This window comes from Drosophila sechellia, chromosome 3L (genome assembly GCF_004382195.2).
Source record: "Drosophila sechellia strain sech25 chromosome 3L, ASM438219v1, whole genome shotgun sequence".
Taxonomy (NCBI): Eukaryota; Metazoa; Arthropoda; class Insecta; order Diptera; family Drosophilidae; genus Drosophila; species Drosophila sechellia.
The window spans coordinates 23,791,781-23,863,869 of NC_045951.1; the positions used below are offsets into that span (position 1 = coordinate 23,791,781).

Here is a 72,089-nt window from a genome sequence, read left to right on the forward strand (position 1 = left end):
CCCGACTTGAATCCAATCGAAAAACTTTGTTCGGACGTCAAAAAAAGGTTTCTGAAGCCAAACCCAACAATAACGAGGAACTTTGGATTCATGGGAGATCGAGGATCAAGGATTCATGGAGCAAAATTCCTCAGAAACGGTACCAGGACTTGGTGGACTCCATGCCAAGAGGATGCGCAGCTGTCATTGCCTACAATGGTCACGCAACCAAATATTAATATTCTTTAAACATAGTTCTTAAGATATAATCCATTTCTTGAACTCTTATTTTATTTTTTGATTTAGTTTTACCAAAATACGAGAAACAGTGCTTTTTTTGTTACCGCCTAAATTTGAAGGTTTTTTTTTGTTTTACCAATTATTTTTAAAATATCCATTAGATCTGTTACCAATTTTATTATTTCGATTGAAAATCATTGTAGTATTTAAGATTAGTTAAAAAAATTATGAAAAAATGTCAGAAAATAGAGAAACGATGGGGCAAACACGAAATGTGCTTATGGTGCTATTATTGTTACCGCAACTGTATGTAGTCACACGGGAAACAATTTCAGCTCTGAACCCCAATAAAATTATGGCATTTATACAGTGCATTGGACTTCAGGAGGATCTTTGAGTAATGAAGGGGTAGTATAATAAATCAGACTGGGTCGCAGTACACCTACAAACCCACTTAATAATAATAGTGGCTTTTATTATTGCGCCAGGATGTGAGATTTCATACGCTGGCTTCCACCCAAAACAGCGAACACTCTTCTCCGTCACTGGCGGCAGAGTGGCTAGCAGAGGGTAAAAGTTGTTGGTTGGTGTTTTAGGCTCGGTTAGCCTGATCAGATTTTCTTGATAGCAGAGGGACGTGGAGTGCGAAAGGTGGACAGAGCTTTATGAACAAGGCCACTCGAAAGAAATCGGTCCTTTTAAGCACCATTAAAGAGAATTTGGCGTGGGAAACCGTTCCGGCATCCAATCTTGTTATTGAAACACACGCGGCAGGTCACTTTTGGGCGTTTAAATCTTTCTTTTAACAGCCGCAGCACGTTGGAAGCGTTTACATCGATGGATGCCGCAGCTTCAAAGTGAGTAAAAAAACTGCTAAAACAAAAAAAAACATCTAAACATTTGGTGCAGAAAGGCAACGAACCGCCTTGCATAGGAAATTTAGAACCGACCGAACCGAATGTTTCACGCAAACTAGAGGAAAGAGAGATCCGCAGCTAATCAGTATATGTCTTTTCTCCCTGCTTTCGTTTCGACCGAAGCAGATGAGCAGCCCTCAGCTGCAGCATCCGAATTCGGTCAGCAGTGGCGATTGTTTACAATTCGTAAGCGCATTCAGATTGTTTTTAAGCAGAAATGCAGTTAGATTTTGAGTTGCAAAAGCAATAGGGAACACCGCCGATTACTAAGTGCACAAAGCAAGTGTTTGATTTTATTTTCCAAAAATAATATTTATTTTATGTCAGTTTTAAGAGAATAAATTACAATGAATTCTGAATAGATTTCTTTTAGTTGAACTCGGGCTGAAGCAGTTTCGGTGAAATGGATAAAGGGGTCGTTGGAAAGCAGGGAAGGAACGACCGTGGTCACATTTCTTTGTGTGTGTGTCCAATATGAGAGTTTTGTGTTTGATTCGTTTTTTGTCCGTTTGTCACTAAGTCGCGATTCATGTCCTTGTGTATCCGTGATGTTTGTTTTTCGCAGCACGCTAAATTAAAATAGGATAATAATGTTTAGGACAATCTAGTCGCAACTATAACCCACACCTAGCGACGAGCGCAACTGAGAAGTAAAAGCGTGCGATGCACCAAGATACACTAACGTTGTTCGTTACAAGCTCCTAAATTACCACCAGTTCCTAAGCTAGTGCGATTGTCAGAATATATTATATATGTATTTATATAAAAAATAAGTAATTCAGATCACTTATAGGTTACACTCTACCATAGGAACAATCGAAACTACTAAGATTAACATAAGATAAATCGTATATCATAAGTATAATATGTCCCTCTATCGCTGAGATTTCGAAAACTATAAATCAGGAAAGCTGAAATTAAGCATGCAGATTTCAGAGACATAAGCGAAGCGCAAAAAAAAATTATAATATATTTTATTTTTTTTATTAGACTTGTAAATGTCAATCGAAAGACTTTTTGCAACCCAATTACGTCAAAACTGTCTATTATTTCTACAAAAAGTGCTATATTATGGATTATAAAGAAATATGAATATATGCAAGTAATATACATATTTTATCGTCAAATACATATTTTTCTCCTTGTCTTTAGTTTAATATATACACAAATAATACACACCTCTCTAGACAATGCTTTTAATACACTGTAGATAAAGATTAACATAGTACATCTTTAAGAAGTAACCCTAATGACCAATTAAAACACTCCCTTCGCTTATGCCGGTAAAATCTTAAATAGCTTTATTGCTCAGCTAAGGTCCACCCTAACGAAATCAATGAAAATGTCAATGAAATGTACATTGTACATGAATTCTCAGACAATGAGGAATTCAACAACTTTTTTATTGGGTACATACATATGTATATATGTATCGGCTGGACTCCGAATATTGTTCTTCTTCTGCTTGTACTTCTGCTGAAAAGTTACTTTTATTGTAGATACTTATACTTATTAATAATATGGCGAGCTACAGTTTATTTTGGATGTTATTGCTAAAGAATAATTGGAAATTGATCAGTAATGATTTTGTTATTTATCTGTGGACTTTAGCTGTGACTGTCATACGTATTTACTGGATATTTTTTGTTCCACTCGTATGGAAAAAGGTGCGTATTACAGTTGTAAAATAGAGAAGTAGAGAAGTATATCAGAAGTATATAATAATGATTTTCAGGATCTGTGTTAGAAGAATTTAGCGAAACTCTCTAGATATTGAAATGCAGATCAATATCCCGAAAGTTTTTAATAAACATTTGACAAGCTTAAAAGCTTTTTGTTTATCAGGTATAAACCTAGTTCATTATTGTTTTCTATGTACATATATGGTAAGTTCTTGTCAATCGGGTGGACACATCAAAAAGATGACTTTATCGTCTGAGAAGGCAAATAAGAAAACCGACTATCCGACTGTCCCCCTGTCCGTCTGTCCGTATGAACGTCGAGATCTCAGGAACTATGAAAGCTAGGTTAAGATTAAGCATGCAGATTCTAGGCACAAAGACGCAACGCAAGTTGGTTGGCCCAAAGCTGCCACGCTCGCACATAGGGAATACATCCATCCATATATGGAATATTTCCAATTTTTATTAGTCGCCCACTCTAACCGACCAAAATTGGTGTGCATACAGGAGTACATTGAACTTAGAAATTGAATAATATTGAGGCGAGATTCCAGGTGTTTCTTAAGATTATTGCAATGGTATTTAAATTTTACCTTTATAACCAGAATTTTTAAGTGGTCTACGCTTTTAATAGAATTATTCTTATATACCAATTATATAATTATATATAATTGAAACGCCAAAAACTGCCACGTCCACACTTTTGATCAATTCTTAAATTTTGCATCATTTTATTCCCCAGTATCTATCGATATCCCAGAAAAATTATGAAATTTCGCGCTTGCATTCAGACTAGGGAACTCGACTATACCATTCTTTCTTGCTTTTTTTAGGTTTTAAATCGGAGGGAGACTATTTATTTCATCAAGCTCTTAATTTGGCTTGGTTATGGGAATAACAATGGAGGAGACAGAGTTGAGCATTTTTTATAAATGATTAGAAGTTTTTGTTTGAAGGACCATTTTGCATTTGTCTAAACACTGGGTAGGATATTCTATTCCCTCCTGAGCTTTTTTCTTAAGCATTAGCCAATGCAGATTTAAGTTGTTTTTGTGAAGTTCTGGCTCCACAGTTTTGCTGAAGCAGATAGAGAAACCGGTTGATAGTTTCTAGCCTGATAAAGGAGTTTTTGCTGTATATATTCGGCTGGCAAATTGCAGTCCTTGGAATAGTTTGACCATGCATGGCGAACCTCTCTGACAATACCGTGGCAACAGGAGGCCTGAGTCCGAGTTAAGAAATTTTATAGGCGTGGTGGGCACGCCTGCTAAACGTTTGATATCCGTGCCATATGCCAGGCAAATGCGTGATCTTTAGAAATTTCTCACCGACTTTCATGATTTAAACCAACAATAACAACTGGCGTTCGCGAAGAGTCGATATAGAGATTATCATATTAGTAACGATCTTCAGAACACGGTGCAGTGCGAAGCATGAAAAATCAGTGATAGATTTTACTGAGTTTATGGAGGAAATAATTAAGAATTTCGAATGTAGTTGGGAGGTTTCGGGGAGTTCAGGAAACTGCAGCGGGAACTTAACGTATGGACGTTATTTCTTGTCCTCAAACATGGGAGGCCAGGGGCCATAGTAACGACTTCACTGAGGAGTATGAAACTGGAGTACGTACGCGATTAAGAAAAAGGGCAGAAAAGAATAAGAAAAAAACCACACAGAACGATAAAAAAAAACACTGACGTCCGCACTCGGTGTACTGTAGTAGAAGTAGTACAAAAGACACTAGAATAACAAGATGCGTAACGGCCATACATTCGTTTGGCACTATGCAGCCACTTTTTTGGTGAGCGCCAAATTTGCTCTCTTTCCGCTCGCTGACGCTGAGAGCGTAAGAAATCTAAAAATTTGCTTGCTTGTGTGAGTAAAAACAAGAGACGAGAACGCCTATATGTGTGCGTATTTGTGCTAGAAGACGATTTTGGGCCGAAATCAATTCTGATCGAAGAAACGAATGTGCACTAATGCTCAACAAAAAATTTTTTTATACACATTTGTTTTTTATTATTTTTAAAAATATTTCAAAAACTTTAATGTGTATTTTACAAATATTAATAAAAAGATCAGATTAGTTTTCCGAAATATTAAAAATTTAAGTAATAAAAATTAATAAAATAAATAAAAATATGAAAACTTTTTATTGAAAAAGTCATATCTGGAGGCACGAAGTGCGGACACAAGCACTCATCAATCACTGCCTTATTAATTTTTCTCACGTCGCAAGCTGAATACCCTATGACAAGTATTCTAATATAGTCATTTTCATTTCATTTATTATATTTCTAAGCTTTATTTAAATAATAATAACGTTAAGGCAATGCAAAACAAGAATTTTTCGCATGGTGCCAATTGATAAAAAATAATAAAGATTTAAAGTCAACGAACTTCTAAGGTGAAGGGCATATTTTGTCAAATTTACAATGCATGAGCATACGTGTGCACACATACAGTTGTATGCTATCACTGTATGCGTAGAAAAGAGCTGTTTGCTGTAGCGCTCTCCGCTCTTTCTCTCTCGAACAAAAAATCAAAGAGAGCCTGGAGCCACCTCTAGAGCCACGGCCAAAAAATCGCGTGCCAAAAATTTGTATGGCGTTACGCATCTTGTTATTCTAGTGTCTTTGGTAGTACTCTTAGATATTTTAACTTTGTGATATTTAATATTGGTATAATCTTATTAAGGAACTTTACTTGTAGAGTAAAAGGATATACTAGATACGCTGAAAAGTATGCAATAGGTAGTGTATATATATACTTGATTTATTAGCCGATTTATTAGACCTGTCCGTCCGTATGAAATCCTCGATCTCAAGAACTTTAAAAGCTAGAATGTCGAGACTAAGTATGCAGCTTCCAGAGACATCGACGCAGTACAATTATTTTCAAATGTCGCCACTCTAACGACAACAACCCGCCCAAAACTGCCACGCCCCCTCTTCTTAAGAATGTTTTCATTTTTTTTTTATTTTTGTATTAGTGTGGTTGTGATTACCCTTTAAATAGTGGTTCACACAACCACTGAGTTATTATTATTATTATATTTATTTATGTTATATGTTTAATTAGCTATTGTCTACGAGTTTTTGCCGCGAGCGTCGTTTGACGGCACGTCTATACTTTCTCGTCGTATGAACTTCTTCCTCGCACGCCTACTTCCACTCCCGAAATCATTCTCCCTCGACTTCTCCAGGCTTGCCACGTCGTTAGCATCTCTTCGTCGTCGTTAGATTAGATTGGTTATCCAGTCATTCTGCGTTGCCAGATCATTCCCACAAATTGGACATCCCACACAGCATTCGCGTCGAATGCGTCGTTTTTATGAGGCATCCATGGTTTTAAAAATTCAGCGCAAGTGCTCGTCTGCCTCACTAAATACGGAATCTTTTGAAACGTCATAACTTAAATCTTTTGATTTAACCTTTTCAATGTGATATGGTCCACAATACTTCGGTTTAATTTTAAAGCCTGAACCAAGCTGAGTTCTTTTAATAGCAAGTATGCCGCCGACTTGGTTTGATAGTTTTGAGGCTGGTCTTCGTATTAGATTGTATCACTTTTTGTTATCGTTTCAAATCTTAAGAACATGCTTCTTTGCTTGGATTCTAAGTTGTTCGCGCTCGTCGTTGAAATCTTTAATTATTTTATCCTCTAGCATATCCTCAATCATTTCATCGGATTTAAGGTGCATCTTCGTGACCGTTAATAGCTCGAATGGTGTCGTCTTAGTGCTTCTAGCGAACGTTGAGTTGATGCCTTGCTGTACGTTACTGACGAACTTATACCATTGTCGTAGGGCGTCAATTGAACGTTTTGAAGGACTGAAGTCATCCTCTCAACCTGGCCATTAGTTCGCGGAGCCCGTCGTAATGAGGTGATGTTTGATTCCTTCGTCACTACAATATAGCATATATATATTATATATTATTAGGTGCTGCCGCACCCTGTATAATGTTACTCGGATTGCTTTGCTCTTGAAGCCTTGCCACTGCATCTTTTGCTGATGTTTATTTGGCCGGATAGAGCCAGCAGAATTTGGTGAAACTGTCGATTACTGCTAATATGTGCGTATACTGCTTGTGCGTTAGCTTTAAAGGTAAAAAAATCTATATGGTACGTTTATAGCGGCTGTTGCTCATTATTACTTAGTTGATGAAGTTCGTCTTCATGTTTTCCTTGCTTACGGTTGCTTACAATAAATGGTATACAGCAGTTTATACATTTATAAATCTTCTCTTTCAATTTCGGCACGTAGAACTCTTTTCAAACAAGTTCCTTATTGTTCTTGTTGTGTTTTCTTTTCCAATAGAATATCGATTATTTCTTTCAGCTGGTCGCCTTGAGCCTGCGTATACTACATTTTACTGTGAAGGGTGTTCTCCGTGATCATCATTAGCTCATTATCAGCGTGACGATGGATCTAAAGAGCTATCCGACACAAGTCCTTCTTCTGGATAGTTTTAACTAAAGCATTACAATCTTTAATGAGTTTAAAGCGTAAGCTTCTTAATGCTTCTTTAATGCTTCCACCACAACAAATAACTTATAAACTTTCCTTCGGCTTCGGAAGTCTTTTTGTTGTTGTTTGTTTTAAGAGAGGTTTTCGTGGATTCACCATTTTAAGATTGTTGAAAGCAGTCATCTCCGAATCACCTATATTCGGTGATTCGCATCTTTTTAGTTATGTCTATTTGTGAAATTTTTGGAATACATTTTCGGAAACATCCTACTAAGGCAAGGAAACTGTATTTGCTTTAGATTGGCTGGAACTGGAAATGGAGTCCCAGCTTGCGTTTTCGCTGGAGCCGGTCTTATTCGTTGATTCTCTTATGTAGCCCAAATACTCGATTTTAGTATTCAAGAAATGACACTGCTTATGGTACTTATGAGCCCATTCTCATACTCGCAGAAACAGAAATTGTCCGTTGTTACTGACGAACGATGTATTTTTACGGCTTTCTTCCTCAATTTTTACGTTGATGAATCCGTTCTTTAAGACTATGGAACCGAAAATATTTGCATTTTGTAGTCTGTTGAGTTGGTCCTCGATTAAAGGTAGAGAAAAGTTATCTGTGATTATAACTTTGTTTATTCGCCTTTAGTCGATACACAAGCGATGAGATCCGTCACGTTGTGTGACCAAAACAATTGGACTGCTGTATTCTAATTAAATGTTTCGATGATGCCATCTATAAGCCATTGATCGGATTGATTGTCTATAGTTCAACGTTTGGTAGAAGAACATCTGCGGGTCGTGAGTGTATCGGTATGTCGTCGATAATGTTGGTTGACTTAGTGCTTGCCGGATTGTAGGATCTGACAATATTGTGGACTGTTTCTTTAGCTTTGTTGCTCGCTGTTGGTTCAATTTATCCAGTATCCTGATCTTCAATAAAAATTTTGACAATAATTGCTTGCTAGTGCCATGTGTAAAAAAAATAAAAGGCTAGTATATATAAGCTCTAAGAAGTTCACAGCAATGGTTTTAGCGGAGAGTATCGAATTCACCACCGTCGGTGCTCTTGTCAACAAAAGTTGATGGCTATTCACGACTACAAACGTCGCTCTGAGATCACTTGTCCTTGTGCATCAAAAACAAGGCTGATACTCGCCGCTGAAAAGTTATCTTTTTTATATAAAAATATATTTATCAGTGACATTTAATTGCTATCAATAAAATGCACAGCCTGGAAGAGGCTAACACTAAGAAGTGAGAATTCTATAGTCGACTTACCCAACTAGCAGATGCCCGGTACTAAGCTAGTGGAAATGCGAACGCGAAATTTCATCATTATTCCTGGGATTGGAGAATAAAATGAGAAAATTTTAAGAATTGTTCACAAGTGTGAGCGTGACCGGCTTGGCGGCTATTAGACGTTAGAGTGGACTTTTTTTATGAAAAAATATCCAACAATTTTTTAAAAATGTGGGTGTGGTAGTTTTTAACGGTTTTAGTGCGTTCGCGTGGGCATGGCATTAAGTTTTTTCACAAACCGATAGAAATTTACAAGACTAAAAAAATTATGAAAAAATATCCAACAATTTTTCGAAAATGTGGGCGTGGTAAATGTGGTGGTTTGGCTATGCAGCCCGCAGCCAGCAGCAGCTCATCATAAATTTGATTTATTTTATTTTATCACTCTTAAACATTACTCTGTTCAGCAATAGATTTGCATTTCCCTTTGTGCTATGTTCCTCTCTCTCAATAGAGAATGAGCACAACTGTTTCAATCTTTATTTTGTGAAACTTGCTCATTTGCCTTCTGCATAGCAAAGTCAGTTACAAATTAAGTGTTGATCACACCGGTACTGCTGTGATGCTCTTTAACTCTTAATCGGTTCGGCACGGCCACTGTCGTTGTTCTTTTTATACATTTCGGCCCTGTGTGGCAAAATATATTGAAATAAAACTGAAATATTAATTGAAACATTAACTTCCTCGTGTTTATAAATTGTCACACCACTTCTCCAAGTCAATGAAAAGGCTCATTGGTTCAACAGTAGCAACAGTAGGAGTTTTTAGAGCGTTGAGAACTATGTAACAAGCAGAAGGAAACGTTTTATTCTATATAAAGTATATGTATTCTCTAGCGAGATCAATAGCCAGGTCGAACAGGCCCTGACCGTCCGTATGGACGCCTTGATCTCAGAGGCTATAAAAGCTAGAATGTCGACTCTAAGCATGCAGCTTCCAGAGACATCGACGCAGTGCCAGTATGTAAAAGGTAGACGGAAGCGTTTCCTACTATATAAAGTATATATTCTTATATCTTGTAATTATTGCGGATCTGGTACTTATTTCGAGAAGAACTTGTCCAAGGAACACGAAAATCATAACCAACCACCATTAAGAAGAAGGTGTTCCAGGTAACCGGCTGGGCCACGCTGTTGTCGCTGTAGAAGAACCCAGAAAGTTTAATGACCAGGTGCAATGCTACCGATGACATACCAAGAGGTATTACAAACTGCAGTACACTTTTGTCAAGTGCTGTCAAAAGCATGCCTCCACTAAGGTTAAAAAATCCAAAGACGCTCCTGCTAGCTGTGGAAACTGTGGAGAGACGCACACAGCGTCATATCAAGTGTGTCGAGTTTACATTAAAGTCAAAAAGGGGAAGGGTTTCAAAATGACATGATTCATTTGTTAACGGAGTCAGGCAAAATTTTTATTGCTGCAGCATACTTGCCGCCACGGTAAGTATATAGGCGGGGTCAGTACCACTTCAAACTCCGAAGAGATAAGTCGTGCCACTCAGTTTAAAGCCTCGCTTCGCGTAAGCCCAAAACCCTTATCAGCAAAATCTTGATAAACAAATATCAAGCACAAAGAGATAATAAAAAACTCAACAATAAAAAAAAACAATACCGCTAACTCGAGATCAAGCCCTTAACCAACAATCATGACAGACCCACCAAACATTTACAAAATTACTTCAAAAACATACCAATCCCAATAAGGCGAATCTAAATTTATAATTATTAAAAGAAAAGACAACAACTCTTTCGAAAGAACTTCACCATTCATCATAAAAAAATCTGTGGACTTTGCCTGTGGAGGAGAAGTTGAGGGATGCAAACGAACAAGAGACGGCAGCTTATTAATAAAAACCAAAATTGATTTACAAGCCAGAAAACTTTTGAAACTAACAACAATTGCAGAAGAACTAAAACCACAAAATGTAACTGAAGTTAAAAAAAAATTGAAACGGCAAAATCCCAACTCTAACTCCGACACCAACAACATCACATTAGTTGAAACTGGACTAATAATTATAACCTTTGAATCGCATAAGCTCCCCGAGATAGTACGAATCGGGTACGAAACAGTCCGAGTACGAGACTATATCCCACTCCCACTTCGATGCAAAAAATGCCTCCGCTTCGGTCATCCAACACCCATATGCAAAAGTGTAGAAACTTCCATTAATTGCTCAGAAACAAAGCACACAAACGACGGAGAAAAATGCACAAACGAAAAAAACTGCTTAAATTGCCGAAACAACCCAGAACTTGACCATCAACACAGCCCAATTGACCGCAAATGCCCTACGTTCACAAAAAAACAGGAATTTACAGCCATTAAAACTACACAAAAAGTTGACCATAAAACTGCCCAACACATATATTTCGAACGTCACGGCTTCCAAACGAAAAACACCTATGCCAAAACACTTACAAACGGCACAACCCAGAGGACAACAAACACTCTGTTACCTAATATTCACACAAATACAACCCTATCACAACACCAAAATCCGCACCACACACCCACATCAGCAGCACAAAACACTTTATCTAAGACACCAACAACTGAACGAGCCAAAACAACCTTAATATCCAACCAACCACACCAACACCATCACCACCACAGCTACGACAAACTAAAAGACATGGATACCGACTACACACCTACCAGAAAACCATCTACGGCATACTCATCACAACTCACAGAAGACCTAAAAATAAAAATCTTCCCGAAAGATAAGTCCAATAACCTATCCATAAACCTTAAAGCATCGAAACTAAAGGCCAAAGCTCTAAACAAAAACAAGCACACTAACAACAGCGACAGCGAATCCATATATAACCTTAAGCTCTACACAGAACCTAAACCGTTAACACTACCTTTAAGTTAAGTTATAAGCTTTAATTTTCTCACAAATTTCACTAACTATAGTCCAATGGAATTTAAAAGGATATGTAAAGAACTACAGCCAACACCTTATTCTAATCAAAAAATACACACATCATTTCATAATAATAGCGAAAAGAGTCTGGTGGCTAGTGACATATAACAATATAATTAACGACAACCAATTCGGATTTAAAAAAGGAAAATCGACTTCGGATATGTAGACTATCTCATAACGAAGTCAAAAATGCACACCTCCCTCGTCACTCTTGATTTTTTAAGAGCCTTTGATCGAGGTGTGCACTCCATAATCCAGCAATTGCAGGAATGGAAAACGGGCCCCAAAATTATAAAGTACATTAAAAACTTCATGAGTAACAGGAAAATAACTGTCCGCGTCGGTCCGCATACATCAAACCCATTACCCCTATTCAACGGAATCCACCAAGGTTCACCCATATCCGTGATACTATTCCTCATAGCATTCAATAAACTATCCACCATCATATCCCTACACAAAGAAATTAAATTTAATGCATACGCCGACGACTTCTTCCTTATAATAAATTTCAACAAAAACACAAATACAAACTTCAGCTTAGACAACCTATTTGACGATATAGAAAATTGGTGCTCCTACTCAGGGGCATCGCTATCCCTATCCAAATACCAACACCTCCACATATGCAGAAAACACCACTGCACATGCAAGATAAGCTGCAACAACATCCAAATTCCTACCGTTACTTCCTTAAAAATTCTGGGAATGGGAATGGGATTCTGGGACCTTAAACAAACAAACAAACAAAACAACAAAACTTACTTCTAACCAAACTACACAATAAGCTCAATATAATAAAAGGCCTATCGCGTCTTAAATTTAATTGCAACACGCATACACTAATTAATGTCGCAAAGGCAACAGTTATAGCCAAGCTAGAGTATGGTTTGATTCTGTATGGCCATGCTCCCAAAAGCATATTAAACAAAATAAAAACACCATTTAACTCCGCAATCCGTCTAGCTCTCGGAGCCTATCGCTCTACCCCAATAAATAACTTACTTTACGAATCGAATACTCCCTCTTTAGAAATGAAACGAGACCTTCAAATAGCCAAACTATCTCAAACCCTAATCTTCTCCAAAAACACCCCAACACATAAGTTCGTTAAGCATAAAAAAACTAAAAAGAAAAAACACCAATAATAGACCTAACAATCAAGCTTAGCCTAGAACTTAATCTACCCTACAAACCAGTAAAACTCCATAAATACAGGCCATCATGGACCCTCCCCAATCTAATAGACACGTCACTCAGAATCCATAAGAAAGAACAAACATCTCCAGATCAATACAGAAAATTAAAAGAACACACAAAGAATAACCTTTAAACACATAATTTCATATTCACTGACGGTTCAAAAATTAATTACACTATAACATTCGCCATTACAACGGAAACATAAATCTTGAAATACGGCATACTGCATCCATATTCATTCGTCCTCACCTCCGAAACAATCGCCATCCTAGAAGCAATAGAACTTATTAAAAACCAAAGAGGCAAATTTATTATCTGCTCCGACCCTATCAGCAATAGATTCAATCCAAAACACAAATAATAACAACTTTTACCCCAGCAGAATACGATCGCTAATAACGCAACATGCAACCAAAATTAAAATAATGTGGATTTCTGGCCATTCAGGAATAAAAGGAAATGAACTAGCCGATCAAGCTGCAAAATCAGCAATCAATATACCACTTATCCTCACCCCAAACATAAATACCACAGATATAAAAAAAAACAGCTTAAAGCCGACCTTGCGACGAAAAATAAAGAAAACATAATAAACTGCAGTCCATGGTACCAATCTATTAATACGAACACCTTACACACATGCGATTACCTCAAACAATCTCCCCCAAATTGGACCAGACTCGACCAAATAAAAATAATACGACTTCGACTAGGACACACAAACATAACCCACCAACACTACCTAAATCCCAATTCAATACCAACTTGTCCGTTTTGCCAAGGAGATATTTCAATAAGCCACATATTAAACTCTTGCCCATCCCTCCTCCTACAAGCCAAACAAGATATATTTAACAACACCAACCCTCTAGACCTTCTTAGCAAGCCCAATCCAGATAACATACAAAAACTCATACTTTTCCTCAAAAAAACCAAATTATACCACAAAATCTAAAAACAAAACAGGCAACTGTACATAACAAGCCAGCAATTAGTTAGCAAATTAGATATTAACTAAATTAAGATATAATAAAATTGTAAATAAATATAGCTGTAAGCCCCGTAGCTAATGCTATACTATCTAAGCTAGTCTAGTTTTGTAAACTATTCTATCTATCATAATAAATAAATAAATATAGGCGGGGACTTCCACTCCAAAATCACATATTGGGGCTCAAGAATTGTTAACCTTGAAGGAAGTATACTTCTGAAATGTATTATTGCTGGAGTGTCCACTCATCTGGGGCACCCACCTACTGGCCTACTGACCCCGCCGGTTGAAGTCACTAGAGCGGCAAATCATATAGCCTGCAAAGATAACTACTTCTGGTCGACAGATTTAGCACCGTTTTGTTGTGGAGAACGTGAAGCACCAACTTTATAGAAAGTGGGTTCCCTCGTAGGCCACAATGTTCTCCTAGGCGTTGACTGATGGAGGTTATTCCACCCCTTCTCGACCACCAGAGGCTCTGCTTAGGATGGTTAGAGGATGATTTTTGGTCTGTGATAAGGAGTCCGCTAATCGGTCCACTCGATTATTAATTACATCCGCCTCAAAAATGCCACCCGTTTCCAGAATTTTCAGAAGACATGGCTGTCACTATGTATATGGAATCTGGCTTAACCAACGGAGTTACTTTCAATGTTCACTGCCTTTAATTTGTATGAATATTGCAGACACAAATTGTTGTCCAACAACGCACTTAGCAACAACAGTGAATAAATTAAAGTTAAAGTTTAAACAGCTTTGTATACTTTGCACTGTATATTGTTCATGTCACCAAATATTGAACTAATAAGCTCGGAAAGCTAAGCCAAAGGTGTAGGTGCAAGAGTACTAGAAAGAGAAACAGCACGTGAGGGTAGAGCTCTGATGCTCACGCAGTTGATCTGCATTGATAACGATGAAAGCTATAAAAGATTTAAAGCATTGTCCTCGAAGTGACATAAAACGTCGAAGACATCCTAAGACATCTGTGCTGGGATCGGTGGCCAATTCCAGATGTATGGCTAATGTGACAAGGCAAACAAACAGCCATATTCCTTTGATTTACAGGGGTTGCGTCCTACCTGCATTTTGGTTTCTGTGTACTTTGCTGTCACATACGGCGTCAAAACAAGGGAGAATGCTATAGCCGACTTCCCCGACTATCAGATACCCGTTACCAATCTAGTGGAAATGCGAACGCGAAATTTCATCATTTTTTTGAGGTATCGATAGATATTGGTAAATAAAATAGGACAACATTTTAAAATTGTTCAAAAGTGTGGGCATGACAGTTTTGGGCCGTTTCTAGGCGTTAGAGTTAGCGTGGCAACGTGGATCAACTTCCGCTGCGTCTATGTCTCTGGAATCTGTATACTTAATCTCAACTCGCTAGCTTTTATAGGTCTTGAGATCTCGACGTTCATACGGACAGACGGACATGGCCAGATCGACTCAGATATTGATCCTGACCAAGAATATATATACTTTATATGGTCGGAAACACTTCACCTTCTGCCTGTTACATACTTTTCAAAGAGTCTAGTTACCCTTTTACTCCACAAGTAACGGGTAGATGGAACGCACTTGGGAGCTTCATTCGTGGTAATAGAAGCATAGAACTATATGCGATAGAAAAACAGTTAGAGTTAAGAATCTGAGATTTATGCTGTGTTTAAACTGAAACTGGGGTTATCCACTAGTCTGGATTCTAGTACACGTTCCGTCCCCAATTACGTGGATACCTGAATCATGCAGCAGTCTTAAGGAATCCTCGGTGTCTTTATTCGATAATAACATCATCCAAATATACAAGGAAATCTTTGTTTATAAGGTCCTTTCGCACGAAGTTAATGCAACGTTGGAGATTGGCTGGGACATTTTCTAAACCAAATGGCAGCGTTCTCGTAGTGACCGTGCTTAGTCGAAAATTCAGTTTTTGGTATGGACTTAGGATCCATTTCGATTTGATCAACGCCTTACGCTAATCCAATTGTTGTAAAGTATTGGCTATCCCTAACTTGCCTAAAATTTCATTCATGTTCGGTATCGAACATAACAGGATAAGGATAAACAGTTTTTATTTCGTGACGTTTGATGCTTGTAAAAGTTCGGTCTTCTTCATCAGAATAATGGATATCTTTAAAAATTTTTGTAATAATTTTATGTTTAAATGGTCTAGTCGAAATGTGGGGTCTGAGTTAATGTTATTCTTGAATGCGTAGTTTATTTCAGCTGTATGGTAGTATCTTGTATAATTGCTCCAAAATTGTATCATGAATCTTACATCACGTGCTTCAACTTCTTTGTGAAGAAATATTCTTCCACTGATAACTATTAATTTTCTAAAATAATTAATACAACAGCTATTTTCAATGAATACTGTTTTCCTAATAGAATATCGTTGAATGCTGAATCGAATGAAATTTATGTGTTTGCTGAAATATCCTTTTGCCTGGAAGACTTACAAATATATTTAATTTTGAGCCGCCTGTCATACTTCGAACCATTATTTGTTTATCGTGAACTTGAAGATTGAAAAACATTGAGTTCATCATGTTTATTGACGTGTATCCAGTGTCGACTATACATCGGTATCTGTGATTGTAATTGAATAGTACTTTGAATTGTGGTTGTGCATCAGTTTTGACAACTTAAGGGCTTTTAAGTCTAAAACGAGCTTCCACTACTCTGAGTCATCTGTCTAGCTTTTAGATTTTATCTAAGAACTATATTTTAAATATTTTATAATAATATAACAACTTTTGATCATAATTTATTTCGGCTTTAATTTAATCGAAATCAGATAAATAATATATAGCTCCTAGTTCGAAAACTGACTAGCTTACTAAAAAATTAATTATACATCGGATTTTTAACATCATACAATTTTATTTTGAATTTTAAAAAAATCGGGCTATAGGAAAGGTCAGAAAATTATTTGAATATAGTATAAACGAAATTATAGTTTTCATTTTTTTATCTTAAATTATTCGCTATAAGCCAGCTTACTTTTTATACCCGTTACTCGTTGAGTAAAAGGGCTTACTAGATTTGTTGACAAGTATTTAACAGGCACAAGGAAGCGTTTCCGACTATATAAAGTATATATATTCTTGATCAGGATCACTAGCCGAGGCGATATAGCCATGTGTGTCTGTCCGTATGAACGTCGAGAGCTGGGGAACTATAAAGGCTTAGATTCAGCATACAGATTCTAGAGGCAAAGACGCAGCGCATGTTTGTTGACCCATGTTGCCGCACCCCCGCTCACGCCCTAAAACCGCCCAAAACTACCACGCCCACGTTTTTGAAAAATGGTTGGATATTTTTACATAATTTTATTAGTCTTGTAAATTTCTATCGATTTGCCAAAAAACGTTTTGCCACGCCCGCTCTAACGCCTTAAAGCCGCCGGACCGTCCACGCCCACACTTTGGAACAATTTCCAAATTTCCAATATCTATCGATATCCCAGAAAAATGATGAAATTTCTCGTTCGCATTCACACTAGCTGCGTGACGGATATCTGATAGTCGCGGAACTCGACTATAACATTCATTCTTTTTTAAGATTTACTTGCTGTAAAGATATATATGCTGTTGCTTGCCGATACTTCCTTTTTTTGTTTAAATTTTGTTGAACATATTAGTTTCTTTTATGTTAAGAGTAAAAAGTTTATACCATTCTTCGTTCAGTTAGAGGGCAAATTAAACTAATAACAAATTGTAAGAGGTAGATGAAAGTCCTCGCGACCCTCAAGAGTATAATATTGGTCAGGATCACTCGCTTATCTATCCGCCTGTTTAGCGATAATATATATTTATAGTTGTCTGATCCGATCCGTTCTCGTTTACAAAAAAGAATAGTCTTTTCCGTTCAGCTTACAATACCTTTTCCAAGCCTCAATGGCTGTAAGCTAATGAAATTGACGTAGACGCGGAGAGGATTGGATATTTTATATGGATCCAAATTTTTAAAAAGTCACTTTTCGTAATAATTAATGTATATCAGTGTATTGGCCAAACAAATATTTAGAATTGATAAATGACTAGTCTTTTCAAAACTTTTAGGATCTGGACAACGAAAAATGTTCATTTTTAAGGAAAACAGAAAATGCCGTTGGCGGCTACAATCCTAAACGAGATACTATAAATCGACTAAGAAAATTAAAAATTCAAAAAATCACCGAACTACCTCCCCCTTATCCGAATGGTTGGTATGGTATCCTCAAATCGTCTCAGCTTAAAGCTGGAGAAGCAACTTGTGTATCATGCTTGGGGGAAGATCTAGTCATCTTTCGTACAAAGAAAAATATCGTTTTTATTCTGGATGCTTATTGCCCTCACTTAGGAGCTAACTTGGGTATTGGTGGAAGCGTTGCTGACGACTGTGTAATATGCCCTTTTCATCAATGGAAATTTCGGGGTACAGACGGACTATGCATAAATATTCCATATAGCACATCAGGTATGTAATCAATGTTCTGAATTGTAACATAAGTATTTTTTATTATTATTAGGCCACAGCTTGTTCTTGCGCGGTTTTGCGCGTATTGTGGGCATTAGAGGTGAAGCGGATTTATGAATCGGGTGAAGCTGGGGTCCAGAGTCGAGAAGACCACGGCTGGAAACCAAAGTTCCTGAACCGCTCTTCCCTAATTGGGTGGCAGTGGCTAGATATCTTTACTTGTGGTAAAGGTGAGACTAAGTCTCGCATGTTACGCTTCGATCCGCATGCAGGCAAAAAATGCAGGCAATTGCCAGTCTTGAAGCAATGTGATCAAAGTGCAAACCTTTTTGCTTCTTTAAATCTATTAGCTGCGGTCAGGTTTAAAAAGCTCAATAAAATATTGAGTGCCCAAAATCATGTAGAAGGCAGAAGGTCGAAAGTCTGAGACTTGTCGCAAGAAGCGCTGACCTACGCAAATTAGATGTTCTGTTACTCCATGTTCTCCAGCGTCCTGCATAGCTGCTCCAGAAACAAGTATTTGGGCGATAATACATCTAGCGATTTGCTCCGTTGAGCCCATTCCATTCAGCGCACGTTGAATTTATCAGACAGTTCACGAAGCATTGAAACGGAACCACTCTGCACTACCCTTAGCCCCAGAATCTCAGTGATGTGTGCCTGGAATACGAAACGACAAATAGCAGATCTGTTCTGTAACAAATCAAATGCTGTAGCATAGTTGCCATCCTATATTTCCAGCGAGAGAATGGCGGAGTCCCTCAGAAATGATCGTAGATGCTGTAGCTTTTCTATGTTTGTGGGGTCAGTATGGCTACCTTTTATTGTCGTTAATATCGAATATAAATCTAGCGAGTTTTTGAAGCTCAAAGGGGCGCAGTGACTGTGCCCTATGCCGGAGTAGACGTTGCTAACGGCATTTGCAGCGCACGCTTTGAAATCTCCCCCTGAACCGAAGATTTAAATTTAATAATTTTTTTATTTAATTTTATTAGATTTCTTATTAAAATTAAAGTAAAAAATTCGAAAAAAGAAGCACATGAGTAACGTAAATACACAACTCATAAAGAAATATAATACAATAGAGTCCTCAGAAGAGTAGAATAGAATAGAATAGAAATGGATCCTAAGTCCATACCAAAAACTAAATTTTCGACTAAACACGGTCACTACGAGAACGCTGCCATTTGGTTTAGAAAATGTCCCAGCCAATCTCCAACGTTGCATGAACTTCGTGCGAAAGGACCTTATAAACAAAGATTGCCATGTGTAATTTGGATGATGTTATTGTCGAATAAAGACACCGGGGATTCCTAGCCTGCTGCATGATTCAGGTATCCACGTAAAGTATAAATATTCTTGGTCAGGATCAATATCTGAGTCGATCTGGCCACGTCCGTCTGTCCGTATGAACGTCGAGATCTCAGGACCTATAAAAGGTAGCGAGTTGAGATTAAGTATACAGATTTCAGAGACATAGACGCAGCGGAAGTTGGTTGATCCACGTTATGAAATTTCGCGTTCGCATTTCCACTAGATTAGTAACAGGTAGATACCCGTCTCTTTTTTTTGTAACAGCTTCAGTATAGTTGGGATGGGTAAGCGACAAACTGTGCATACGCATCGCTTATTATTGAATTTTCCAGTCTGAATGGTCGCTACCCGAGCAATGCCATCTAGACCCGGGAGCAACTCAGTGATGCGCCCTAGTCTCTACTCTGTAGGAATTTTCTCGTCACTTCTGACAATCACAATGTCACCGACCATTTAATTGGTTTCTTTCGGTCTCCGTTTAAGTCGTGGTTTTAAGTTGGAGCGCCAGTCTGACCTTCATACTATCCAGACCTGACGTAAGATACGTTATCCTGAGTGCCGGCTGCTGAGTGTGTGCAAGTGTTACCGCCTGCAGGTCATCCTTGTCTGCATTTAAACGTCAGAATGGTCTGTAATTGAGGCATGCTTCTATCTGGACGAGGACAGTAGATAAATGCTCGTATGTCATTAGGTTTCCTTCAAAGGAACGATGAAGATAAAACCCTTTACCAAATTGCCTCCAAAGTCATACAAAATTCGGATGGCCTGGAGTCTGCCCCTGAATCTGCCCCTTTGTGAGTTATGGAATCACCACGTCATTGTCTTCCTGACGGAATACCTTGGTTCATAGTTGTAGAGTTTTATTCGCAGCGGCGAAATTAGTACCGCGGTAGTACATGTGTTAAACCGGTCCTATTCGGTTGATAAAACAGCTCTAAATGGATAGCTTTACTCGCTAGACAAATGAATGCCTCTAAGTATGTATGTTGAAAAAAGCTGTTTCACGCACAAAAAAGTTTGTGTGCAACGATAAGTTTTTTCCTTTGAAACAAATATTTTAATATCTTTTGAGCCGAAGCGTTTTTTTCATTCCGCAATATGCGTTTGTGACTGGCAAAACTAACAAAAAATAGTATACAGTAAAATGTAAGTTTTTAAAATTTAGATTAATTTCAGCTGAAAGGCAGTTAGACAAGGCTGTTGCTTTGTTTTGTTTAACTAATTAATTATAATTTCTGTGGTTATTATTTGTAAAATAATTTAATATGCAATTACTATCAAGAAATCAGTTTTGTTTTGCTTGGACAAGAAAAAGCATACTAAATTAGAGAGATCATTTCAAAATTAGTTAATTAAATATGAGGGGCGGTGCCACGCCCACAATTTTTGGTATCATAAAAGGTATGTGGAGTTATAAATTTTGGCCATGTTTAAAACAGAGCGCACATAGGCGTAATGCTCTTTTCACCGCTTGCTTGTCGTTGGCAATCCAAAACAGCAGCGTTTTCAAGTTATCATTTTTTATGACCAGATCCGTGAACTGGTAGAGCTTGGATAGAATGATGGGATTAATTTGTTCAGTGGTGAGTTGCGTTTCCTAGTCTCCCACTAATCCTCATGACCCCTTGCTCATCTATGGATGGTGACAGCGAGCTTAGTTTGCTGATTTTAGTCGTCCTTGTAGTTGGCATAATTCCCCCACAAATGCGGTAAATTTTGACACTTGTATTGGTCCGGAAAATCGCTCCGTTCCCTTGCTCCGAGCATTGAAAATTGAAAATCTGTAGATATAAGCGGAGCAGAATATAAGTCCATTATACAACTTTGGCCGGGCATGGAGGCATAGTTTTATCCTGGGGCCACTGGTCTTCGGATTGGTGTAGCAAATTTGGCCCGTTCTACCACAGCTTAAGCTGCGATGGGGTTAATCCGCGTGTTACAAAATCCGCAGGATTCTCCTGGGTAGGAACAAGACGTCACCTGCAAAGATCTCCACGTATTCTGTATAACAGGATCACGGGGTTCGACCAGTAGTATACAGAGACGGGTATCATTTGGAACGTGCTGATATTGTTCAAATAATATTCTTGGTTTATTGAACTTTACTTGACAGCGAAAACGTTTGTATGCAGGCGGAGTATGTAGAAGACTGAGCTCAAAGCTAAGAGAGTTTGTCTCTCCAAACGCTCAGTACAAAGATGTTTGCTTATATAAATAAGCAAATAAATGAGCAAGGAGGAAACTATGATAGATTTACTTTAATCTTAACTATTACACTTGGTCTCGTTTAATGCTGCCGGCTGCGTGGCCCGACATTCTTCGCCCAGGTCAGGTCAGAGGTCAGGCTTTCAGCAGAGTCCTTAAGGGGCAGCAGACGCAACTTGTTCACCGACAGTCCAAGCCTTCGAGTTCACCGCATGAAAGGCTTCTGAAGTAACGTTAGATACTCTTCCTTCCACTTAGACCAGATGATTTGCTAAAATTAGGATACGCGTTGGCATGCATCCAAGCGGTTGTAGTTGTTACTTGTCACGTCAGGCTCATGGAAGGTATCAGGAAGACCGCCGTTCAAGAAATGTGCTGGGGTAAGAACATTCAGATCAGCGGGGCTCTCTGAAAGTGATACTAAAAGTCTAGTATTAAAAACGGCTGTGGAGAGGTCCTTGAATAACTATAGATGCCCAGTCTAGGTTGCAAAGCTGATAAATTCGCGGATGTAGCACTTTATCGGGGCCTTGTTTCGAGCGTCCGGCTCACAGAAATCGACTCCAGTGAACTGAAAGGTCCGTCAAGACGGTCCCTCGGAAGATCCGCCATAATGGGTTCCGAGGTGTGACGAGGTTTATTCCGAAAACATCATACGCGTCTATTCGGGGCACAGTCACAGTCTTTTTTCACCAATAGGCCAATATTTGGAAAGAATTATACCAAGAAGAGCCCTAGGGCCGGTATGACGCTTTAACGAAGATCAAGCGCCCTCTCAGTGAGACTAGCAGATAGCCAATCTCTCTCCGACCCGATTAGAAAGGACGGTAACAGACCGGCAACTCGTAGAGCTCAGAGGGAAGAACACCTCTGCAGAGAATGTCGGCTGGAAGCTGTCAACTCCTGAAAAGACATAATCCTATTAGCCACAAACGTTAAACGTTGAATCTCGAAGGTTCAAACTCGAATACCGATCATTGAATATTTTCGGGTTAGTTACCTCATTCATAACTCTAGCTAAGAGATCTGTACCACAAAGCTCCAGCTTAGGAACAGTAATTGTCTTTAATGCAGCAACACGAGATTTCATGCAAAGTACATGCACCGTAAGCCTCGAGGATCGCAAAACCCATGATTTTCAAGATCTGCATCTGAGTCCAGCACAAAACGTGGGAATTCGACGGGACATATGCTTCCAAAGCAGCTGAAAATATAGAGCCACTTCTTGTTTTGTGCCTCAGGGAGGCTTTCATTCCAGGACATCTTTTTCTTACAGAGCTGTGGCAGAAAGACTTTAAACTGTGCGATTAAGGGACCAAACGTAAAACCTCGCAATTGTGGATAATACAGACCGTCTACATGAGGACGATGATGACAGTAGAACAGCAAATGAAAACAACAGATGATTATATAGATAGGATCATCATCAAATTTCAAGTGTCCTCCTTGGATACATCCTCTAGAACTATCGGAGTATTGGACTAAGATTTCCTCAGCTTGAAGTGGCCTCTACCACGAATTGTATTGGTCTGGTGCATAGTGTTTTTTTTTTTTTTTGCATGGGTCCTACGGCCACACCTCCCGCCCAACCGACCGAGGGACGCTGCCGTGTAGCGTACAGCTCGATTCGCGAGAAGATAGACGCGATATTGAAAAGAGAACAAAAACGAAGAAATTAATTTAATGTAAAAAAACTTTAATAAATATTAGTGTTATTAGGATCTAATTATTATTACAAAAGGTAATTTTTAGAGCGGCAGAGAGTGAAGATTACAAATAATAGGATAAAGTCTAATTTGATAAACCTAACTAACCAAGTCTGGACTCTCAACTTCACCTCGAATAAGCTTATATATAAGAACTTATCCAAGCATCGTTCTATGGTTAGCTAGGGAAGGTGAATTACTTAAAAGTAGTCTACTGGAATAAGCAGGTAATATACGGTTTGCATCCCAATTTACTCGCCGCAAGGCAAAAAGTCAGTTTTTTTTAGAAGATCAACAGGGAAACCTAATAGATCAAGTTTCCTTACTAGAAGGTAATGATTAACAGAGTCAAATGCTTTACTAAAGTCAGTGTAGTGATGTCATCTGTTTGAAGATTATTTTGGAAACCCTGTATTACGAAAGAAGTTAGCTCCAAGAGGTTAGTGGTTGTTGATCTGCGTTTCATAAAACCGTGCTGACACGGTGATATGATTGATCTAAAAAGGTGCTGCAAATGAGGAGTGATAACATTTGGAAAAAGTTGTGGGATAGAGAGTTCCGACAATTTAGAGATTCCTTTGTAATTGCTTGCATCCAGTTTGCTACCTTTTTTATGAAGACGAATCACAAAGGACAAAGGACACAGATAAGGTAAACAGTTTCAGTAAAGGCTTGCACAAGGCTTCCGCACAGAATCTGGGCACACAGCCACGGATTCCATCGGGACCTGGCGAATAGACCGGTTTAACACGCTGAAGATCGTTAGGCAGTGAGCTTTCGTTTATAGTGGGGCAAAATATTAGATTCGACTTAGATACCGCATAAGAGTATAGCTGTTCGGAATGAGGTAACGTAGAATATGTTGTTTGAAAAAACTTGGCGAATAGATCGGCTATTGCCTGATCCAATGTTACCGTAGTGTTTTCAAGAAGTGGCGAAGAAGGGTAAGAACTTGTTTTTTGCTTAGTGTTAACGAAATTATAAAACTGTTTCGGATCCTGTGCGAAATGGAACTTACAACGGTTTAAATAATTCCTGTAGCACTTAGCATTAACCACGGTAAAGTTTAACCGAGTGCTTAAATATTTAGAGAGGATGGGCTGAGAACCGGTATTTTTAAATGTTGTATAGAGTCTGGACTTTACATTTATTAGGTGTGTCAACTCTTTTTAAACCAAGGAGGTACACAAGAGTAAAAAATTGATTTAATTGCGGTATAAAACATATCATTATGCTGCAGGCTTTACTCCCGAGCAATTAAAGCCAGCTATAAAATTGTTTATCCGCCGAAAATTTGCCTTGCGAGAACAGGGAATTCGCTTGGTTGACTTCTCTGATTTTACTTTTAATACAGTACCTACTACCTATGTCGATTGTCACCTCGAAATTAGGATGATATGGATCTTTAGGATAAGTAAAAGGTGCTACCCTGGACAGAAACACACTTTCAGGACTTGTTACAAGACATAGATCCAACAATCGACCAAGAGAGTTTCGAATTTTTCGAATTGATAATCACCTTATTGTGAGTTTGTTGACAGCTCCTAGTTTGTCTCGGGCTGTCCTCACTTCATTTACTAGCTTAGATGATATCTTGGCTTTGCTGACTATTAGAATGGCAAAATCTTCGCAAATGCAATAAAAATCCACGGAACGCAAAGGGCTTAAAAATTAATTCCCGAGCTAGAAAATTCGGTCGGTGAGAAAGGGTAATCACCACCAGCAACGGCTGAAGAAGAGCGGAGAAGTGGCCCTGAAATCATGACGATCCCTATCGACCCGTCTGCGGAAAACTCACCCACTTACGAGTCGCGGCAACAAATCGATTGGCAATGCAACCGCACTTTATATATGGGTTTATGCATTTACAATGCCAGCGATTATTGTTTGCTTTAGTTTACGGCCGGACTTTAAAACCAATCGATCACAATTGGCCAGTGACCAAGCTAGCTATGTGTGTCATGTGAACGGAAGCTTGGCCCACAGCTCTATCCCAACTAACTAACTTTCCGGGGAATCTTCCGCCCAGCATATGCTATCCACTATCCAAGTCCCGGTGTAATTATGCGAACTCTCCGCGTTCCCCGACTCCTTTCCGGAGGTCACTTAACCGGATTGCGCCTGCGACATCAAAACAAATTGCACTCTCTCGTGGATAGCACAAAAATATGATTAGAAAACATTTACAAACGTAAATCGCATGTTAGCAACGACGTTATCCTGTCCGCAGGAAGGGGCCGTTCACGTCCGAACCCACCCTGACATAATTTGATGTGTGACCTTTGGCCGACCCACGATGCTCCGCCTCCGGGATGGGTCTAATTTGATTGACGTCAACGCGGCCGGAAACTGTGGGAAAGGGAGGCCGACGCACTGAAAAAAAATATATAGAACATGAAGTGTTTCACTTAAGTGAATCGGCTGCTTGACTATCAGATCAATGTCCTTGCCACGATAGTTCCTTTGCAGATTAAACTCCGCACAGCGTCCAATAGCAAAGACTTCAGCTTGAAAAATACTGGTGTATCTGCCCATTGATTCGTGGTATTTTAGCCTGGGGCCTAAAACCGCCAGCCTACTTCCCTCGTCGGTGAGGGATCCGTCTGTATACCACTTTATTGTTTGTTCTTAGACTTTAAACCTATATTATTTTTGATCAATTGGCACCATGCGAAAAATTCTTGTTTTGCATTGCCTTAACGTTATTATTATTTAAATATAGCTTAGAAATAGTAATAGCCGCCGAATCATAATATCACAAAATAAATTTCAAAAATGATTTTATAGTAGAATATTTGTTATTATCAGCTTGCGACGTGTGAAAAATTAATAAGGCAACGATTGTTGAGTGCTTGTGTCCGCACTTCGTGCCTCCCTCCAGATATATCTTTTGCAATTAACAGTTTTCTTATTTTTATTTATTTTATAAATTTTTATTTTCTACTACGTACTATTTTTATGAAATATTTATTTCTCAATGTAATGTCTTCTTTTTGCAAAATTTATGTTTTAAATTACAGTAATTATAATAATTTCCTTTGTATTTGCTTTAATTATTTGGTATATTTATTAAGTCATTTGACTTAATATGATGTATGTAAATGAACAATTTTTATTATTTAAAATGCACATTAGATTCAGTTGTTTTTCATTTTCAGTTTTTTTTATATTCCAATTTGATATTTTTAAAAAGCGCGCAATTTTATCATATTGCTACAAAATTGGCCAGAACTCTAAATATGTTATGTGTGTAAATTCATTTATTCGATCAGAATTGATTTCGTCCCGAAAATTGCCTTCTAGCACAAGTAGTACAATTTTGGACGTCACCAAAAAAGTGGCTGCATAGTGCCAAACCAATGTATGGCCGTTACGCATCTTGCTATTCTAGTGCCTTTGGTCATACCTATATATGGTGTACATACCTGGAAAAACTTTGGAGTTAAGTATCTCCGGCTTTAACCAAGTCTCTGTGAGCACTATAATATGGAATGCAAAGGGAAGGCTATCACAATACAATTTGGTTAGTTTGCTCTAGCATTTTGATAGGAAATAGTAATATTGGATGTTAGTTTTTTGAAGAAGATGAAGAGGAGGATAGTGCAGTAGACTGGCCACGTGAGGGAAGTTTAATTCCCACCGGCACCTTTTTCCTATTTTTAATCTTAGCTTCGAACTCTTTTACCACCATACTATCCGGCCAAAAATCACCAGAACAAAATGGTCGAAAAAAGCTCATTACGGACAGTTATCTTGAAAGATGATATGTCCCTAGCGTAAGAGAAGTTAAATTTTCCGCTTTTATATTATCGGCTTTTGTTTTGTCTTGTATATATACAATACATCAGATGATCTTTGATCAGGGGAAAACCGAGAAACGAGAATTTGTTTCTTTAGTGGAACCACCGAGAGGGGTTTCGGCTCTGCAGATTGTATTTCTGAAGTGCCAACTTGTGCCGGTAGTCCGGACTCAATGTTCCCTTGTGGTGGTAAACTAATCCGGACAGGTTGAATCACTGCTTGATTAGCCAGTGCAGACAATTCGGAATCTTTAGCAATCCTTGGGTGGGCTCCCTCAACAGCGGATTGATCCGATTGCTCGGATTGCTTTAAATCTTTTTTAGCTGCCGACCTAAGCAACATTTTTGTTTTTGCTGCGATTGACAGCTGATCAGATGTGGAGTCCTGTTGATCATTTGCCCGTTGTTGCGGGGCGTTCGCCTTAGGCAGCTTACCACCAAGAGGCCTTTTTGCGTTTTGGAGATTCTTCTTATAGCTTAAGGCCATTAAACTGTGAATTTAGCGCGGAAAGCGGATCATCGGCTCGACGAAAACAATCTCTAGCTACGCCAAAACTGTTGATCAGTTCTTTCAAGCCACCTTTAGTTTGGCGCATTAACGATTTCATTTCGTTCGCAACCACAAGGCAAGCATCACAACAGTAATTTAGATTTTTACCCTTTGCTAGGTCATCACTTGTACGGCCATTAAAGTCAGCGCACTTAGTATGCACCATTCTATCACATAGCCAACAAATCATTTTTGGCTGCTCAGGTATTATAATCTGGCAACAATTTTTATAAAAGCAGATAACATTTCTTATTTCCATGTTTGTTTAACATCAGACAACTGTGTAAACAACACAAGATCAAAACTTTCAAGAGAGCGCTGTTAAAAGAACCGCAAGAGAGCAGTCTGCACGCTGAGAAATTTTAGATTTTGTGTGGGAGAGCGAAAGAGTGAGAGCGAGAGAATGAATAGGTAGGCAGTTTATGTGCATACAAAAACAACACCAAACAGCACTGCGAACAACGCACGAAAGGGAGAGTTAACAAAACACAAAGACAACAAATGCAAAAGAGTTAGATTATTTGTTTAAACTACTGCACAAATCACAAAGAATCACCCGCAATGCGAACAAATCTTTAATAATTATGTTTAAAATATATGATAATAGAAGAAAATTTTTTAAAAACCTCGGCTGTTTTTACAAACAAAAAATAAAATTCGGAGCGCAAAAAAAAACACTATCGTTCACTTTGATACTAGGAAGCAGATGACATCTTTTTCGGAATTGGCACCTGATATGAGATCATTCACGTAGGGAATGATGTCTGCCCATCCATCGCCATATGCTTATCCCTCACAGACAAGTAGGAAGCTGGCCTGGTGCCGTATGAAGAAGAGATTGCGTTTTCAAAATGCATCAAATTGTCATGCTTAGATCCACAACTGCGGCAGTGACTTGAATTGCGTTGGCGTAGTTGATGCCCTCCTTTAAGAAACTTCATACAGAGAGCAAGCATTTTCACCTCTTTAAGACGATTAGATGGCGTTAACTCGCGGAACAGGGAACAATAGTAAATTGCATGACTTCATGACATCATTATAAAGCAAGCAGCCAATAGTAGTTGGGGCAATAGCTATAAATGGGGATCTATTATCGTGTCTATTTTTTCCCACCTGGCCGCCTTCCAATGTTCTAAAGCGCTGCTCAAAAAAAAATTTCTATAGATTCCAACGACGGAATCAAATTAACGAATGCCGGATCCTCTAGACGTTCTTCCCATTTGGCCTGAGTCGTGGAATCCAGTTTTTGGAGAAGTGCTTGAACTACGATGGCTCCGGCTATCTACTGCCTTTAATCCCAGAATCTCCGTAATGTGTGCCTGAAAAAGCAAACGGCGATTATCAAATCGTTGTGCAATAAAGGTTTCCAAGGATCGGATAGTATCCAACGTAGAAGTTTTCAAACAAAACTTTGGGTGCTGCAACTTTCCAATGTTGGTAAGGTCCGGATGGCGGTCTATAATACTCATAAACATCGAGTTAAAGTCTGTTCAGTTCGCATAGCCTCCGCTGAAAGTTGGAAGCGGCAAGGCAGGAATGCAGGCGATCTATTTCGCGGCTGATGTGGATAACCGCAATTATTGGCGTGACACCATCGGAAAACGTGAAATTCGGAGAAAAATTGGCATTACGCTTGGCAATTTCCGCTCGTAGTTTTCACTTAAAATGCTGATAATTTCGTCAAGCTCCAGTTCCTCAAGCTCGGTGTGAAGCGTCTTGAAAGTTTCCCGAAGCTCGTCGATTTGTTCCAGCCTCAGAAGCAGCGTTGGATCATCGCAGCCGCTCAGCGTATCATTTGACAACGTTGTTTGCAACCTTTAAACCCTTTAAAAATAAGCAATCGTGAAAGCTTATAATCGTGTACTTTATAAGTACAAGTTCCTAGTCCCGACTGGCCAGTTTCGTATACTAAAATCTTATAGTCTTGATCGAAGCATTATGGGTGAGGTTAGCATGCTGAGAAGAAGAAGCGTTCAGGATGATATTTTCAATTACCATTTTAGTTTTGGGTTAAATGTTTTTAAAAATAGTCAATACAGCTCTCCTATTTTTCTTGACGTTAAGAAAGCTTATGTATGTATGGCATGATGGCTTACTTCATTAGGGAAAATCTCTACTGCCGACTGTCCCATTTCATTTACCAAAATCTTGTCTTCTTGATAGAAGCATTATGGACGAGGTGAGCATTCTGGGACTAGGAAGCATACACAGGACGCCGTTCCCAACCACACGTATGATTTTGGGATATATGCTTTTGAGAATATGCAATACAGCAATACAGCTCCCCACAAATCCCTGTGCAGGAGAGCTGCAAAGCAATAGCGAAGAAGGCTGGAGTGCGGGAGGAGTCAAAAAAGTCCGTGAAGTCTTTTGTTGGTGTCCTGTGACAGGACCGTTCCTAACAGAGGTGCACTTCCTGGTATATTCAAAGGTGGTTCTGGGAAGATCTTTGGTTCGACCTAACGGACGATACACCAGCGATCACCTGTTTCTATGTGTAGCAATTAGACCGTGAGCGTCGACAGCTGTTGCCCACACCGGGGTGGGGTACAGCATTGTCGCCCGGTGATTATAGCGGATAGGGACCGGCATACTCCCGCTGCTTTCGCATAGGCCAGGTGATCTCGGAACGAAAGCGTTGTGTCAATCATAAGAACCAGGTACTTTATTGCCCGAGAGGAGATCACAGAGGTACTGCCGATTTCAATTGCCGTCACCACAGTCATTGAGACGAGCCACTGTTCGATAGCCCTGATGTTGCCTTTACACATTTCATCTGCCTGGCCGACTTGCTTGTCGACAACCAGTAATGCCACGTCGTCTCGCTCCTAGCACTCCTCTATTAGGCATTGAGCAACAGCAATACATGTACGATATATAAGAAATAAATAGCACACAATGCCGGTAAACATTTTAAGTAAATGGATGTAATGCGGCACATTCGCGTTACTCATAAAACTCATAAAAAGTGTTCTTATATAAGCTAGGTACTTAACGCGCGCAAATAACAGGTATACAGGTATACATATTGTAATTTCATGGTACTTTTAATATTTTATAATTATAGTTCCTAAAGGATCGAAAGTAAAAAAGTGGATTTCGCAAGAAGTGGACGGCTTTATATTTATTTGGTATCATGCTGAACAAACAGAATTACCTTGGGATCTTCGTGAACCTATGGGAGAGATTGACGATGCATTTGTCTATCATGGACACAATGAGTTTTACATTAATTGCCATATACAAGAAATTCCGGAAAATGGCGCTGATATTGCGCACTTTAATGCTATTCACAAGAAAAATTTTATTAATGGCAGTTGGGTTCAAAAGAAAAGATTATTTGGACTTGGATCTCATCATTGGAAAGCGAGGTAATAAAAGAATTAATTCTTTAATCTATACACTTCATTTATTTTGTGCATATGGTACTAATTTGTTTACTTAGTAACTTACTTAGTACTTAGTACTTAGTAACTTAAAATTTTGTAGGTAACAAAATTATTTTACTGCCTTACAATATAAGAATATTATTAATAACTTGACGGGGACCAACTAAACAGATAGTTTTTAACTTGATATAACTTGATATAAATAACTTGAAGAGGCGTCGACGAAGAAGCGGCGGTTTTGCGAACGTAGCAATTTTTTTTCATTTATTGTTTATGGCTGGCACAGTTTTTCTAATGCAATAGTTATGCGTTGTTTTGTATCAATTCATTGTTATAATGTCAACTTTTTTTTTTTGTTTTTTTAATTTATTTATTAAGGCATACGGGGAAGTCTTGGAGCCCCTTTGTGTCCTTCTTATCTAATAATTCAGCCCATTTGGGCTCGCCGGCTAACTATAGTTAGCTTTTTCAAATTTACAGTAATTTTACTACAATTACATAAAAATAACATATAACAAATAGGATTTAAGATAAGCGTCAGCTTCTGCTGACCCTTGTCAAAGGAGATCGGGAAATGAGATCCCTCGGTTGCCTTCTGTTGAGCCTCATTGGTGGGCTCGGCTCTGCTCACCGAGTCTTCATCCAGTGCCTTCAAAGCGGCTACTCAGCCCCGGCGACCGCCCCGGCGACCGCCCCGCCGTACTGTTTGGGTGCAGTATTCCCATACACAGCCCCCCGAAAAATTCCGAAAAGTACACCAACGACTCAGAGTCCAAAAGCGACGGCACTAGCGACTCAGAGCGACGACTCGACAGAAAACTCTGTACGTAAAAGTATCCCAGCTAACGCATTTATTTCATATAAAATGTCTCTCGAAACAGAACAGATTAAAACTATCATAAGGGCGTTACAACAACAAGCCCCAGAAAGTCAACGCAACGCTGTTTCTGTTTATAGAGGTACATTGTAAGCACTCTTCTTGACAATTACCAAGAAAGTGGTGCTTAATTCGCAATCGTATTAGTATCCCAGTGCCTCCATGGGCCTTGACATCCGGGTGATTTGTAAAGTTTTTATATTAATTTATTTATTAAGGCATACGGGGAAGTCTTGAAGCCCCTTTGTGTCCTTCTTATCTATTAATTCAGCCCATTTGGGCTCGCCGGCTAACTATAGTTAGCTTTTTCAAAATTTACAGTAATTTCTACAATTACATAACAATCACATATAACAAATAGGATTTATGATAAGCGTCAGCTTCTGCGGACCCTTGTCAAAGGAGATCGGGTAATGAGATCCCTCGGTTGCCTTCTATTGAGCCTCCTTGGTGGGCGAAATCTGTTTAGAGCGCTGGCCAGTCGATTTCTGTGGCGCTCCAGCCTGTCATGTTATCTGCTCGAGTGCTTGTTTATTTCGTCAAATACCGTTGCTAGTTTCAGGTCTCTGTGCAGGGTGGTGTTTCGCACAAACCACTCGCAGCCGGTGATGAGTCTAGCTATCTTATTTTAAATAGCCTTAATCCTTTTGATTGGGCTGTCGCATGGCAAGCCCCAGATTTGGCACCCATACTTCCAGTTTGGTGCTAAGATCTGCTTGTAAATTGTCAGCTTGTTGGATAGCGACAATTTACTGCGCGAACAAAGTAGCCATTAGTGCTTCGCCACCTTAGCACGTAGGCGCGTTCTGATGTCGGTCACATGCTTGGCAAATGTGAGTCTGCGATCCAGAAGCACTCCAAGGAACTTAGCTGCGTTCGGCTGTGGTACGGGGGCTTCCTCGATGTAGACGGGCGGTGGCGTTCTCCGCTTTAAAGTAAAGCAGACGTTGTTGGATTTACTGCTATTAATGCCATGTTCCAACGTCTTGCCCATTCCGAGAACCGGTCTGCAAAGTCCTGGATACTATCGGCTCCGTCGTGCTCGCATCGGGACCTGTAGGTGACGCACACGTCATCGGCAAATGTGGCCAACATAGATTTCCCTTATAGACTTACATCCGGCTGCGGCATGTCGTGGCTATACAGGCAGTAGAGCAGGGGGCCGAGGACACTACCTTGTGGAACACCAGCTGCCACGTTGTGCTCGGTGGAAATTGCTGAATGAAAGCGCACAGCGAACCTCCTTCCTTCCAGGTACGATTTTAGCAACCCACAATATGGAGCAGGCAGCGTCTGCTTGATTTTCAGTTGAAGTCCAATGTGCCACACTCGATCAAACGCTTCTCGAATGTCCAAGAAGAGGCTCTTATAATATTCCTTACTGTCGTAGGCAGTCAGAATTTGCTCGACGACTCGATGGAGCTGCTCGACAGTACAGTGGCCAGCACGGAAACCGAACTGGTGCTCAGGGGTAATGCCCTGGGCTTCCATATTCCTTACAGTCCGGACAGCAATCAGTCTCTCAAACACCTTCGAAATTGAAGGGAGGAGACTGATCGGCCGGTAAGAGGCGGGCTCCCTCTCCGGCTTGCCGGGTTTGTGGATCATGGAGATTATCCCGAGCTTCCATTGATAAGGGAAGTATTGCAACCTCACAATAGCGTTGAAAACCAACGATATGTAGAGGATCGCTTGTCTGGGCAGGGTCTTCAATGTGGCGTTGCAGATGACGTCATGTCCTGGTGCTTTGTTGTTACTCTGGCGCACAATGACTTCGGCTACCTCGCAGGGTTCAAACGGCGTGATTGGCAGATACATTTGAAGCGCTTGGTTCATCTGGTCCTGAGTTTCTTCAACCTGTTGCAGGCTGGCAAGCTTGAATGGTTGAAATCGCTCGGCGAGGTGCGCAGGAAACACGTCCGCTTGTCCCAAGTCGGTCCGACACCATGCCCCGTTGCTATCGACTAGAGGCGCCTTCCTTGTGCAACGCCTTTTGATTGCGCGCGTGGCCTTCCACGCGAATGTCAACTGAACTGTTTAGTTTTGAATTATTATTTTCTTTGAGTGTGTTTTTTAATGTTTTCTGTTATTTTTTCCACAATAATTATACCCGTGAGCAAAAGGTTTTACTAGATTATTTGAAAAGTATGTAACAGGCAGAAGGGTGCGCTTCCGACAATATAAAGCATTTATATTCTTGATCATGAACAATAGACGAGTCGATCTGGCTATGTCCGTCCATCTATCCGTCTGTCTGTCCGTCCGTAAGAACGACGAGATCTCAGGATCTATAGAAGCTAGAGAGTTCAAAATAATTATGCAGTTTCCATGGACATAGGCGTAACGCAAGTTTGTTGCCAACAAATTTTAAATTTTTTCTCATTTTATTCCCCAATACGTCCCCCCATCTCCCACTGAACGGATTCAAAGTCTACACTGCTAATCACCGAGAAGGACTGGCCAGAGGCGGCTCTGCGATTCTTATTAAAGAGACAACCAAACACTATCCCTTGGAGCCCTTGTGGTGCGCCCACATTTTTGAAAAATTGTTGGATATTTTTTTATAATTTTATAAGTCTTGTAAATTTCTATCGATTTGCCAAAAAACTTTTTTCCACGCTCTGAATCCGCCCAAAACTGCCAGGCCCATACTTTTGAAAAATGTTTAGATGTTTTTTCGTTTTATTGTTTGTCGTGCCAATTTGTATCTGTATACCAAAAACACTTTGGCAACGGCGTACAAAACGACAGCAACGGTCACACCCACACTTCTAAACAATATTTATATATTTTTTCAGTCTATTTCATTAAAAATGTTGAAATTTCGCGTTCGTATTTCCAGTAGTTGAGTAACGGGTATCCGATAGTCTGGAAACTCGACTATAGTATTCCCACTTGTTTTGAAATGCTTCCATAAAAAACATAACCATTGAACAGAATAATTTTTTTTTTCAAGGTGGTCCCCATTGGTTGGAAAATTAAAATACTTGGCGGAAGTTAACCTAAATCATTATTTTAAACTATTTGGAAAGTTCGACTGTTTTCGTATGGAAGTTTCTGGCAAACAGGTAAGCCAGATGTGTATGTATGTTTTTTATGTGTTTTCAATCGATTTTTTCAGATTGGACCATCAATCGTGTGCCTCGAAGTTAATTCATATACATTTGGAAAAATTAAAGTTGTTCAATATATTACACCAATCGAACCTTTGTTGCAAAAAGTTGTTCATGAGTTTTACGGTCCTCGTTGGATTGCGCCACTTATGAAAATATTTATTTATGGAGAAAGTCTCATGGTAAGGAAACTGTATAAATAATATACTACATCAATGAAATCAATATTTGTATTCCATTAGTTCGAACGCGATATTAGCATATGGAATCATAAAGTATTTCATCGGAATCCTATCTTAGCTAAGGAAGATGCCTCGATAAAGAAGTTTAGGCTGTGGTTCTCACAATTTTATTCATCGAACAGCAAATTATATTCTGAAACAACCAATATAGGTTGGTAGCTAAATATGTTCTGAAATTTCAAAATCTTGTAAACGAATTTATAATATTTAAAAATTAAAAAAAGTTTTTTTCGGCATTTTATACTGGAAATTTCTCCGGACACAGATTGTCAGCAGGACAAGCATGGCTTTGAGACTGACGGCTAAGTGGATATGGTGGTTAGACTTTTAAGCTAAAAATTATATTACAAGTTTAGAAAAAAGTAGAGGACTGTAAAAAACACGAACAAATTTATTAAACTAATTAATCAGTTTATTAAAACACCGATAATCTTGGTGGCAAGACCTTTTTAATATTCGTCATAACTTATATATTTATGTGATCATAGTTAGAGGCTAACGAAGGCTGGTGAAGTCGTGGCGAGGTGTCTCCCCTCGCCGTTGCCTTCCTGGTGGTGCCACATGCTCCGAACTTTAAGGACCAGGACATATTTTCGGTACCATCGCTGCAAGCCTGATAAAACAAGCCGCCATCGCCGCAAGCAACTGAGACCACCCTGGTCCGGGGTTCGGAAGGTGAGAGCAGGTGTCCGGGAGGGAGAGCCTCTCCGATACTTGGGTCCTGGCTGAGAGCTCCAAGAGGCCGTGAGTTCATCCCGGCATCGGTTCGGTGAGGACACTCCCCAGCTTTTATGCGTTGGTGCAGATGCCGGACGTAGCTCTGTACAAATTGGGAGCATTTCATCATCAGCAAGCAATATAGGAACGAAAAGTTTCACCAAGTGACCGCGTCCTCATGAATGAATTGGTTCAATCGTTGAACACGTGGGTCAAATTTGGAGATTTCACGAACTTTTTCAATTATTTTTTTTTGGTACTCAGTCGGTAACAAAGACTCTTCAAAAATAATGGTCTGTCGAGGACAATGATTCAACCTGTCTCTGAACTTGTTCTGGATTTGAGTTAAGCGGTTCTTCACGGGGTCGCGGATCGAAAATTGTAATCGATAGTCAGTATTATTTATAAGTGAACTTATGTTGTGAACCAGTTTAAATGCGATCGGATTTGTTAGCTAAATGTGTGCAGACACTGTTTTTCGCCATCGCAATTTTGGAAATTAGCCGGAAAAACTTGGCATTTTCATTGTCGTGTGAAAGTCTGGACGACACACTGCGGTGAGCTAGAGTTAAGTTAGTTCTAAATGTTAAAATCATGAATTCTTTCAAAATAAAATAGAATCAAATCGTGAACTTGATGATCTTGATAAGGCAGCCTTGAAAAATAAATTTTAAATGGTATTCATGGTATTGGTTAATTGATGGAATACCAAAGGCTAGGGTCACTAAAGGGCAATTGGAAATTCGATTAATAGACTAGCAAAAGACCGTACAACGGCGTCCATATAGGCTTAGTGAAGAAGAGAAAAGCAAAGTGCGGGGTAAAGTTGACGAATTACTAAAAGCTAAGAGTAAGTTATTCGACCAAGCTGTTCACCTTTCGCTAGAAGCATGATGCTAGTTAAAAAAGGCACCGATCGACTGTGTGTGTGGATTATCGCTAAACGAAAATACGGTCGGTGACAAGTACCCATTGCCCCTCATCTCAGACCAAATTGCTAGACTTCGGGGTGCTAAATATTTTTAGTGCATAGATATGGCAAGCGGCTTTTACCAAATTCCAGTCCATGAGGACTCAATCGAACGAACTGCATTTGTAACGCCAGAGGGTCAATACGAGTTCTTGACATGGCCGTTTGGTTTGAAGATCGCGACATCTGTGTTTCAGCGGGCTATAATGAAGGCCTTAGGAGCTTTAGCTTACACTTATGCAATTGTGTATATTGATGATGTTCACATAATAGCAGAAAGCAAAGAAGAAGCGCTAGGTAGATTGCAGACAGTATTGGAGACATTAAGTAAGGCTGGATTTTTATTTAATGTCACTAAGTGATCCTTTCTCACCATAAAAATAAAGTATTACAGTAAGTGTACGTCTCCCGCCGAATCTAATTATTATTCATACGAACTGGAGACGTTAGCAATGGTAAATGCCATTAAACACTTTCGTCATTATTTACAGGGACGTAAATGTATGGTTTATACTGACTGTAATTCATTAAAGGCCAGCCGCACAAAACTAGATTTAACACAGAGGGTGCATGATGGTGGGCGTTTTTACAGGCATTTGATTTCGAAATAGATTATAGAAAAGGCGAGCGAATGGCGCATATGGATTTTGTCTCTCGGAATCCAATGCTCGAACAACACAAAAGTTTGATTAAGGTACCAGAATTATGAATAAATTTGACCGAGGTCAAATTTTAAATAATTTTAAAGTTAAAGAATAATGAGTTACCAGGAAATTTGGACAAAACATATGAATTGCGAAAGGAAATACTACATAGAAAAATACCAAGAGATTTTCAATGGACCGTCATAAATCACGACCACGAAGCTATTATGCATCTGGGATGGGAAAAGACGCTGGACAAGGTCTATTGTTATTACTGGTTTGAAAATATGTCTAAATATGTGCGTAGATTCGTAAAAAATTGCATCACGTGTAAAGTATCTAAGCCACTTGTACGAAAAGTGCAGGCTGAGCTGCATGATATTCCTAAAATAGAAATACCGTGGCATACGATTCATATTGACATTTAAGAATTTAAGAAAGAAAGAAAGAATTTAAGAAAGGAGGATAAAAAGAATATGGAAACTCAAACAAAATACGACTAAAATAGGTTTGATAAAAATAAAGCTTAAATAGTAAATTTCAAAGTGGGTGATCACGTTCTGCTCAAAAACGAAGAACGTCATCAAATTACACTTGATCATAATTTAAAAGGGCCATTTGAGATAATTGAAGTACTGGATGGAGATAGATATAAAAAAAGCATACCAAATAATCAGAAACTCGATGAGTTATGAAAAGATAGAGACAGCACAATAGAAGCTGTGTGTGTTGCTTAATAGAGAAACAGAAGACCGCTCCATAGCAGAAGAGACTTGTTATGTATAAAAGGAACTGCACAAAAGATAAGTTAAATTTAAATTATGTGTTAAATTAACTACACAAATAATAAGTTAAAGTATGTGTTAAAGGAACTACACAAAAGATAAGTTAATTTTGTGTTAAAGGAACAAATGGTATGATTTATTAAATTTAAATTGTTACGAAAATTTAAATGATTTTATTATGTTATGATAAGAATGAAGTTGAACCTGATTTGAATCGGTAATAAATTGAATGAAAAAAATTCTTTGAAATATTCAGAGAGTTTTTTAATGCTGAAGTATTGCCACTTATGTGGTAGAGCTAAGACATCACTCGCGGACGTGTATTTTGTCAGGCCGTGTCGCATTATCAATGTATTTTGACCACTGTATGTGTCTGTCACATTATTAACGTAAAATGGTGAAATCATTCTTAGAATTTGACTACAACGTAGAATATGACTGGCGCCTAAATACCGTTACGAGTGATGCGGCGGCGTTGTCGAGCTGTCGTCGAGTGTATTCCAGATAACGTGTGTGAAGCACAGATCGATGCGCAAGTAGAAACTGCGAGCAGTGGCATTCAGACGATTGAACAGGCCAGTTGGAATTCGCTTCACTCGAAAAGTTTGTGTGTCAACATGGCAGACCAGCCACGAGAAAATAACAACTCTGCGACATACGCTAGGCAGCCGTTCTGTTCGTTACAGTGCCCGCCCAATACATGTGAATATTAAAATAATATCCTTGTAATCAACTGAACTCCTCTCCGCCTGTTTGTACGACGCTCCGCCTACTACATACGAACGAGCCTAAATTGTTCAATTTTTTTAAAGCACCCCAGGTGCTTTTTGTTTTTAGTCCGCCCCTGTATGCAATGTTTGTTGCCATCGAGCCGTTCTGTTTGACCTTATACCCTTTCATATGATCCTGTTGGCAACTTCCCAAACTTTGCACCAAACTTCCAACTATAATCGACCGACTCTTCGGTCGTACCTCTTCGTCACATCGTAGTTTTGAGCGGTTTATGGGCTTTAGGGTGGGCGTGGCAAAAGCTATTTGCAAATCGATAAAATCTTAGAAGACGTCTATGAAGCTGCATGCTTACTCTACACACTTTCTCATTTATAGTTCTTGAGACCAAGGCGTTTATACGGACATGTCCAGTTCGACTCGGCTATTGATCTTAATCAAGAATATATGTGGGAAACGGAAACAAGCTAGCCGAGCAAGCAGGCAGAGACCTGGAGTGGTCGTCGGTTTTAATAACTCCACAAGAGTTATGACGAACAGGCGGTGCCGAGATCTCAAGAGTAACAAATTGAGACACACACTTTTGTACACTCCCATTTAATAAAAATTAAAAATAAAATTGTCATTAAAATCATCAAAATTATAATAATGCAACGTCAACGCAGGAGTTTTTGATCATTAAACGGAATCCTGGGGCAACAAATTTGGGGGCTCGTTCGGAAGATATTTGCAAAATCAGTCATCAATCTAGGTTGTGTGTAAGAAATTGTGTTAGAATTAATTAAAAATTTTAAACAAATCTGCTGAGCAAATCAAGAAGACAAAAGAATTTTCAAAGAAAACGATTTGTGTGAGATCGTGAAGGAAATGTTGCGAATTGCATGATATTGTGAAATTGTCTTACTGCAACGTGAAGGAATGGAAGCAAAATCGACTCAAAGAGAAATGTGGGCAACATAGCATACCAAATCGGAGAGCAGCGAGTTACCGGTTCCTAAACCACCCCGTCTTACCCTAGAAGTTGTACAAAATAACCAAAGTATAAACATCGGAGTTTATTAGCCCACACAACGACCGCTCAACGAACGGCCGTTTCCACCAGCGGAGAAATGGTTACATGACACTTGGACAGGAAACCCCTACTCCTCCCCGGACTGGGTAATAGGAGCACAACTCAGCACTGAAGAGTAGGCAACACAACACTTCGGAATTTCGACCCATAAATTCGCCCACTGAGGAGTCTGCGACGCAGCACTTATGGATTAACACTTACACTTGTAGTATTTAAGACCGCTCCAACGTGGAGTTATGCCATCCAGGTGTGGGGAACTGCCGCCAAATCCCAGCTTAATAGGCTCCGTGTGGTCCAGTCAAGAGCTGCACGTCACGCATCTGGGCTCCCCTGGTACGTGACGAACATGGTCATCGAAAGAGATCTGAAAGTTACCCTTCTTGGGGATCAGATTAATTTCCACAGCAGCCGTTATGCCGACAGGCTTATGGCCCACCCGAACCGACTAGCAACTATCCTAGCTGATCCCATCTCTCTCCGAAGACTGAAGAGGGTACACCCCAGCGATCTCCTTACCCGGAGGATAACATAACATATTACATTTTCTTTTGTACTTTATAATTAAGATACCACTTGGTCTCATTTATCTTTATCACACATTAGGTTAAGTTCAGAGGAATTACTGAACGATTCCTTTTGAAATCTTAATAAATAGAATTAGTTACTCCAAAAAAAAAAAAAAAGTATTTAAGACACTGTGTATTTCCTATTTACTTATAGACTTATAGGTCTAATTGTGACCCGAGCTAGAATATAAATCAGATCAGTTTTTGTGACCGAACAAACCACACGTCTTCTTATTCAATCGGGTAAAACTTCGGGCTCTTAACAGAAAAACTAGAACTCCAACCACGGCTTAAGGAAATCAGGATTCCTTAACCATAACTAGCGCAACGACTTTGTGGTGGATGTCTAAAATCAAGAGACAGGATTGTGGATGGTGGTCATCTGGACAAAGTGCAAGGCTTGAATCAGTTTTAGTGGATTGCAGTTGTGAATCAGGAGAGACGAGGAATCGAGCTTCAAGTGGCTTCTCAAAGGAATCAAGGGAAGCAGAGCGACAATAAGGCGGTAGTGATTTACAATAAGGTCACAGGTGTCACTAGTCTACAGGAGGATCTAAATATGAAGCGCTTGGATCAGGAGAAGTGGCAGTGATGGACGAGAATGCCAAGCTGGATCAGTAGTAGTGAAGCGTCGTGTATGAATAAAGAAGGAGAAGGCCAAGCTGGAGCAATATTGGTGACGCGCCGTGGGTGGAAAGAGAAGCAGAAGAACAAGTTGTATATCTGAAGAAATATTGGTGACGCAGATTAGCTGGACATAAAGAAAGATTTGGAGAAGAACGATTTTGTCATATTGGGAGCAATATTGGTGAGTCAGTGAGACCGAATTTGAATTTGTTAGTTGGCGAGACACTCAGACAGTTGCCACTTTGGTGAGGGCAGACAATTTTCTGATTTGGCAGGAGGCGATTGGCAGCGCAAGACTGCGCGAAAAGAAGACGTAACTGTATTACCAGAAGTTCAATTTTTCATCTGCTTCTACCCGCTTCTAGGCAAAATCTAAAAATTATCGTCTAAATTATATCCGCGCTTTGGGGGAATTGTTTTCAATGTTCTCCTTTTATAAAATGTAAATTACAGTTAAATGCTGGTGCTTGCTGCTTCTACAGCGCTTCCAATATAAATATAATTGCTAGTGGTAATTGTGTTCTTAGCCAATCGTAGCCTGTACCAACTCTGGAATGCCACCAGGAGAATGTAAGCCGGAACAGTTTCCGGCGTGAAATTCTCTATGATGGTGCTTAAAATGACCTATCTCTTTCGAGGTGCGACGAAGATAGTGACGGCCCTCAGTGGCTTTGCTAATAAAGCGCATTCCACCTATCCCACTTCAAGCCCCTCTGCTATTAAGAAAATCTGATTAACCTAACCGACCCTAAAAGTCCAACCACAAACTTACCCTCTGCTTGCCACGCTGCCGCCAGTGACAAAGAAGAGTGATCGCTGTTTTCGGTAGAAGTCAGCCTTTGAAATCCCACAGCCTATCGCGATATTCAAAACCATTAACTTGACACACAATTTTCACGACATTGCACTTTAAATTTCTTTATATTCTTGTGGATGCCTGTAGCCAGGGTACCGACCTATATACCATCGCTGGACGCCCCCAAGCCGGATATTCTACCATTCCGCCATTCTGATCAAAAGAAGCGCAAACTATTGCCACTCAATCTTATCTCTCTATCCACACCGCCACCGATTTTTCCGGAGCAGCAATCCAGCGATCCAGACAGTAATTTCTTACGGCTTAGTTATTCTTCAATTACTTTGCGGCGGCGCTATTTTTCCACCTCAAGCGAACCACGGGCAAAGATTTCGTTCGAAAAACATGCAAGCCGATACCACAACGACCCAGACGCCAGACAGTAATATGAATTGAAAACCTATTTGCACCTATCTATCGACAAGTCTGATCGCCCGAGCATAAGTTGCGTCAATAACAATAAGCATCACAGAAGCGTTCGTCGGACAACCTGCCGTTGAACAGTACCGCTTTATACGATATGCTAGAGCAGGTTATGAAAGACAAAGCCGCTTGGCCGATTCTGCGACCAGTGCTGACATTCCCGACTACAATCAGACAATCAAGCGATTGTATTCGCTGCGCACCATGTAAACTCTTCCAGCCATTAGAGCTCGCCAATCTACAACAAGTTGCAGAGACTTTGTATCAGCTGACCAAAGCGATTCATATGGATCTGCCAATCGTTCTGTTCGAGCCCAGAGACCTGAGCACGCCAGAATAATAACAGAGCCACAACTGTTAAACAGCTGCATAGGGTTGTAGAGAAAATAATGAGTGCCTACGACCAATACTCTACCTCCGCCGTTCATAAAACCATCATGAGATAGAGTAAAGCTTTTTGGTAAATAACGCCAATTAAAACATTACCATTCAAGACTTAAAATACATTACAGGTCGTGAAAAATGGCGAAGATCAGTTAGAAATCTTGTGCAAGTAGGGAAAAACAAATATAATTGGATATCTTACCAATAGCTGAATTTTTAATGTAAAATATATTACTTAAATGATTTCTTCATTACATTGATCAGTAATGATTCAATAAATTTATATCCTGACAATGTAAAGTGTGCATTTACAAACATTATAAATATTCCCGATGACATGTGCATGACTGGGAAGTAGAATCTCGGAAATGTATATAAATAATTACGTTAACAAAACAATTGCTAAAGAAATAAATTTATGCAAAGAAACAGAGCTCGGTAGTTTATTTTTTTTATTTGTATCTATTTGCGTCGGAATCGTTCAGTGCCTTTTGAACATAACCGGACGAAGAAGATGGAAAGTTAAAGTATGGTACAAAGAGCCTTAGAGGCTTTGGGTACCATGAGAATCCGAACACGTTTCCATTTCTTAGTAAAGAGCCATAAAGGGTCTTCAGCTGCATCCTGACAACTTGCGGCGTGGTATGTCCCATGGGTAGGAGTCGTCCATCAGTTGGAAGGGAGTGAAGAACAAATGGTAAGCAAAGTGCCCTGTGGCCCTCCCGTTAACTTCCAAACTGAGGAGCAGACAGGGCCAGCTCCTTCGAGCATAGTGTCGATGTTTTCCTGGCGATTTTTGGGAGAGAGACTGCTTAGTTGCAGGATCCACTGATGCTATGAACTGCCTCCTGAGGAGCCTTTTGGGATTAAGAAGAGATCTTGCCTTCTAAAAGTATTTGAGCCTACTCTTACAGCTTTAAAAGCAGGGGAAGATGGTCATGCGAAAGCTGAACTCTTACTTGGATCTGTTGTTGTCGAATGCCGTTTGAGATGCCAAAGTAAATGGCCCTGAGAGAGACGCTTACACGAAAGGGGTGGTAGGTAGTTTCGCCAGTAGCTACAATGTCAATGCGCTCGTCCGCTCTGGCACATATTTTGGTGTGTCTCTGCCTGGAGGGCAATATATCAAGGCATCATCGAATGATCCTCTGCGTGTTGACAGCTTGATGCCGACTGATTGTAGGTACTCTTTCGAGAGTGTAAACGAGGTTTGATGGGATATTGTAGAACTAATAAGGACTGCCGCACCTCCGCGCTGCCTGCCATCCGGGTGGTTAGCAATTCGTAGAAGCCGGGAATTTTACAGATGGACCGCGAACAGAAGTGCGTCTCAGACAGCAAGATGTTGATGTCATGGAGCTCTATTAAGGCAATAATACCGTTGACCTTCGAGGAGGCCCCGTTTTCATTCCAGGCTGCTATTTTATATTTACCCATTGTGAGAGACAGTGAGGGGAGGGTGCGTCCGAAGGATCGCTTGCATGAGGGACTCTATTATCGACATCATCCTGTCCACTCTCGTGAAGAGCGGTTCCAGCGTATCCAGAGTATCTTTTGTACTGATGAACGAGGCGAGCGGTTTACCACTTTATTCGCCCTGGCTACGATCGCATAAGTTTACTGGCCAAAGGTAGGGATAATATTTGGAGGATGTGTTGGAATGATCTTTTGTTGCTGCTTATTTTTTAAGTTGAGCTAAAGTTATTTTTCCAAATTTTTATTAGCCGTGTAAATTACCTTGAAAATTTCTATCCATTTGCCAAACCACTTTTTTCCACGCCTCTTCTAACGACCATAAACTGACATACCGGACACTTGAAAAATGTTTTAATTTTTCATCGTTTTATTTTAAGTTTGCCAATTTACCACTAATATCTATATACCAAAAACAGTTTGCCCACGCCTTTCCAATACCTACAAAACGACCAAAATTTTTGAATTTTCGTTCCCAATGGTAGAAAACTGTTGATATTTCATGTTCGCTTTTCCACTAGTTGAGAACGGGTATTTGATAGACGGGGAACTAGACAATATCATTCCCCATTGTATGGTATTCCGAGAACTTGGCTTATTCGGAAGTAGGAAAAAGTTTTGCTGTTATTCAATCATATATATTCTTTGAGATTCCGCTTTTCTGTTTGAATTTAAATATGATTTTTGTTTATTTGAGGAAACTCATGACTTACTGCGTTTTTTATTTTGATTGAAATTAAATTATTAAATTATTATCTTGTATTATATGTCAATCTTTTTCAGTTGAAATCGAAGATTTATGTTACGACTGATGTTTCGAAAGTCTGGCTCGTAATTTGGCTCGTATTTGCTCTGATCAGTGTGTGTAGGATTGCTGTTACTAGATGTGATGCCTAAAAAATTTCGCTCTATATTTCAAAATGTATTTAAATGATCAGTCAGCTTATCGAGCAGTCTTGTGGTGGGTTCCCATCATAGATTTGACTATATTAAAAATTTCGTTTTTGTCTACCTTGTCTCATGAAATTTCTACCCCTACCTCTATCTCTATTAGGACATCAACTCGATCATTGCCCATCTAGCGCTGCAAGAATGACCTGGTTTTCTGGAGCTGTAGTTGCTGCAAGTTTAGCATTGTTCATTTCTGTTACCAAATCGAACATCCCCCCAATATGAACCTCTGTAGGACAAAGAGTGCGACAAGCTGGATAATTCATAAGCCAATTTTTACAGCACACGTCATGGAATTGATGTTTGCACGGAGTTTTTGCTAACAAATTGTCATTGACAATGATCGTGAAGCAACCGCATTCACCGCGTCCAGGTCAGCTAGTGACAGCTAGACGACGCATTGTCGTCTTTGCTCGATCGTTAGTCCGCACCGCTGCTCGGAGAGGTACTCCATCTCTTCAGGTGAACACCTCTTCCATGACGCCTCGTTTCCATTCTCTTCGTGGTATGGATCACCAGATATCTCTTCAGAATCGAACCCTCATCATTCTCGCTACGCGCTACTGATTCCTGGCGGCTCATCTGTTAGATTCCTGTACATCATCTTTGGGTGTAAATGGAGCCTCCTGGTCCACCGTCACTGGTAGATGAGTGAACGGAATTAGCAGGTTTTCCAGTACATGCTTCTTGGGCATCACCTTCTTCACTGCACTACTCTTTCCCAGGCGCCACCCTCAGCTGGGTTCGTTGGACGACAGCTCGCCCTGGATCTTTGCAGGCTCAAATACTTTGCAGAACATCCTGGCCTCTCTATCGGCTCCAACGATGTTCTTCCCGTTATCGCTTCTTATCCTGACCATCGGTCCACGGCGGCTCATGAAATTCCCAATGGCGATTATACAGGAATATGTAGGCAAATCGTGGGTTATCTCCAAGTGGATAGCTCTTGTGGTTAGACATGTAAACAATGCCACCCATCTCTTTTCCGTGTGACGTCCAACAGGTACAAGTAGCGGTCCAAAATAATTCAGGCCGGTATACTTAAATGACCATCCTTTGGCCTACAGTCTGTCCTCTGGTAGGGGACCCATCTCGGGCTGCGCTGGTCGCGGCTTTCATAGCTTAAATACATTGCAATGGCTCATCACCTTCCGTAGCAGACTCCTTAAGTTTGTTATCCAGAACTTTTTCCGAATCGCTCCAATAATTGCGTCCACGTTTTCGTGGCACATCCTCTCGTGGTAATGCTGCACAATCATCTACGCTAGTGCCTCTTTATGAGACAGTATGATCAGACGTCACGCGCTTTATGGCACACACGACGCGTCATCGATCCATCCCCTGGATTGCATTACTCCGTCCTCGTCGAAGTATGGGGACAACCCATAGAGTCGGCTGCCTTTGACGACCTTTCTTAGCTGTCCTAGCAAACGCTTCTCACTGCGATTGCCTTATCAGTGTGCGTTCTGACTTAGCGCACTCCCTCGACGACAGTCCGTGGTCCAATCGATCGCCACGTAGTCCACGACATTATCCAATAAATCTGAGCATCCATGCGGTGCTCCTCACCAATCGGTTGTAGCTCGCAAATCTCTGTAACGATATAATTTCGTCGTGACCAGGTAAAACTTACATTTCATGTCCTCTCATCTGGCGCCGGGGGATTCAGTCTCGCGCGATCTGGGCCAGATCTCTTCTGATCCTCGTAGGAATAACTTAGCCACCGCAAACCAATACTCCCCGCTCTTATGCGGCCCCGTCGCGTCATCTACCATTTTTTCGACAAATGGAATCCATTGTGATGCCTTCGTGGATTTTATGATCTCCGCCACCCATTTTCTGACGAATTGGTGCTGCTCATCCAGTGCAGCATAGTCTTAGAATCCGTCCATAGTACGCAACTGTCGATTGCCACATTGTGCTTCTGCTTGACGGTGTCCATCAGTATCGTACCCAATAATGCGAGATAGCTTCTTCTTCACTGGCGAAAGTGTCTACGTAGTCATCCACGTAGTGATACTCGTTGATCGCCAGGACTGATCGCGAATCCGTGCTGCTATACTGCATCTCGTATATGTCAGGCTCCCAACGGTCGTCTCCGTTCCTCCATAAGAACCTCTGGCCACATCTATCCCTTGGCTGCATGAATACCTGATGAAACATCTCTTTGATGTCTGCAAAAACCCCAACTGCTCCTTCCCAGAAACGGAAGAGCGCCGCTGGGAGGGGCTTCTTGCGCTGTCCGCCTTTGATTCATTCAGGGTCACTCCGTTCACCTTGGTAGTCGCGTGACCAGCCAGATTTTGTCAGGCTAGTTCGGGTTCTCATCCGAAGTACTCAAGGACTAGACTTCCTGGAACCTGTGGACTTCTTGGGGCTCGAGTCGTCGAGCAAAACCTTTCTTGACGTAATAGTCCACAACGGGCCATACTGTAAATTTCGGCAGTCTCACCTGGTCGTCTCTCCATTGCTGGCCGGTTTCATATCGTTGGCCTTCTCGCTTAGTCGTCTCCTCCAGGATACAGAGGGCCCGCGAGTTGCCTGATCTGCGACTGATGGCGGCAGCTCCACTTCGCCAACTGTGATTGGCTGTGCCGGCTTTACTCCGAAATTGTCGATCTCGAAATAAACGCTGGCAAGATGGTCAGAAGATTATCCATATATCCAAGTGCGGTGGCAGCTGCGTATGGCCATCCGGGTAGCTTCCGGTTCGGAGGGCTATTTTAAGGTATGTTTAGGATTCATAGTGCCGCATTAACAGTTAAAATTACCGGGAAGGTTTATCTATTATCATTACTGGCCATACCACTATTTTAAACAATTTTTAAATGTTTTCTCATTTTAATCCCCAAAATGATTAAATTTCCCGTTCGCATTCCCACTAGCTGTGTAAAGGGATAGTCGGGGAACTCGGAGGTACTGCAAATGGACCAAGTGGACGAAAGTGTCAATAGATTTTGAGTCCGTGGTTTCGCAATAGTATACATGCTTAAGCCTAACCTCTGAGAGTTTAGATTAGCAAATGATTTCAAATAATCGCGCATCGCCCAATTAAAGAGACTAAAGTTAATTGTATTTCAGTCGAGATTAGTGGTAAAGGCAAATTCGCCCGTCTGTTATACCCTTCGACCTATTTATTAATTTAGCAATTGAATACAATTGGTTTCAAAATAAACAACGAAACGAGCTAGATTGCTTGTGTTTATTGTTCCCTTTATCATATTTTAAGCTCTGCGTACACTGTATATATATATATATATATATATATATATACAACATACTGCATCCCATATAAACTTTTCATTTATATAATTGTTCAACTTTTAAGGGAACAAAATTTCCAAATATCTAACATCAAAAATTTTTTCTTAGGGGGCGCTAACCTGGTGACACCTGGTGACTCTGCTGTGGTATATTACTTCTAATGATATCTATACCAAACTCAATATTAATTTTATCTGATATAAATCGGAAATTTAAATATAATTTTTATTTCGGATACAGGTAATAACATGACTCCGGTATTTATTTTAGTATTACTTACCACACCTTTTAAGTTAGTTTTAATTATTATAGTTTTTCTAAAACCGTGACTTTAACACTCAGTTCAGAAACAGTACATGCGGAAGAAAGAACTGTAGATTGCTTTATATATACTAGCCCCATTGAGTGTACAGCACAGCTGCTAGCGACAAATTGTGATCGTACAACAGTTTTTCTTGCATAAATTCCATAATTTTGTATGTCGTGCCATCGATATCTTAAAATCTTTACCTAGGTTTGATTTCTGGATCAGAATTGATTTGCTACCTTCCTTTAAGTAGATGCTGCGACCGTTAACTACGACGCAGCAAAATCAACAAAATGATTGCATTGTATTATTTCCGTCGTTTTCTGACAATACATTGGGTCGTACTTCAGTCGTTAGTCATTGCGGTGATGTTGCAGATTAAAACCGTCCCCTCTATCAATATACGGCCAAGCCATTTAGGCTCTGCAATGCACCCCAAATTAATGGACGAAATTGTTTCGGAAAAGAGAAGTCTTTGTTTATCTAGACGAAAAAAAAAATGTAGGCGAAACATTCCACTTTTAACCTACATATTTTACTGCCACAACAAATAAGGTATCCCCGTACTTCAGATCATCGTTAACAGGTTCTTTTGAGCAACATATTCAACCACTAAAAGAACTTGCAGTGAGCATCTCAAAGGCCGGTCTCACGATCAATGTCCAGAAAAGTAAGTTTTGTCTGAAGGAAATTCATTATTTAGGTCATATTGTGGGAACCATCGAATTTTTATAAACCAATATTTCTCTGCTGTTTTGCTAAAATAAACGAGTTTTTTAGTGAAAACCTAGAAATGATTTTTTGTTTTTTTCTTTTTCTGTGGATTTGTGATATATTGAGGTTAGCGGTAATTCTATTTCGCATTTTTGGTTGTTTTATTTGTTGTTTTCGTGCATTCAAACGGCATCGTGCTTTTCTTACAGTCATTTTCTTAAACATTTTTTTTCTTAGTAAGATATTGCCGCGATTACGACGTTCAAATCCTGCAATTCGAAGTATTTCGCCTTGAGAAGATATTTGCACACAATGACAAGGTGATACTGAAATGGAAATCAATAATGCGCGGAGAGGACTACTTCGTTCGGCTGTACGTGATTAAGAAAATGAAAACTGACGTTCGCAGCGCAAAATCAGTGGGATCGACTTTAATTGAGCTGCTTATAGCTACAGTGCTACAATGGATGGCGCGATGCAATGTATTGATATCGGGGCAATGTATGTAGCATTGTAAAGCAAGCAAATTCCCAGCAGAATATCTAAGATTGTGCTGTGCTGATGACAATGTGTTTCTACCACCAATATATCCTCCACCAGGGCCATTGCAATATCTTTTGTCTGGTGATGGTCCAGCTTCCAAATATTTCTTAGCCAACAATCAGAGGTATAATAATTGCTTTCAAATTACTTCTTTCGGCGCTACCAATATTCGACAATGGACGATAATTACACACAAACATCACAATCACATTTTCATACGACAAAACTTATAATTTTTTTTATCATAATTTATTTTGTCAACAGAGCAAACCGCTAAGCCAAAAGTGTAGGTGCGTGAGTACAAGAGAAAGAGAGTGGGGAGCTTAGAAAACGAATGATATTGATGCTCAGCTGAGGTGCCGCAGAGTTTAACTGTCTCCAGGGTTGTCAAGTTTACATATATATACTTAAATTGCCGGCGGCTGACATACCCCAACCACGAAGGGCCGACTGAAAGAGCCCCAGAGATACAACATGGAACCATGATGCCAGAATCAGAAACCCCGATTATCGTACGCAACACATAAAGGAACCGTGGGGAAAACGGGCATCTTCAACGGGACTGCCGACAGCCGCAACAGTTCTTCTGCTGGGACTGCGGCAGACGTGGCCTTCGCACCATAGAATGCTGTCGGCGATCGGGAAACAGCTACGGGCCTCGAGCAGGAACTCTAGAGATTCCGCAAACCACTAAGTCGAATTTTAAAGATAGAGCAGGGCCGTATCCAAGCACAGGTGCGGATCAAAGGAAAACCGTTTAAGGGCACTCTAGATAACGGAGCCACATGGAGCTTAATTAGTGCGAAACGAGCAGCTCAGATCGGGCGAACAAGCGAGGAGTGCGTGGCAGCTCCCACTGGACACAGCTCACTAGGAGATCTTTAAAAACGTCCTGTATGGAGCTTTGGGATGGAGCTTCAATACACGGCCCTCTACTCGCCACAACAGAACCCAACGGAAAGGGCAAACAGGACCATAAACACGATACCAATTCATAGCATAACCACGGCATTTATATATAAAATAACATTGTTAGAATAAGGCATACAATGACTTACATAGGAAAAAGATAGGTTTTAGTTTGGCGCGCTCCAACGTGCCTGTATGTGTGTGTGAGTGACTTCTGCGTTGCCTCGATACGTCGTGTCGTCTTCCCCCTTCTTCAGCAAAGGGTTTCTGTTACTGTTTTAGCACTCGAAGTCCACTGGCCCGCCGGCGCCCGCGCCTTCGGGCTTCAAGTCGCTGATGTGAGCCGGTTTTTACCTTCCTGGTTGCTGTGTACTCCGAACCCCAGTGTGCAAATAACTGGTGACGAGAATTTCTTTATTTTTCGCGACCCGTCAAATCTTGGCGACAATTTCGAAAGGTAGTGCTCCTCGAGCCATACTGTGTCCCGCACCTTGGGTTTCTTCAACCGTCTCCGCAGATTATAGTAGCGTGCCTAATTTGCATCTCCCTCTACATGTTCCTCCGCACCAGCTTGAACATTTCCTTCAGTTTCTCCGCGTTCTCAGCAGGCGTCTGTGTACATCTGCCTGCCCCGGCCTTCTGCCCGTCAATCGCGGATGACAGCCTTGGCTCCCTTCCCTACGTGTTGAATTCCGGCGAGTAACCTGTGGTCTCCGCCACACTGGTGTTTACAGCGCCGTCCCACGCCCTCTGATCGGCTCCTGTGATCTGTGCGATCATTGTTTTGACGGTCCTGTTGGCCCTTTCCTTTGGGTTTTCTTGCGGGGTATATGGAGACGTGAGCTGGTGGCGCACCCCCAGCTCCTCCAGAAATCTCTTGAACGCCCTGCTTGTTAACTGCACTCCGTGGTCCGTTATCATAACCTTTGGCACCCCGTATCTGGCCACTATCCACTCTCGAACAGCCTTTCGTAGTGTCTCGGAGGTTGCCCTCCGCGTCGGGACGATCTCGGTTCATTTTGAGAACCTGTTCACCAGGACCAGCAGCATCAAATTTCCGAGTTTTGAGCGCGGCAAGGGGTCCACAAAATCTGCCCACGCTTGCCCACGGTTCTCTGGCAGCCTAGCAATCGTCTTTCGACTTCCTAGAGGTTGTCTCGAAAGCGCATCCGAGATGACGATCAACTGGCACCTCTTATACGAAATTTCGATTCTGCCGGACCGGCTCTCGAGGTAATATTGGATCAGATGGATCTGAAATGGCTGATTACTACCATTTCAGATCCATCTGATCCGATATTACCTTGAAGTGGTAACGATCCAGGTACGGTCTCAATTTCCTGACGGCCCACACTATTTCTGAACATTATTGTTCACGCCAGAAGGGCGCAAACAGTTGAGCGGCAGTGTAAGCGGCCAATGCTTTTACTCGAAGCTTCTCCACGGCTCGCAAGCACCGCTGCTCGCGCTCTCCTTCTCTTCTCTCGCTCTCCTCCCTTCCCGCAATGTATTCACCACTCCGCGGTCCCGCGGTATTTCTACTGTTAATGTTAAGGTAGTCTTAAGTTACAAGTGCGCGAATAAAGAGCGGAACTCTCGTGAAGTCGATCCCGAGTGTTTCATTTCAGGGAAAAAATCAGCAGCAGCCGCAGCAACCACCACCCCAGGATTTTCCGCCCACTCCACTTCATGGTCCTTCGAGCCGGATGAGCTCTGATCCTGCCAGCGCTCCTTGCGGAAAATTCAAGATAAGTACGGCTTTAAATCCTATTCCGTCCGTGGTCGCCATTTTCGTTTTTCCAACGGCGTTTATTCTTTCCGTCCATCCGTATCAAGTGAAAAGTGAAAATATATAAGTACATGCGCCCAGCCACCGTGATTACTTTTTTTTTAAGTGCATAAACAAGCACTTTGCCAATACCGGCCTCCTAATTACGGTGCTCCGCTGATATCCAAGCGCATGTACACACATATATACACTGTCCAAAATTCACTGTTATCGTCCGCTGCTAAACTGCTGTTTTTTTTGTGTGTGCCTCAATAAAATACAATCCACAAATACAATTAAATTAAATTAAATATACACATATATATTAAATATATAATTATTGTAAATTAAATATATACATACATATATTCACCAAATATATTCACATACAAAATATTCCAAATAAAGTTCACATACACACAAATATACATAGCCATATACATACATTACGACATATCCATTGTCAGACCTAGCTTCCAACGATATTGACATACACACAGTCGCGACTTACGCAGACTTTCCAAGTGCAAGGGCTTTCGTCTCCTCTTTGTTCGTTATTGCCCTGACAAAAACCAGCGCATAGCGACGAGAGAATACCCTATTGTCGAGACATAAAATAAAATAAATAAGTCCGACGATAAAATTTAAAAATAAATAATTTAATAAAAAAAAAGGGAAATAAACGATTGTTTTAATTATTATTATTATTGATTATTATTTAATAATTATTATTTAATAATTATTTAACCCAAATAATAATTTTTTTTTTTTACAAGCTATTTCTGGCTCCCATTTCTGGTTACTAAATTAAAATAATAAAATTGTGGTCCTAAATCCGGTAGCTATTTTTATAAATTTAAACTTGAATTTTCTAGCTATTTTCCATATATTAGCTATTTTTTTCGGGTTTTCCAGTCGATAGCGATTTTTTATAAATCCTTGGCAATTTTCCAGACTCCAGCCGGTAGCTATTTTTATAAATTGAAACTTGAATTTTCTAGCTATAGCTAGCTATTAGCTAGCCAATTTCTAGCTATTTTCTAGCCATTTTCTATATATTAGCGATTTTTTGGGATTTCCAGTCGATAGCGATTTTTTATAAATCCTTGGCTATTTTCCAGACTCCAGCTGGTAGCAATTTTTTAGCAATTTTTTCAGAAATTGCAATTCATAGTTTTTTTTTTATATAAATTTGAGCTATTGTTTTTCTGGACCACCAATATAGCTATATCTTCTTGTGGACTTCACTCTAGCTGTTGGTTTTCTTTTGTGAATCCTCCTAGCTATTTTTTTTTCACACTGAATTTTAGCTTTATTGTGCTTCATTTAAGCTTTTTTCAAGTTGATTGAAGATCTATTGGGCCTTATTTCACAAAGACTGCGATTTTTGTTTCTTTCGTGCTCCAATCTCCAGATCCCAATTGCAACTTTCTCCCGAATTCCGACGGGATCCTTTGTCCATCCAGATTTGGTGCCCTCTGTGTCTGGTTCTTGTTCTTTTTTTCTCAATTCCACACTTTTTTTGTTTGCGGCGTGCAGGCCTTCGTGACTTCCTTCTCTTAGGGCATAGCTGAGCATGCCCCTAGAGGGAGACAAGAAAAAGACCACCGCACCTGGAAAAGAACAAAAGTTCAACCCGCAATCTCCGCTATCCACTCGCGGTAAGCCAGCACCCAAGTCCGTTAGTCCTAGGGTCAAACCCGTGACTCCCACTCCGAAAGCTAAGGGTTTGCCATCGACCAGTTCGAAGACAACTCCTAGGTTGGTCATTTCCCGACCAGTGACGCGAGCGTCTAGTGAGTCTTCTCTATCGAGAAAATCCGAGAGTCCCTCCGCTGTCGGGACTGATTTCCTCCGCGTCACACGCTCTAACACAAGAAAAATGGCATCCTCTGAGCAGCCAACGCCCGCAAACGCAGCGTTGCATAAATTCATCGCCGTCAGCGATCGCGTAAGCCTTTTCGAAGCGAAGATCAACACTCCTGATCAAGCCTCTCCGTCCCTACACACGTTACAAGTCCGTCTGCAACAGGTGCGAGCCTTATGGGACAAAGTGGAAAGAGAGTACGAAACATGCTCTGACCTAATGGCCCAACAAGGATCCCTCGACACAGTGCCTATTCTCCAGGCCAAATATGACTACTGCTACTCAGTATACGAGTCATGTGCAGCACAAATTGGCGAAACAATCGACAGAGCAACGCCTCAAGTCGCGCAAGCACCCTCTCAGCCGCTAATTTCGTCCGGCTGCCGCTTACCTCCATGCGACACGGAAGTCTTCGATGGCGACTACCTCCGATGGCCCACTTTCCGGGACCTATTCACGGCAATTTACGTAAACAACCCCAGGTTGACTCCGGTCGAGAAGCTATTCCACCTCCTTACCAAAACAAGTGGCGAAGCAAAAGCCATCGTGGCGAAATCTCCTCTCACGAATGATGGTTTTGCTTCGGCTTGGGAGGCGCTTCGAGATCGGTTCCAAAATAAGCGACTTTTAGTCAACAGCCAGCTCAAGCTTCTTTTTAACTTGAGCTCAATTTCACAAGAATCTGGTCATGCTCTAAAAGAGCTACAATCCACGATTCAGGGGTGTTTAATAGCACTAGAGCATTCCCAGGTATCCACAGAGAACTGGGATTGTATCTTGGTTTTCCTTTGCGCGAGCAAACTGCCCAAGCAGACCCTGTCCTTATGGGAACAGTCGCTAACTGCTAAATCCGAGATCCCAGCTTGGGAAGAAATGAATGCCTTCCTGAGCGAAAGGTATCGGACATTGGAAGCCATCGAAGATATGAAACCGACTCAGGCAGTTCCAAAAAGGCTTCAATCCTTCGAGACAAAGGTCAGCACCAAACAGAAAGGGTGTGACTTATGTTCGAAGGAGAACCATCCGGTAAGATTGTGCCCGCGTTTTCTTCAAATGTCTGTTGACTCGCGATCCGGGTATATCAAAAAGAAGCAGCTATGTCTGAATTGTTTTGCCAGAGGTCATCAGCTACGTGACTGCACAAGCACGCACAGCTGCTTTACATGTAAGGGCAGGCACCATACGCTGCTGCATCGCAGCCCCCCAAATTCCGAAAACGCGAGTTCCTCAACCTCGCCCCCTACACAGCAACTTCCGAGACCCTCTAGCAGAAATGCATCGGCAGGCACCTCAGCGGTGCAAACTTTTTTCGCGTCCGGCACTTCAGCCGTCCTACTGAGCACAGCGATGATTGACGTGTGCCATTTGGGGATGAGCTACCGAGCCCGAGCCTTAATCGACTCGGGATCCGAGGCGACGTTCATTTCAGAACGCCTGTTCAACCTCATCAAGTTGCCATTCCGCAACACCCAGACCCAAGTCTCCGGGTTAAATCATTCAGTCTCCGCGAAGTCCTCGAAGCTGTGTCACTTCGGGATTCGCTCTCCTACTAAGCCAGGTCTACAGTTAGACACTGAAGCTTACGTCCTTCCGGAGCTCTCAGGCAAACTGCCCTCCTATCCGATCCCTCGGAATTCCTTGAAGGACCTGCCCGCACTCCGCTGGGCAGATCCTACCTTTTTTGAGAGCTCTCAAATTGATGTATTGATCGGGGCTGACATTCTACCATCCATAATGATGGATGGCACCCGACAAAATATTTGCGGCTCGCTCCTGGGCCAAGAAACTATTTTCGGGTGGGTGCTAACGGGGCCGATTTCCAAGGGCAAGCCGAAACGGGTCGCATCCTTCACGACCCAGGTGCATGAAATAGGCGACCCTGATACGCTCGACACGCTTCTCAGCAAGTTCTGGGAGGTGGAGGATCTACCAGTAAAGATGGTAAAAGAGTCGGACTCCTATTGTGAAAGGAACTTCCTCCAAACAACGACAAAAGACGCAAGCGGGAGATACGTGGTGACGCTCCCGTTCCGGGATCCCGAGAATATCGGATCCGATTTAGGATATTCAAGGTCCATTGCGCTAGCTCAGTTTCTTAGAAACGAAAATCGTTTAAAAAGAGACTTTCCATTAAAAGAGCAATATGACAGCGTGATCCAGGAGTACCTGGATCTGGGTCATATGAAAGAAGTTCCGCCGACTCACAATTCTCCATCGTATCATCTTCCTCATCACGCGGTAGTTAAGCCCGAAAGCACCACTACAAAGCTTCGCGTTGTATTCAACGCTTCAAGTCCGTCGGCAAATGGGACCAGCTTAAATGATATTCTTCATGCTGGTCCAGTCCTACAATCCGATCTAACGATCCAGGTCCTGAAATGGCGTTATTTTCAATACGTCTTCAGTGCAGACATCACGAAAATGTATCGTCAGATCTGGGTCGATCCGAAACATACCCCGTTTCAGAGAATTCTGTTCCGAAACAAGGAAGGAGATATCCGAGACTTCGAATTAAAAACAGTTACCTTCGGGGTCAACTGCGCCCCCTTCCTCGCCATTCGAGTCTTGCAACAGCTGGCAGAGGATATCCAAGTGCCATTTCCAAATGCCAGCCGCATCATCCAGCAGCACATGTACGTCGACGACGTTCTGGCAGGGGCGAATTCCGTAATCGAAGCCCAAAGTTCAATTCGAGAGTTGCAAGCAGCCCTAAGTGCCTCCGGGTTTCCGCTGAGAAAGTGGACCTCGAACAACAAAGGCGTCCTTAAAGACGTCCCGGCCGAACACCTCCTTCATAGCGAGTTCCTCGACATCGATGCCGAAAGCACGGCCAAGACGCTCGGTATTCGGTGGAGGGCAAAGTCCGACGAATTCTATTTCGTTCCTCCAGACATAGTTGTGGAACCCTCCTATACAAAGCGAGAAGTTTTGTCCCAAATCGCTAGGTTGTTCGATCCTGCCGGGTGGCTCGCGCCGTTCATAATCCGTTCGAAAATGTTCATGCAGGAGATTTGGTTGCAAAACTTAGGCTGGGACGATAAGCTTCCCACTGAAATGTGTCAGCGGTGGCAATCGTTTTTAGCCGAGTATTCCGACCTCAACCAGATCCGCGTTCCGAGATGGATCTGGTACCAGCCTGAGGTAATCATAGAGCACCACGGTTTCTGTGACGCGTCTCAGAGAGCCTATGGAGCGGCGATATACATCCGCGTCGAGATGGGGCAAAAGATCCTGACTCGCCTGCTTACAGCCAAAACACGAGTGGCCCCGGTAAAAACCGTCTCCCTTCCTCGGCTAGAGCTCTGTGGTGCCGTGCTGTTAACCGAAATGGTGACAGCAATCCTCCCGCACATGCCCTCCGCCAGTTCAAATATCCGCTGCTGGACAGATTCCACAATCGTCTTAGCCTGGCTACGAAAGCCTGCGTGCAACTGGACCACATTTGTGGCCAACAGAGTTGCCAAGATCACGCAGGCGACGCCAGTCGACTGTTGGGCACACGTTCGCTCAGAACAAAACTCCGCCGATCTAGCCAGTCGAGGCGTATCCTTACATGAATTGGCAGATAACCATCTCTGGTGGCACGGACCAGAGTGGCTGCAAGGGCCACGAGAGCTATGGCCAGCACAAAGTGACACTCTTCCAGTGACCGAGCTAGAGCAGCGCGCGGTCAAAGTGCATTTTGTCAAGGCCCCGTCCATCGACTTTCTCGAGCGTTTCTCCAAGTTGGACAAGGCCCTGCGAGTTCTGGTCTATGTTCAACGCTTCCTTAAACGCTGCCGCAAAGGTTCGTTCTTGCCCAACTCACGCCCTACAAGTGAAGAGATCCGAGGGGCAGAACGAACTCTGACCTCCATTGCGCAGCGCAGAGCATATGGCCAAGAGCTTCAGCATCTGACCGAGAAAAGGCCTCTTCCAGTGTCAAGTCCGTTGGTGAATTTGTTCCCGTTCATTGACCAACACGGCCTGTTAAGGGCGTGCGGCCGTCTCACTGCCTCCAAAACCCTGCAATATGATGAACGTCATCCGATTATTCTCCCCTATAACTGTAGACTGTCGCGCCTTGTCGTCCAATTTACTCACCAGATTACTCTTCATGGCGGTAGTCAATTGATCGTACGCCTGATCCGATCGAAGTATTGGATTCCTAAAATCAAGAATCTGGTGAAGGCTGTGGTCAATCCTTGTAAGATTTGCACGATTTACAAGAAGAGACTCCAAACACAGCTGATGGGCGATTTCCCGACAGATAGAGTCTCCTTCTCTAGGGCGTTCACCTACACGGGTATCGACTATGCCGGCCCGTTCGAAATAAAAAACTATACAGGGAGAGCGTGTCTCATAACGAAGGGATATGTTTGTGTGTTTGTGTGCTTTTCCACGAAGGCTATCCATTTGGAACCCACTTCCGATCTAACAACCGAGAAATTTCTAGCGGCCTTTGCTCGTTTCGTAGCGAGGCGCGGTTGTCCTCAACGGGTCCATTCGGATAATGGTAAGACCTTTGTGGGGGCGGCAACTTTGATTTCCAGGGACTTTCTCCAAGCCATCAAAGAGTCCGTGACTGATGCATATAGCCATCAGGGACTCGTATGGCGATTCATCCCACCAGGGGCTCCACATATGGGGGGTTTGTGGGAAGCAGGGGTGAAAAGCTTCAAAACCCTGTTCCTTAAATCGACGTCAGCCCGCAAATATACATTTGAGGAGCTGGCGACACTTCTCGCTAAGATTGAGGCCTGCCTCAACTCTAGACCCCTCTCCCCTATGTCCGAAGATCCCTCAGATTTGTTGGCCCTCACACCAGGCCATTTCCTTATTGGAGGGCCGTTGCTTTCCACGGCGGAACCCGAGATAAAGGGCGAAGCCAAGTCGATAATAAATCGATGGCAACACCTCAAGGCACAACATCAGCAGTTTAGTGCACGGTGGAAAGAGGAGTATCTTAAAGAACTCCATAAACGAAGCAAATGGCAATTTCCGACCAGGAATCTCCAAGCCGACGATATGGTAGTTGTCAAGGAGGACAATCTACCACCGCACGAATGGCGGCTCGGCAGAATCGTTTCTGCCTTTCCAGGAGCCGACGACCGCATTCGAGTCGTCGAGATCCGTACGTCTCGCGGCACCATAAAACGCCCTGTCCACAAGGTTATTCTGCTACCGATGGAGGACAAAGAGTCCTCCGTTCCTAGGGATTAGGGCACTTCCCCCATTCCGGGGCCCAAATAGTGGTCGGCGCATACTAAGCTTCTTCATTTCTTTTATTGGCAGACTTACTCACTTCCTCCAATAATGGCTCCTCGACCTCGTGCCACCCAGTCGTTGGAAAGCAGACGTACTCGAGGTATCAAATCCTACCGCTGCCGAGTCTGCTCTGGAATCCATCCTCTTCGGAAGTGCAAGAGGTTCCACAAACTGAGCGCTGAAAAGCGCCTTCGGGCAGTACTTATTAATAAGTACTGCTCGAACTGCCTCGCCCATCAGCACTCAGGAGGAGACTGCCGAAGCCAAGAGGGATGCAAGAAGTGTGGAGGAGACCACCACACTCTACTCCACATGCACGAGGTCCGTCCCGCTCCGTCCCCAGCAGCGCTACCAGCTCCGACGCGCAGAGAGCGCCATCCCGCTGCACCTCGTCCGGTCCGGATTTCCCGCATTCCACCACCAGCCCCAGTCGCCAACAATCAGCGGCGTCCGAAGGTCTCCGTCGCGTCTCCGGCGGTGGCAACGGGGCAGCAGGCCAGGGATACCTTTGCCTACGCAAGGGGGGGGAGAATGTTCACGCCAGAAGGGCGCAAACAGTTGAGCGGCAGTGTAAGCGGCCAATGCTTTTACTCGAAGCTTCTCCACGGCTCGCAAGCACCGCTGCTCGCGCTCTCCTTCTCTTCTCTCGCTCTCCTCCCTTCCCGCAATGTATTCACCACTCCGCGGTCCCGCGGTATTTCTACTGTTAATGTTAAGGTAGTCTTAAGTTACAAGTGCGCGAATAAAGAGCGGAACTCTCGTGAAGTCGATCCCGAGTGTTTCATTTCAGGGAAAAAATCAGCAGCAGCCGCAGCAACCACCACCCCAGGATTTTCCGCCCACTCCACTTCAATTATTTTTCCGTTGCAGAATAGTTCCTCTCCGCTCCGTTTAGCGATATACTGGAGTAGAATATCACCCGCTCGCCTTGATCGGACTGCTGTGTTAGGACAGCGCCCAGTCCGGTCCTCACAATGTAATGTTGTCCCACCAAAATTACAAAAAGCCTAAAACTAGATTCCGCTTTTACGGTAACACAAGCTGCCGATTTTGCCTTCTTAAGTTGCAGCGGATTTGCGAACCGGGATGTCGAGCAGATCACGGCATGGAATGAAGATTCTTAAACTGTTCTTTACTAATACTTTAATATGATCCTCTGCAAGAAGAGCAGCAGACGGTCCAGCCAATGCAGAGGGTTCTCCAGCAGGATGTAAGTCAGAAGAAAGCGTTCCTTTAGACTAGGATCTTTCATGTAGTGAAGACAAGGCCAAGTTTCTCAGATTAGGCAGGGTGTGGTGCTTAGGTCCGCAGGCAAAACAATTCCGTCTCTTCGCTTTTTGAAATCGATTTGCAGGGTTCAGGTTCTTAATGCCTCTGGCAACAATATTCTGAGGGCCCAGAAGCGTTTGCAGAAGGCACAGGTCGCAGGGATGAGGATTGTGGCAAGAAGGGCGCACATAAGCAAATCAGATGTTTTATTACAACCCACCTGAGAGATTGTTATCTTCAAATGAACCCGTTTCACCATGTTGCATTGGTTTTTGTAATACCAGATTCTTTAACAAATGTAAATAAAAAATTTCATTTCAAGTAACAGAACAGGGATGTTTCAATATGCAATAAAAAGGGGTAATTTAAAATTTTCAAAACCTATAAAAGATTAACCAAGAAAAATATCAGGATTTATTGTTTATGTCGACAATAATAATTTATTAACTTCGTGTATAATTCAAGGACTTTGCAGTAGTGCAATAACCATTTATTTTTACAAGTACCGGGTCACTAGCCGTAACAATTGTTCAAAAGTGTGGCATGGCAGTTTTGGTCGGTTAGTGGGATTTAGAGTGGGCTAGGCAAAAATTTGTTTGGAAATTTTTAGAAAATTACAAGACTAATAAAAATATGAAAAAATATCAAAACATTTTTTAAAGGTGTGGGCGTGACAGTTCTGTGCGGTTTGTGGACGTTGGAGTAGGCGTATGTGTCTCTGTAAACTCTAAGTGAGAGCACGAACTTCCAAAGTTTTGTGGCATATTCAAAAGTGTCGGCGTGGTAATTTTGGGCGTTAGTGTGGAAGTAGCAATATGAATCAAAAAACTTGCGATGCGCCTTTGTCTCTGGAAACTGTATGCCTAATCTTAACTCTCTAGCTTTGTGGCTTTACTGCAAATATTTCTGTATTAACCTCATAAGTTTTCTCAGTAACAAAAAGTCTTAATATATTCATAAATATGAGTCAAAAATTGATCCGATGTCTTTTCAGCTCTTGATTCAAACTCTTCGATCTCGATCACACCATAATTTGTTCTTAAGACTATAATTAATTCTATCGATATTAGTGTTACCTAGTATTTTATATTTATACACAGTTTACATTGGGCCTACCTGGCTTATGATCGACCTCGATCAAAAATAATAATGCTATAGTATGGTTTGTCCAATGTTTCAATCTCGCTGGTTTCAATATACTCTTAAATGGAAATTGCCTTAGTTGACAATCATCTACATCAATAATTTCATAACGGTCATTTTCACTTTGTAAGGGCCGCGATTATTATTATTAAGTGGGTTTCTATGTGTACTGCGACACAGTAGGATCTATTGTACTACCCCTTCATGACTCAAAGATCTCCCTGAAGTCCAATGCACTGTATAATAGCCAGAATTTTATTGGGGTTCAAGGCTGCAATTGTTTCCCGTGGGACTACATACATGCCCAGGAGTCTGTTCCCGCTGATGGAAAGCGCCGTGCAGTCACATATAATATGTGCAGAGCACTCCTCCTCCATGCAACAGAAGCGACAGAGTTCACTGTCGGCAATGCCAATCTTATGCAAAGACTGCGAAGTCGGCAGTGTCATTAAGATCTTGAATCTTTTATGGTTATATTCACGGAGGAGAATCTTAGACTGCCTAAGTCCTGGTAGGTATTCCCAGAAGGAGAAACGTTTTTCTTCCTCTATTGATTTAAGTAAGCCCAGTACTCTGTGGGGACCAACACCACAGAATGGTTCGGGCCCAATTAGAGGGTTCTCTGCCCCTTTCCTGGGTAAGTTGTCCGCTAGCTCATATCCCGGGATGTTGTTGTGTCCCGGGACACACCTTATTGTGAGTTTGTTAACAGCTCCCAGTTTGTCTTGAGCTGTCCTTACTTCATTTACTAGCTTAGATGTTATCTTAGCTTTGCTGAGCGCCTTTATGGCTGCTTGACTATCAGACAGTATAGCAATGTCCTTGGCACGATAGTTCCTTTGCAGATTAATCTCCGCACAGCGTCCATTAGTACAGACTTCAGCTTGAAAAGTGCTGGTGTATCTGCACATTGATTCGTGGTATTTTAACCTGGGGCCTACAACCCCCAGCCCACTTCCCTCGTCGGTGAGGGATCCGTCTGTATACCACTTTATTGTTTGTGGGTTTACTTTCATGTTTCATAGGGTTTACTTTCCCCAGGTTTGTGCGACTGTTTTTATTACTGAGATGAGTGCTGAAGTTCTGAGCGAACCTGTGGTCAGCTGGCATCTCATCCCTTGGTTGCATCAGCAAAGGGATATCCTTTTTTAGGCTTTCAGTACCTGGGACAGGTACGCATTACTCCTGTCATGCATATGCAGGCCATTCTTTGCAGCTTTTGAAGTTTCACCTTAGAGGTGAAAAAGCGTGCTCTATCACCCCAGGCTATTACTCCATAGGTTAGTATGGGTCTGACTACCATGAGGTACAGCCAACTTATTATGCGTGGTGAGGTTCCCCACGACTTACCAGCAATTTCTACACGTGAAAAGTGCTCTGGTGCACTTATCAATTGTGTTATCGACATGAGTTTTGAAGCTAAGTTAGGAGTCGAGGTTTATTCCAAGATATTTATCTTCTTTGCTGGCCTCTATGCGACATTCTGACAGGGTTATTGGCTTCATTCTCTGTAGCTTGTACCCATTTGTGAAAGGGACAATAACACTTTTGCTAGGATTTAGGCTCAGGCCTACTTCCTTGCCCCATTCGCTGGTCATATTGAGGCCCAGTTGTATGATATCGCAGAGTGTTTCCTCATATTTACCTCTGGCTATAATGACAATATCGTCAGCATAGCCTTGGCAAAGTATACCCCTGCGGGTCAGCCTGTCCAGCAACTCGTCTACCAGCAAGCTCCACAGGAGAGGCGAGAGGACACCCCCTTGGGGGCAACCCCTTGTGGTAGATACTGTGGACGACTGTCCTCCTATAGTGGCCATGGCTCGCCTAGATACCAGTAGTGATTTGATCCATCTGCTGGTTGTCGCATCTAGTCCTCTTCTTGCCAGGGATGCGTTGACAGCCTAATGGGAGGTATTGTCGAAAGCAACCTGTATGTCTAAGAAGGCACATAACGCCACTTCCTTATGCGTCAGTGAATCCTCAATAAGGCTTTTCAGGTGATATATGGTTATAGGGATATCAGTTCATCTGCCAGCCCTGTAGGCATGCTGCGTCCGTTGGAGCGGATGCTCTACAAGCAGAGTGCTTCTAATGCTGACATCCACTAGCTTTTCCAACGTTTTTAGCAAAAACGATGTCAAGCTGATGGGTCTGAACGACTTCGGATCAGTGATGTCTTTCTTTCCAGCTTTCGGAATGAAGACCACTTTTGCTATACTCCAGGCAGTAGGTATGTGTCCTAAAGCTAGGCTGCTGATCAGGATTGAAGCAGGAATTGGCTGAAAGCCATCTGGACCCGGAGATTTGTACGGCTGGAATGTACCAATTGCCCATCTTAATCTCTCCGTTGTTACTATTGATTTTGGCCCAATCAGTAGCACACGGTCTACTTTGAGCCGTTACCGGGGTATTCCCATCCGTGCTTCCCGGAAAGTGAGTTGCCAGTAGTAGCTCAAGTTTCACCTTACTTCCTATAGTATAGGAGTTATCCTCCGTACGTAGTGCCTGATTTGATTCTGACACTCCTTTGGAGATTGCTCTGTGAAGTCTTGCGCCTTCACATGTGTTTACTATTGCCTCACAGAAGGTTCTATAGTTCCTTCGTTTGGCTTTCCTGATCTCATGGTTATACATAGTCAGTTTATTCCGGTAGGCATCCCAGTTCCCTTCTCTTTTAGCTTTGTTCCACCATGGAGCATCTTTTTCCCTCTTGGCTCGACCAAGGGAGCAGTTTTCTCTAAACGCGTTAGTAAGACACGAGTTAATATCTTCTACGGCTGCCTCCAGTTCTAGAGTGGTACGGAGTTTCCCGGTTACCTCAGAAGCTGGATTCCGCAGTAAGGAGGCATTGAACCCTTCCCAGTTCGTATTCCTGGGATTGCGCCTAAGCTCGCTACATTCTAGATTTAGTCCTATGTTAAAACGAATAATTCTGTGATCTGACACTGACTCCTCAGGAGATACGTGCCAGTCGCTTATATGCGAAGCCACTGATCTGCTGGAAAGTGTAATGTCCAGAACCTCAGATCTTACCCTGGTAACAAATGTCGGAACATTGCCGACATTTAGGATTTCTTGATTGTTATTCAAGATAAATTCTAAGAGTGACTCACCTCCTTGATTTACGTCGCTGCTGCCCCATATCACGTGATGTGCATTTGCATCACATCCGATGATGATGGGTGAGTGTGTCCTCTTGCAGTATTCTGCCAGTGCAGTGATTTCGGGCGGTGGGCACGCCTCGTCACCGGCAAAGTATACCGATGCCACGACAGCCTTCTTGGCTGCTCCCACATCTTCTACCACGATCGGTACACAGTCCCGCGTGAGAAATTCTGTAATTATATAATAATTAATACTTCTACAGGACAGGATACAGGCTCTAGGGCTAGAGGCCCGTTGATCCCAAATTACCTTGACGTTCTTCACGTACAGTCCTTTTATTCCCTGGTTATACCAGGGTTCCTGAACCAGGGCTAGCCCAAGATGTTGTTTGGTGAACATCCTTGCCAGCACAGCCGAGGCCGCCTTGGCGCGATGGATGTTCACCTGAGCTATCCCTGTACTTCCGACCATTAGATGATCGGCTCCATCGTCGGCGTTGCTGATCTGGAGATACCCAGATCACCATCCACCAGTATCGCTTCTTCCTTACTCAGCAGGTCTAGTTCCATGCCTAGCTCCTCAGAGGATAACGGGGTCTAATCCCCCATCTCGATGATGGTCGCATCAAGATCCTCATCATCCGCCAGATCCTCGCTGGATTCGGAGAGCTTATTGGGCTTCTCCTTCTCCGCGGAGACTGGTGGATTTCGAGGAGTCTCGACCTGCCTTGTGCCGGATTTGATCGCTTTGGCCTTCTTTAGACCACAAACTGAGATGTCTCCAAACCTGAAGCTCAGCTTGTGGTCACTAGAGATAATCTTGGCGCATGAGTTGTCATCAATGCCAAGGCTGAGGAGCGAGCCACCACCCTCATTCTTCCTTGATATGAGACGCCAGTTCTCAGTGTCCAAGTCATTCTGTTTCTTGATCAATTTCATGATCCACTTTGTTGTTTTGTCCCCTGTACTGGGGCAGAAGATGGTGATGTTGTGTGACGATGGCAGGTCGTCGCCCATCCTTACCTCCAGGGAGACACTGCTCCACTTACTGAGGCTGGGGACTGCTGATTGCAGCCACTCAGCAGTGGTTGCGTTGCGGCAATACACTATCAGGTGACCCACCCTGAAGTGGATTCCTCCAAACTTGTTTGGAGAATCCCAACCGGAGAGGACTATTTCTTCCAGTAGTGCGTCCTCGAGCTGTGAGAGGTTCTCACTGCTGAGGACGACTTTGGTACGACCGCAACCTTAATGACCCCAGTTACCGTCGCATATGATGGCTTGCGTACCTCAGTTGCCGTTGCAGCCCTTGAGGTGCTTGGGCCATCGAAGGGAGCAGTCAGTGGCCTGCTCTTCTCCACCTTCTGCCTCTTAGGCGTTTCCGTCGGAGGCGTCAGGGTGGTGTTTGCCCGCTTCGAAGCAGAGTTGGGCTTTTGCTCTAGCGGCTGCGGTGTCTTGACCAGAGACAAAGCTTAAGCAGGTGACTTGCCCTGCTGTAGGTAAAGAAGATACCACTTCGCTCTGGCCCCGCTCAGCCCCTTACGGTTAGGGTCATCCCGGGCCCCAGGCTAACCAAGTTGCGGTAATGGGTTTTTAGCCCGTCCCGCTTGGCCGGCTTGGACCACATTCGAGTGACTCGGTGTGGCTGCCCGATACTTCCCTCCCCCAACTGGGCGTGCTTGTGCCGTTGGCGCACTCCGTTTAGGAGCATTTTTTGGTGTTACCACCGAAGTAGGCCGCTCTCCGTCAAGGAGACGGTCCTAGTAATGTCTTCCGACATTTCCCGCAGTCAAGGCCTGCAGTATTTTAATTTAGGTATATATATTTAGGTGCTAATTTTTTATTAACTTTAGGTGTTGTATCAATATGACGCACAGCTACAAAATCTCCAGCTTTATATTCCAAAGGGGCTTTATGTTTCTTCCCATAATATTGCTTATTCTTATGTTGTGATTGCTGGATATTTCTATTATCATTTAAACGAAGGTCTAGGTTTTTTTGCTCTAAATTTAACTTAAATACTACTATGAATATAATTATTAATGGAAAACTCTACTTTATTTAATAACATATACCAATCTGCCAGCACTATTGGCTCTGATAATTTACCTAACATAGCTGTAACGATTCTGTTCACTCTCTCTACGTTCCCATTGGCTTAAGGTGCACCTGTGGCCACCTTGATATGTCCCGTTCTTGAAGGAATGTCGAAAACTTACGAGAGATAAAACCAGATCCTCGGTCAGAAATTATTTTTGGGCGGATATTATATTATATGGAGTGTGCGATTATGAATGGTTTTCGGTACTGAGTGTAATATACACGGTAAAAAATTTCTTATAAAATTTCCTACTTTACTTTTCATAGCTGGGAACCAATAGTTTCTTTAAAAGGACTTACCTTTATACATTTTCAGCGGCAAGGTGACCTAATTTTCCATGTGTTAACCTAATTATTTGTTCTTCCATGCAACTGGGAGCATTATGCAATGGGATTGGATTAAGATTCGTCAGTATTCTTTTTATAAGTAACGCCATCTAATAATTCAAATGAAGTGCAACTACCTCTTCTACTTCTGTTCTTATCTTGATTATTTCAGGGTTACACATTTGTTCAGTTTGCAATATAAGGTCAATATCCTTAGGTATTCCTCCTATTACTCCCACTGCTTTAGTCGACTCTACTATGGATTTTTATCTAATCTTCAATTCAACTGGGTGTACACCCCCGCTGTCTTTACTATCTTCTATGCAAAAATTATTGTCTTCTAATTTTCTTCTATTGTCTTCACATTTGACTGAATATCCTCGCTAATTTTACAATTTTGTGTATTTTTCCTGGGTTTTGTACCTACTATATGCGGTTTTCTTACCTACTGTATACTCTTTTTTTTACTATTCCCTACGGATTACGCTACAGGCTCTACGGTGTTCTCAATATATTCACTATTTTCTATGGATTTCGCTACAGCTCTTTGGCGTTATCACTATTTTCTCTAAGTGCATGTAATAATTCAACTTGTCTACTCATTGCGACAAAATGCGGCATATTAACACCAGGTCTGAGAACTATAGAATAATTATAGAATGACCATATACATAAAATATGTGTTCATTGAAATAGCAGTGCGAGGGAAACTAAGAAATACAAAGGTATTTTCCCATGTCTCTTTTCGGAATCCACTTTTTATTCCATTTATTTTTGTAAGAAAATCCCGTTAATTTTTTATGTTATCCTCTTTTTATTTACATTCTTAAGCAAATTCACAACTTTTGGGATGTTCATAAGAATAATAAAGTCTGGTTTTGTCCAACGTTAAGTCCTGATCAATATTTTCTAAAAAGTGTGTTTGGTTAAGTTAATTCGTATATTTAAAGAGGCAATAAATTTAAAAAAATAAAATAATTTTGTTTTAGTGCGTAGAAGACAGCACTGCTCCCAGGAGAAAAGAATGGTATTTCTTAAGCTAGGAAAGGAAAGAAAAACATATAAGGACATTCAAAAAACCCTTGAATGTTCTGACAAAATAGTATCGAACGCCATTTAATATGAATGGAAGCCCGAAAACCGTGGTACCATAGGTAAAACCACGGATATAGAGGATCGACGAATAGTTACCGCAAAATCTATCCATTTGCATCCTTTAGTGACATAAAGTCTGAGATGAACTTGGGAAGCCGTGACGTTACAATTCGGAGACAACTACTGAATAAAAACTTTAGTGTGAATCAAAACTTTAGTAGGTTCCCCTACTTAGCCCAAGGCATATTAAGGCAAGGTTAAGCTTCGCTAAAACTTACCTAAAATGGCCAGTCTCCAAATGGCGTAACATCCTTTGGACTGATGGTTTAAAAATATTGCTATTAGGTGGAACTGGTTCACAATAGTATATCTGACGACCTCCAAACACGGAGTACCATCCAAAACACCCAGTGAAAACTATCAATCATGGTGGATCTAAAATCCTGGTATGGGCTTATTTTGTTGTACAATGGTTTGAGTCCAGAACATATGATTTATGTTATTATAGACCAAAACGCATACGTAAATATACTTAATGATGTCTTACTGTCATATGAAGAATAGGCCCTTAAAATGCACATTCGAACAGGATAATGATCCGAAACACACAAGGAAATCGGCTAAGAATTGGTTCACCCAAAATAGAATAGATGTAATGCCGTGGCTAGCACCATCTTCCGATTTAAACCCGAATGAAAACCTGGTGGACTCCATGCTGCGTGGGTGTAAGGCTGTGCTGCCATTTTTATGAACAGAGCTGTAGCTATCTTACGGTTTATGGCTTTCCTATTAAATGTCTGCACTAAAGAATTAGAATCTATCACTATTTAAAAATGCCTATTCTATAAATAGACTCTAAATGGACGTAATGCATTAATAATCGCTAGGGTTTCTTACTCGAAACTATGCCACCTAGACTCATCTGCATACTGAATGCATGTTTTTATCGTCTTGTCTCTGCATAAGGACGGCACAAAAGCCATGAGAGCCAGTGCCTGTGTGAAGTTCAGTCTCATAATTACGGTTAAAGACTGCTAATAGTGGAGGATTCGATAAAACAGTTTTAACGATTTAAAAGCTTATAATTGTACTTCATTAAGGGGAAATGGGCCTCCTTGTTTTAATAAATCCGTTAAAGGTTTCGCAATTATTGCAAAGTTACTATCCTTACGCCTTAAATATGAGAAAAATCCTAAACATCAGTGAAGGGTGTTTAATTTTAGCAGTACTGTAGTATGTGCCTATGCAATATTAGTATAAAAGCATTGCCCACTCGAAGGCAAAAAGTATAAGTGCATGGTCAGCATCCACACGCCGACCAAATGCATATTACATACGTACATACATATCTCGCTCTCCCGATAAGCTCAGATATAAGCTCAGATAAGCTCCGCCGCTGGCGTACCCGGCAGCGCAGCTACGCTAATTAGCCTAAGTCCAAATATATTGAATACTGTAAGATCAGACACTCTGTAGACCTTGAGCTGGCAGAACCATTTCTGCCTACTCTACTCTTGAGCTGGCTGAACCATTTCAGCCTACTCTAAGATATAAGAAGAAAAGTGAAGAAATAAAAAGGTGGCCTGACGGCTGCACTTAAGAACAAGGCAAACACGTGTTTTAACTTGGTGGACCTTTTTCTTTACATGGCGGCCGTGACAGTCGTCCAACGCTGGACGAATTGACCCAAGTTAGTGTCAAGACACACAAGGAATAATTAAATGGAACCAAAACTAGCCTAAAAACTAAGGAAGAATTGACCAAGCTGGAATACTGGACTGGAAGAAGACACCTTTTCTTTACATGGAATTGGAATTCCCAAAACTAAGGAAGAATCTGAGTGAGTAGAGTTCTATTGAGTATGGAAAAACACCGTGGCGGTTTGAAAACTAAGCTGAATAAACGTATAGCCCACTTAAAGTGGCTAATATACGGTCAGCAAACGCCACCGGTTTGGTCGACAGCTCTAAAGCTACAAGCAGAGCTAGACCACTTGCGGGAATATCAGCAAGAATTAAGGACCCATAAACTCGAGAAAACTCACTCAGATAACATTAAAAATATACCCGAAATTAATGAAATTCCAAAACACCAGGCATGTCCAGCACCAGCACCAGCATTAACAAAGCCAAAAAAGTCCTGCCCCCCTGGCTGCGAAGGAATCTGGAGTCCCCACTGCCTGGGGACTTGTGAGCGACCATCGACGTCTTCAGCGGCGAAGAAATAGACAGCAGCGAGGGAGTGTCAGCGTGCCACCCCCGGCGACGCCCAGCTGACACCCAACAGATAGACAGCAGCGAGGGAGTGTCAGCGTGCCACCCCCGGCGACGCCCAGCTGACACCTGATGAGCATCATCAACAGCAGAATATAATAATAAATATATATAAATATATAGTAAATATAAAATATACAGATAAGAAAAATTGTAAGAAATATTGTAAAACGGAGCATATACTATTATGCCCTGTTAACCCAATATGGCCCGTGAAGCCATAGCTAGAATCAGGCAGGCAACAATGTAAAATACAATTTTTTTTTTACTCTTGCGAACATTGAAAGATTTTATAAATAGATAATTCCAAACATAAATGTCTATAGAGACAAATGAAATAAGTAAAACTGAAATCCAATGCATTAATAAAAATATACAAACTGCATAAAGTGTCTTAAGAAACGATACCGTAGCGCTGCTTACGGTATAGATAATATTTAAGGAAGATCTTTAATAAAGTCAATTATGAATGAAAAAACGAGAAAAATTATATGAAGAAAAAATAATAAATAAAAAAAAATATAAAACGTAATATTGAATTTATCTGGATTAGAACAAAAAAAAATATACAAATGCATAAATTTG

General features: G+C 41.5%; 1 protein-coding gene across 11 annotated transcripts; it reads left to right on the top strand.

The window, feature by feature from the left end:
* The first annotated feature begins 2,557 nt into the window (after positions 1-2,557).
* On the top strand, positions 2,558-36,723 carry LOC6612993 (cholesterol 7-desaturase). 11 transcript variants are annotated; one of them, XM_032718859.1, is made up of 8 exons: positions 2,564-2,803; positions 17,782-17,923; positions 18,062-18,178; positions 30,821-31,124; positions 34,976-35,087; positions 35,141-35,314; positions 35,375-35,525; positions 35,599-35,804. In XM_032718859.1, exons 1-8 carry the CDS (start codon positions 2,657-2,659, stop codon positions 35,703-35,705), a joined length of 1,254 nt encoding a protein of 417 aa, XP_032574750.1. In that variant the 5' UTR covers positions 2,564-2,656; the 3' UTR covers positions 35,706-35,804. The 11 variants fall into 11 exon arrangements, with proteins under 11 accessions (XP_002037484.2, XP_032574750.1, XP_032574745.1 ...); XM_032718854.1 differs by adding an exon at positions 35,863-36,723 and having other exon boundaries at positions 2,565-2,803; positions 17,782-18,178; positions 35,599-35,692; XM_032718856.1 differs by adding an exon at positions 35,863-36,723 and having other exon boundaries at positions 2,565-2,803; positions 17,782-18,178; positions 35,640-35,692.
* The last annotated feature ends 35,366 nt before the right edge of the window (positions 36,724-72,089 follow it).

Excerpts from the sequence above, each read along its gene's own strand:
- LOC6612993 (XM_032718853.1), top strand. The coding sequence starts at position 2,657 with ATGGCGAGCTACAGTTTATTTTGGATGTTATTGCTAAAGAATAATTGG. Across the intron at positions 31,125-34,975 it reads TCTCATCATTGGAAAGCGAG|GTGGTCCCCATTGGTTGGAA; the intron begins GTAATAAAAGAA and ends TTTTTTTTCAAG. Across the intron at positions 35,526-35,598 it reads TTCTGAAACAACCAATATAG|TTTTTTTCGGCATTTTATAC; the intron begins GTTGGTAGCTAA and ends AATTAAAAAAAG.